The sequence below is a fragment of the Vigna unguiculata genome, chromosome 11, assembly GCF_037176805.1.
Source record: "Vigna unguiculata cultivar grain cowpea cultivar isolate G323 ecotype 2 chromosome 11, ASM3717680v1, whole genome shotgun sequence".
Taxonomy (NCBI): Eukaryota; Viridiplantae; Streptophyta; class Magnoliopsida; order Fabales; family Fabaceae; genus Vigna; species Vigna unguiculata.
Genome location: NC_140802.1, coordinates 33,961,528 through 34,021,885, shown reverse-complemented (window position 1 = coordinate 34,021,885; position 60,358 = coordinate 33,961,528). Strand labels below are relative to the sequence as shown.

Below are 60,358 nucleotides of genomic sequence, written 5' to 3'. Positions count from 1 at the left end.
AAAGAGAAGAGTTACATATTCTTATAAAGTTGGTTGGTAAAAAAGTAAACATAAAAAAAATGTGGGATAGTATTTCAAAAGTTATATAAACTTTATGTTCTAGACATACTCTAAGAAGGTTCTAGCCATTCATTTCTTTTATGTTATGAACTTTTTCTATCTAACCACTATCTTTCTTTACACGGGCTCAATCATGGCACGGTAAATGTTTGTATCTCTACTTTTGGTAACATTTATTGTTATTTTGTGGATTTCAATTTTGGAATTTTTTTTTTATAAACTCTGTCTCTGTTCCTTCACCTAACGACTTTACCTATCGCCCAACTAGCTTGTTGTTTCTAGCTTAAGCGAAGGCGTTTTTGCTTTGAGTTTGTTTTTTGTTTGATTAGTTTTTTTTTTTTCATTACCTTATTTCTCCTTTATAAACTATTTTGTATCTATCCATCATAAAAATAATAATAATAATAACACATGTTTGTTATCTGTTCTGGCTTCTTTTTTTTTTGTAACATCTTCCCTTATTATCTTATTTTCATGGCTAATCATGCGTTAACATTTCAATTTTATCTATATGAATAAAATTTATTTCTTACAAATAAAAAAATATGTTTTTAATTAATTTTCAAATAAAAAGGATGAAAATGAAAGCTTCTGAGAAAATTAAAATTAAAATATTTTAATTTTAACAAAAATAAAAAATTCTTTTTTTTAAAAAAAAAAATGATGATAGAGAAAAAAGCCTTATTTTTATTTTTAGGCTCATGATTTTAACACTACTCATTCCCATTCTCATGCTCCTTTTTTGTTTTCTTATAAATGGTCTTAAGATTGGACTTCCAATGAAAAATGGGAAAATGAAAACGAAGCAAGCGTCGATGATACTACTGGTGACTGGAGAGGCCATGGTTAGCAACTTGATTGGGCAGACGAGGAGTTGCACCTGCAATCATAGAAGTGGGCAATGTTGAGGTGAAGCTTGTGTGTCGAGAGAATGAAGGAAAGGTCTTCAGAATGTAAGGGATGACCTAACTTTTTATCATTTGCATATCTGTTGAACTTGAACTATCTGTTAGGTATTCACACCTTACATTTCATTATATTCACTCTCATATCATTTTATGTGTTTTTGGGCCATTTTTTTTTGTTTTAGTCTTAGTATCAAAACTAGTTGCACTCTGTATTTTTCTATCCATTTTCCCACTTTGTTTTTAAACAAGCTTTAGGCCTAGGGGTGGCAATACAGGCCAGCCTGACCCGTTTTGGCCCGACCCATTTTTGGTTCGTTAAAAACTCTAGGTGTAGGTTTAGGTATTATTAGATTATACTCTTTTCACACATTATACATGTTATGATATTACATTCATTTTGAGATTTGGGTCCTATACCCAGACTTGATAAAGCCATAGGGAAGGAAGGTTCAATGATTGGCATGTTATATATCAAATCTACTTGGCTATTTGTAAGTATTGAAATGGTTTCAATCAATATATCCAACTTGGTTATATTACCAAATAACGTAAAAATACATGCACACTTAACAAAGATTGATTTAGTTGATTTTCTTGTGATTTAAATGATGAACAAGGTAAGGGAAAAAAGATCACACAATAAATTTTATATTGGTTCACTCAATAATTGAGATACATCTAGTTTATTAGGAGATCCTAAGCCTGATCATGCACTATATCAAAAGTTTTACATAATCCCCCCAATATTACACTTTTGATTAAAGCAAAACACCAAGATTCTTGAATCCCACAAGAATCTTATCCCCAACACTGTAAGAATCTCACTTACAGACCTAAAATCACACTAGGAGCAGTACAAAAGCATAAGAACAACCAAACCTGATGGAGGTTCTCCCTAGCCAACCAAACATGTGTTCTTCAAGCTTCAACCAAGCAAAAATGCTTCCAAGATCGACCAAGATCTTTAATCAAGAGTTGCAACTGTGTGATTTAGAGAGAGAAAGTTTTCCAAATTCGTATTACTATTTTTTGCGCTCAAAAATCTCAATTCGTTCCTCATCTCTATGTAAACCAAGTTATATAGTTTGGTCATAAGTGAATTCAATAGGTTGATTTGTCCGTACAATCTGTCGATTACACTTGACTTAAGTGAAATCAGTCGATTGATTAACAATTCAAATGATTGAATACATTCATTCTAAAACTATATGCAGCAAGTTTTTTAACCCGTTAAAAACCTTTTTAACATATTGAAAATGGCACACCCAGACCAAAACAACATCTAACCTATGTCATATAGTCTACGAATACAATACAACATTCAAACTTCTTGATCTTCACGTCATTTCCAGATTCAATACTATTATGACAACCTCATCTAGAGTTTGCTTTCTCTTGACATACCACATTTGCTAGGTTGCCTATCATTGTGGATTATGTTTTGAGTAGACTTTAGCTTTAGAGGCATGTGAGATTTCTTAGAGACACCCATGTAAGTTATCATATAGAAGCTCATACACTAGAAAGTAGGTTTTCTCTACACCTTCTAGCACACAACGGAACGTCTATAATTTCTTTATCTTTTTCTTAATTTTTTTCATAACACCATGTATTTAATTCCAATTGCATCACATTTACATCAACATATGATGCCTCTTAAGGCATAAGCATGTATTACATCCACATTTTGTCTTTATTCATACACCTAGTTTTCATGTAAATAATATATTTGCACTCATCAGACACAACATGGATTCATTTGCATTCATGTCACATTGCATAATGTATAATACACATCTCCTTTCTTTTTTCACACCATCTTGTACATTACATATCATACATTCATATGTTGTTGTCACATGCATATAGGTATTTTCTAAATTCATCATAACATTTGCATTCTCATATCTCCTAGCATAATGCTTAACATGCATTTGTATATTGTTATATACAGTATGACAACTTGCATTCTCATTGCCACTTTGCATAATACATAGCATGCATCTGCATAAAATTTTGAAAATGCAAACAGAAAAAGAGTTCTACCGCAATAAATTCAAAATTAGTTGTTTCCCATTTTCGTTTATGAGAAAAATAAGAAATGAGAGGACAAAATAAAGTATTCTTTGGTCAAATTAGATAGTTGAATAAATGGATAAAATTTCTAAAAAAAAGAAAAAAAAGCATACTTTTAAAGCATTCATTTGATTGGCATAACATCAAAATTGTTCAAATTCATTTCCTTTTTCAACACCTTTCCACTATAAACCTTCCTTTCGTATTCCATGAAGGATTTTCATGAAAAGGGACATGCCTTAGAATGATTGTAAATTTAGTCAAGTCTTTGAACACAAAAAGAAAAAAAAAGAACACAAAGAGAAAAAAAACAAGGGACAACTTGTGAAAACATGAATCAAACCTTTTCTTGAGAATTAAACCTTTTGAAAATAAAATAATCATGATTTGAAATGGTGGATGGTCATGTTTTTTATCTGAAAAGAAAATAAAAATATTTACCCTTAACTACCCATTTTGAGCCTTAAAAAACAAATAAAAATTTCTTTCAAAATTACCCTGGACAAGGATCACCCTTATCTTGAGGTTTAACATAATTTTTGCATTTTGTTTCATTTAATTTGGGTATATCAAGAAAAGAAAAAAAAGAGAAGGAAATATTTGGACAAAAAGAGTAAAATGTCAAAATAGAAAAAGAAAACATAAAAGGTTGAAAACAAAGAAGTAAAACAAATATTAGGTGCAACATTATTCAAAGATATGTGTTGCTAATAATTATATCATTTTTTAGCCTTAACTATCCATTTTTTTCATATCCCTAGTCGTGGCCATGATACAAGTCTAATAAAGTTTACACATATCATATATTGGTTATTTTTATATGTCATAAAGTTTTAATTCAAAGAAAAACATTTTTACATGGCAACAAGTTTGTCCTAAAAGAAAGAGTTTAAGAAAAGAAGGAAAAGAAAAAAAAATTAAAAAAAAAAGTTGAAAAGAAAAATGAAAAAAGAAAAATTGAATTAAAAAAATGTGTTATGAGATTTGCTTTTCAACACCAGAGCAATTTCTTTTTTATTAACATGTTCTTAAAGCTCCTAAAATTGGCAAGAGCATTCAATCAAATTAAGGACACCCTTTTCATTCTTTCAATTCATTCTTCATGGAACTACATCTTTGTGTCCAACCATTTTTTCCTCTTTGAGCCTAAGCCCCAACCAATCCTTTTCTTATCATTATCCATTAGTCTCACTCTGAAACCCAAACTGGGATAGTTGCTTCCTTTAATATCCATACATAGGGCAAATTCACCATAAAGTTTAGGATCACATTAGGATAAACTTTTGAAGTCCTTATCATTTTAAATCTCTTCATGCCATAAAAAGATAGGGCAAAACAAACACATTTTTGTATCCTTAGACCAATCTAAACTCTTAAATTGGGCAACTTTTAGAAGTCCTCATCATTTTCTTTATGCCATCAATAACTGGGGTGAGTCCAAACACATTTTGTACCTTGAGACCAATCCAAACTTTCAAATTGGGACAATTCTCTAGTTCATCTTTGTCATCCCATCAATCATCCAATGTTGATATTCCAACACTTCCAAGACCTTTGGCAATTTCAAGCATGCCCTTCAAATAATGCTTCAAGAGAGATGATAAAATAAAGGTTTTCTAATAAATTGATGAAACCAAAGAATTTATTTCAAAGAAATGAAAAAAGAGAGAGAGAAAATGTCAAAGCATAATGATTCCATGCGTCCAAAATAACAACAAAATCGGAATCAACTATAATTTTCAAATCATAAAAAAAATTTCTAAACAAAAATTGAAAAAACACATAAGGCATTTAATGCACCATGCATAGGTTCATACTGTTAAAGAAGAAAATAGGCTAAACACATAAGGCATTATCTTAAGCCTCATTTGCGCTAATCATGTCTTAGTATGCATTTCAATTGATGTAATGATCAAAATTAAACTGAAGTATACATGATGCCATTGATTGTCTTAAGTTCTGGAATATTTTGTGACATGTTTTGAGTGAAAGATATTTTGGTATGATGACATGATAATTCGTCCTTTTTCAAACATGAGAGTGGACCAAACTTTTGAAAATTATTAAGTGTTGTGAGCATGCGTAGAGAGTTGTGAGGAAGCATTTATTGCCATGAAATTAATTTTTGTTAGATTCTTGTTAATAAAATCACGTAATTAGATAGAAAGGATAAAGGCATTGTTTGGTATATTAAAGCCACCTAGCCAAATGACCAACCCAAAAGTTACTTATCTGTTGTTATCTTTTTTTAGCCTAATTGTTTCATTCTTTATCCTTAGCCTTTAAAGAAAAAAATATCTTGTCCCACACTTTAGCAAAGAGAACAAGTACATGTTTAGAAAAATAAAGGTATGAGATGAGATTAGTTTGGGATAGGGTATAAATGCCAGGGTATGAAATTGAATAAGTTTGGGGTAGACTTTTCTAAACAAATTGTACCCCAGGAAAGTGAATAAGTTTGGGGTAGGATTTTATAAAATCCTTACCCCAAGAAAAAGAAAAAGAGAAAAGACAACAGTTTTATGTAATAGAAAAGGGTTGCATGAAATACATGAAAAATGTGGAGTATATTCATAATAACATTCACATATGATTGTTCTCTTAGGCTTGATGGTGGTTTTGAATTCTTGGAAAACCTAATATTTTTCTAGCCAAGCCTCATTAGAAGCCTATGAAACACCTTTTTTATCTTACCAATGATGTGCATTTTATAGCTTAGATGACGGGCAAAAGTTGATGAAGTGGTTTTATAATATACAAAGTGTGAGTGATCGTTATTATAACTATACACATGTGTGCTGAGTGAAACATTATCATGATTGAAGATTGAAGTGGAAGCATGAAAATCATACTATTATGTCTCAAACTTAGTTACAAGGAAAAATCTTTGATGTGACACAATTAGGATTGAAAAGTTAGTTGATCTTGAAATGTTTTGATCAGTTGATGAGAGTTTTCAAAATCCAAAACTTTTAATCTTTCATGAGGACATGAAAATGTTTATGTTTGGGGTATTTTTATAATTGGCATTATCATGTTTTTATTTTATTTATTTTTACGTTTTATTGTTATTTTATTTTTGGATTTTATTTAATCTTTCAGGTGTTATTCCATAAAAGTGGAAAAGATAAATGTTTGGGTTATATTCTACAAATAAGTGGAATATTGAATGATCAAAGATTATCAACAATATCAGTTATTCACAAAGTTAGTTACTCAATTACAAGTCAGGATAATTAAAGAAAAATTCTAAAATATAGAGTTCCAAAAGACTAAAAAGATAAATCCAACATAAATTCCAGTACAAAATCAAGTACAAAGCTGCATGCCCAATTTAGTTTCGCGTCACCCATTGAAGGACCACTCGCCTAGTGAATCATGGTTAATTCACCCAGCGAGTCAATTCAAGCTGTGCGTTTCGAAAAATCTATAAAATGAGGGCTTGATAGAGGTCAAAACATACTTGGAGAGAAAGAAACTTGATCTAAGTACTCTTGACGGTAGAAGGCATTTTAAAGGCTGAAGGCATTCAATTTTATCATCAGTCTAGTATTCAGTACGTTTAGGAGTAACTAACTCCCTCATTAACAAGGGTTGGGTGTAATGTATTCCTAGTTCTCTGTGGATTCTTCATTCAATATAATTCTTTTCCATCATCTCTTATGTTTTCTTCTTGTTTTAACTGCATAGTCTATGAATTTTGCACATGTAGGAGTTCCTACTAATCCAAAAGACTGAAAAATCTATAAAATGAGGGCTTGATAGAGGTCAAAACATACTTGGAGAGAAAGAAACTTGATCTAAGTACTCTTGACGGTAGAAGGCATTTTAAAGGCTGAAGGCATTCAATTTTATCATCAGTCTAGTATTCAGTACGTTTAGGAGTAACTAACTCCCTCATTCACAGGGGTTGGGTGTAATGTATTCCTAGTTCTATGTGGATTCTTCATTCAAATAATTCTTTTCCATCATCTCTTATGTTTTCTTCTTGTTTTAACTGCATAGTCTATGAATTTTGCACATGTAGGAGTTCCTACTAATCCAAAAGATAGTTTGGAAAACTTAAGTAACATAAAATAGCTATTGATTTCACATGCTAGATATAGATGTGGTCATTGGTCACTCTTAAACATCAACATATAGTTCATTAACGCAAACTTAATATAAAAATTGCTAGGCATAGAGTTTTTACTATTCAAGTTTAGGCTTGTCCACGAAAAAATCGAGATGAGTTACAAAAGATGTGAGTGTGAGAGACGAAAATAGAAATATATTGTTTGTTGTTTATACTTTGAATGGAATCATGAAACCCAATCCTGGTGAAGCTTTTATCTTATACTCTTTGAAATCAAGTTCATTTTTTCTAATTAAGTCTTTATTTTTACTTTTCAACTACTTTCTTATATACACCATGTTTTGTTATTTGTACTTTATTAGTAAATAATATATTCAGTTAAATCACATTAGTCTTCGTGGGAACGATATCTGGAATTGTCCATTGTATTACTTGTACGATTTGGTACACTTGCAAATTTCGTAAAACACATACTAAACCATAACTTTGAGGGGCATAGAGAGAACCCAATTGCTTGGAGGTGTAGGCCAGGGTGGCAATTTCCAATACGATGAGGAAAGAAAGTATGTAGACCTAAATGTCCTCCGAGAAATTGGTGAAGGAAGACAAAACAAATACATATTTCAAGCCTAACATTATCTAAAAGGATGTTGACATTGGATTGTGTGATAGGTTCTGGATAATAGACTAATCAGTGAGTATGCCTTCACTTTTTGTTTCATGTATAAGTTATGGAAATTGAAGATTTAAAGCTTTAGTTAACACCTAATGCAAGATATATATGTTTCTTGTCGAAAACAAATGATTAACACCTTTACTATTGGTTTCATGGATAATAGAAATATATATTTTGCTTTAGAGTCAATAACAATGAGGAGTTAGCATTTGGAACTTTTATATTGATGATTTGAAAAGTCAAGCTTCATTGGTATGTATTGTCATGTTTAGATCTATTTGCTTGATTAGTTTGTCCTTTATTAGATCCAAACTAATAAGTTTGCCCAATGGTATTGTTGTTTGTATTGAATATTCAAGAAATGTGATTTTCACCTCTAATGTTTATCTTACCAATGTCCTTTACGTACCTAAGTTCTCCTTCAACCTCATTTCAGTCTCACAACTTCTTAAATCTCTTAACAATGATCTTACTTTTTCTCCTATTAGTTGTGTCATACATGATTCTCAAACCAAAGACAAGATTGATTTAGTTAGGAATGAAGCTAGTTTGTATATTTTTAATTCTAACAAACAAATTCTCAGTAACAATCATAATGCTTCTTTAAACAATTGTAGTGTCAAGATATTAATTTGTGGCATTATAGATTGGGTCATATTTCTAATGATAAACTTCTTGTTATGTAAATTAAATATCCTTATGTTACTTTTGATGATTCTCATGTTTATGGTGCTTGTCCTCGGGCCAAACAAAGAAACTTCCTTTTTGCCTTAGTAATTTCCACACAACTAAAAAAATTTAGCTTTTACATATTGACATATGGGGCTATGTGTTGTTGTTTCTATGAAAGGTAATAAGTATTTTATTACCATTATAGATGATTTTTGACACTCCACTTGGCTAATTCCTGTGAATGATAAATCTCTTGTCAAAAAGCAAGAAAGCATATCATTAGTTTTATAGCTTTTGTTGAAAACTAGTTTAGTACTAGTGTTAAAACTATTCTCACTAACAATGGTTGTGAGTTTGCTATGCATGATTTATTCTCCAACAAAGGCATCATTCATTAGACTACCTGTTTGGAAACTCCATAGCATAATGGCATTGTAGAGGAAGCATCAACACCTATTCAACATCACTAGTGCACTACTGTTTCAAGCCAATCTTCATGCCATATTTTTTGTGCTTTTTCGTTACTCGTGCTACTTTTTTAATGAACTACATGTCTACTTTGCTTTTGAATAACGATACTCCATACGAGGAATTGTATGGCAAACCTTATGATTTTTCTACTTTATGTGTTTTTGGTTGTCTATGTTACTCCAATACTATAACTACTCACTCAAATAAATTGTCCTAAAGTTGTACCTGGAGTTTTTCTTGGTTTTGAACCTCATGTTAAAGGATGTCGTTTTCTAAATTTAAAGAATCACAAAATGAGATTTCTCGCAATGTGTTATTTCACGAAAATCATTTTTCCTACCCTACCAGTTATGATTGCATGCATGATAACAATAGTCATTTCTCTTAATTCCATATAACTACATGCACAATTATGATGATGTTCAACTTTCCACCTTTTGCTCTAATATTGTTTCTTTTGATACTCAATATGATATATCTGCCTCAAATTCCAATGTTAATGATAATTCTGATATCATTCAACCAAGATGATCCAATCGTCTTAAGAAAGCAACATATTACCTTCGCGACTTTCACACCAACAATGTTGTAAAGTATCATGTTCAAAAATACATCAATTATGATGGTTTATCCTCTTCCTTCAAGCATATTGTTCTTTCTATTTCTTTTGTCAATGAACCACGCAGTTACACAGAAGCTTCCAAGAAACCTCAATGGGTCAAAGCAATGAATGAAGAACATGTTGCCTTGGCTACTCACACTTGGATCATCACTAATCTCCCACCAGGAAAATTAGCCATTGGTTCTTGATGAATCTACAAGACCAAATATAATTCACATGGCTCAATCAAGAGGTTCAAGTCCCATCTCGTTACAAACAAATGCACTCAACTTGAAGGGTTAAACTTTCTTGATACTTTTGGTCCTGTCATAAAACTTACAATTGTACGTCTTCTACTTGTGTTAGTTGCATCAAATGATTAGATCCTAGGGCAGTTGGCCATCAATAATTCCTTTCTTCATGGTGACTACATGAAGAAGTCTATATAAAGTTGCCACCAAGTCTTTCTACTCTCAATGTACAAGCTTCAATGTTCCCTCTATGGTTTCAAGAAGGCAAGTCGTCAATGGTATTCCAAACTTTCTCAACTTCTCATCTCCGATCATTATCAATGTTCCTTCATTGATCATTCATTTTTTTATAAAACATGATGGCCCTCACATTATTGTTATACTCATCTATGTGGATGACATCATTCTCACAAAAATGCATGATGAGGAAATGAATGACATCACTAATTTCCTTCACACTCACGTTTGCATCAGGTCTCTCACATACTTCCTTGGGCTGTAAGTAGCTAGAAATCCTATAGGCATTCATCTTTACCAATGCCAATATACTCTTAATCTTCTGCAACTAGTATGTTATATCTTTCCCCTATGCCTACACTACACTTATAGCTCACACCTCTCGGCTACATCAACAAAGTCAACCTCTCAATGAAGAACATTTTGTAATATCCCAGTCGGATATTATGAATTTAAATAAAATAAAATAGAAATAATTATTAAACATCATTTATTATAATTTTATTTCCCAAAAACGCGAGAAATTGAAAACATTTGTTTCGTCATAAAATATCTCAAAATCCAAAATTCATAAAACTCTAATACAATAAGTAAGTTCAATAATCCAAATGATTACAAAGTCTTTAAAATCCATAAAAGCATCAAAACTTTATGGTAAAATCCATAAAACCAAACCACATGGTCACCACCATGCTATCCATGTTCTACGTCTTTAGATGAATACCTCAAGATGTCTTGCTGTCACACCTACAAGCCACAACTTGTAGAACACATACAGGAAACCTACTACGGACCACACTTCGTAATGTCAGGTGAAGTTCTCAATATGAACATAATTTGTAACGTTTCAAGACTACCAAACTCGTCAGCCAAATACTGAAAGGGCAATCTATCTGGACCCATCCGTATAAGCCACAACTCAAACACTCACACTAGCAACACTCGTCAACCCGAGCCACAACTCAAGAGATCCTCGTGTTCATCTGTCATATTGAGCCATAACTTAAGAGATGTCATTCTGAGTCACAACTCAAGGAACATCATGTGTTTAACCCCTATCCCGAACCACAACTCAAAAGATACGTTCCGAGCCATAACTCAAGGAACATCCAGCAAGCCAAATAATAACAACATTAATAATAATAATAATATTATTATTATTATTAACAATAATATAATAATAATAATAATAATAATAAAAACGGTAACAATTACAACATAATACAATAATATAATAACAATTATTATTGTTATAATAACAATAATTTTTATAACAATAACAACAATTATTATAATAATTATAAAATAATAATAATAGCAATAAAATAATAATAATAATAAAATAATAATAAATAATAATAATAGTGATAATAGTAATAATAAAATATTTTATTTTTATATTGTTTAAATTACGTGAACTAAATTATAAAAATTACAGGAAGTAAATTATATATCTATTCCTTAGACTAAATTATAAATTCCATGAACTAAGAAATGTGTACATGTTGAATTGATGTTTTGTATTTATTTTATTGGAAATCAATTCAACTTATTCAACCTATTATTAATGATCATGATACAACAGAAGGTAAAAATATCTTATAACTCAAATTTCGACCATGAGATATCTTTGTAATTACAGTAAAACAACAAAAAATTTGGAATAAATAATTGTGTTTTTTATTACATTTTATTACTAGATGCATTAGAGATCATATGAAAAACTTTCATGTTAAATAATTTTGTCATACAACTATGACAATAAAGTCATATTTTTATTTAGTTATGTTTCCTAATATTTTAATAATTACATTTAACTAGTAAACTTATTGTTTAAGTACATTAACAAATTGAGTATGAAGTAAAGGAAAACATAGACTTGAATTTGTTGAGTTCAATACATTCAAAATTTTATGAACACCAAGCTAGAGAGATTTAACAATACTTACAAATATGGATGAATAACTAAAAATCATTTATATATATATATATATATATATATATATATATATATATATATATATGGCTCGGTACATGATGGGTTAGTTCTAAATAATTTTTATTTTGTAGTTATGATATGTACATATGTTATTAATTGGTTTCCTTATTGTATGTAGGTTTCGTTGCGAGTCAAATGTCTTTTCATGAACTGACTACGTTTTGGTGTGATTTCATTCATTAAATTTCTTGTGTCACATCACATTTTAAACTATATTATTAGAGTCTGAGTTTTAGCTTAAAGAAAAATCTTCAACTTTTTTTTTTAACTTTCAGAGTTTTGTTAATCAGTATCCAAGAATAGTATTTAAAAAAGAAATAATAAAACTCATAAAAAACAATACAAAATCATAAGCCATTTCCCAATCACAATTACTTTTTTTTTTAATTCTTAATCACTATTTACCTCCTTTTTATTAGTTAAAGAAAGATTTCCAAAATAATTATTCCACTTTTTCCTTATTTATTTCTATTTATCTCAGCAGCATATCTTTTCCCACTTTTCTTTTCCTTCTGTCTTTATTCTTATTTCTTTATTTTCTGTTTCACTCCTCTTCAAAGCAAAATAATGTTTGTTCGCACAATCTGTGTTGGTTAGTTAGCCTGTGTAAACATATGAAAACTCATGTCTGTGTAAACATAAATACAGACCACCTCAACAGTGACATAAACTAACTTTAACTCAAAGCATATCAAGACAAGAATAAACGAATTCAGGTTCAAGAATTTAAAGGTACTTTAATAAGAAATATTATGCATTGCAATTTCTAATTGAATAAAATATAAAGATGTGACTGAGGTACATTTGTCATATTCAAATACCTTAACAGTTATTTACTAAATGGTACAGATGAAACTCAATCCGAATGATCTGGTCTTGGTTTCCCTCAAATACCAAGTTTTTATTTTGTTCTTTAACTTTTTATTGACCCAATAATATGCAACAAAGATACTATTCAAACGCAGAAATTTGCATAAGCTTGCTAAAGTTGAGAAGAAGACCAAGAATTTGAATCAACCCAGTTATATGCAATAGGGCTCAAAAAAGCATCAGGAATACCAAAGGAACTGACCAAGGCAAGTGCATGTGGTCGAAGTTCAGCGCATAGTTTTGGCACTTCTTTCCTCACTGCAGAAGCATTCTCTGTTGACAAGTATCCATATCGAAGAAAGGTAGCATCTTCATCCACACTTATCACAGCATACAACGATCTTAATAGACCCAACACATTCTACAGAGAAGGCAAATAAAAGTAAAGAGATCGATTAATGGATCTGTTACACATTTTTACCCTACAAATAATTGCACAAGAAACACAAGCCACTGTAGCAGGACAAAAATGCTAACAACATAGTCTCGACAACACACCCTTTTGAATATACTCTATTGAATACTACAGTTTGAGTTCTATTTGGACAAGTTTTTTTAACAACACTCGTAAGCAAAAAATTATAAATAAACTTCTCTCATAAACTAAATTTCACTTATGTATTAGTTCAAATCAGCTTCATGAAGAAGTTACCGTCCCTTCATTTCTACAAAAAACTAATTTTAACTTTGCTAAGAAAAAAAAAATATCTATATTTTCAATGAATTTTTATAGAAAAACTTATCCAAACAAGGTCTTCTTAAATATCACAAAATTGTGTGCATCCACTTCGTAACAAGTCCAACTAGTGATTTTGTAATTTCTAGCAAAATTTAACCAATAGTGAAAAGCATGGTGTTTGGAACCGGACCAATTTGACCAGAACTAGTTTCTTATCCAGTTTGATTGCACAACAAGTAATACATAAACCAGTAAGACCAGTTCAAAAATTTGTCAAACTGGTTCAATAAAAAATTTAATAAATTACAATTTTAACTTTTTAATCTTATCATTTTCTTCTTTATTCTACAAATAATTTTGTTATTTATTAAGAAATCTTGATGTATATTATTGAAATTTCAATTTGAGCATGATGCACTTATTTTAATTAAATTTATATATATATATATATATATAAAATATATATAATATATATATATAATATATATTATATATATATATATATGTTAAGAGCCTATAAATTTGTTTTATTTTAGCTTCTACAATCATAAAATTATGATATTATACGTCTTTAATATTATTTTTGTGCATTTTTAATGAATTTTATCAATAACGGTTGAATTCCAGACCTCGGTTAAACGAACCATTCAACCTTGATCAAGTGCCATGACTGGTTCAATAACTTCCAGTACTACTTTATAGCAAGAATATTCAGCAAGCAATAATAAGATTTACCTTCAGTGAACCAGCTGGTAAAGTTGACTCGGCATCCATGAAGGTTTTCAGTATTGCTCGTTCTGAGAAAGCTCTGCCCAAGTCCTCTGCTAGCTGATAACTCTGGATCAGAAAAGTGTTCCAAATTGTAAGACAATGAAATGATGGAAGGAAAAAATAAAAAAACGAGGTAGAATCCTCACTAGAATGAAGGCAGACTCTTTGCTTTCTCCACGAGATTGGTATTCCGAGACCTCTTCGGCAAAGCGCCTCAATAGGTCTCGCTCTCTTAGGTGGAACAGATCAATCTGTGTGAGTGATAGGTAACGTAAGAAACAGATAGAAGCTTCTATTATATGGCTTCTCCAAATTTCAACAGGTATAATCAAATGATCACCTGAAATTCACTGCTCCTAATGGTTGGAGTTGTTAGGTGAGATGGGATAACAGGTAAAGGTTTGTTCATGTGCTCTAATCCCAAACCACTGAAAGGTTTCTTTTGCTTCTGACATGCTACGTATTCTGCAAAGAGTGCCTTGCTAATCTGAAGTGAAGTGAAGAACACGTGAACAACCATTCACATTCAATAAAATGGACAGAACTAATGCCTAAATTTGACATGAATTTTCATCCTACTTTTAAGTCTTCAAGTGAGCAAGCAAAAAATAATAGCTAGAAAGTCTACTTAAAAAAGGTTATCCTATAAGAAAAGGAAAATGGTTGGTTCTAGAAGCCTAAAGTCCAATACAATTAAAAACAAAAATAGTTCTTTAAACATAATAAGTTACTTTCATCAAATATCTCTATTAAGAAATAAAAGCAGATTGTCTCTGACACAAAAAAAGGACACATGAGAATTCCTCTATGCAGGGTCTTGGGAGGATAGACATACAGCCTTACCCCCCACAACCAGGGCTGTTTTTACTTTTAGTGTTTGAACTCATGACCTGAAGGTCAAAACTTAAAAACGTTACCATTGTACCAAGGCGCACCCTCTTTGTCTCTAACAATATTTCATATGAAATTTCTTTAGGCTTGAAGTCTGACAAAGGATACACTAACCAATACCCTTTTGGAGAAATCTCAATTAATAAAAATCAATAGTAACAAGGATCAAAATTCTAACACCTGAACAAAAAGACCTAACTACTAATTTTAGAAATCAAACAACCCAAAGTCAATATCCTAACAATGCCTTTTGATGAAGGCCCATCTAATATCCTAAGTTGGATTTTGTATAACTATTTCATAATAATTATTATTACACTGCTTAAAAGTCAAATGTAAATAAACAAACACAACTTATTAGGATCCAATTAATGTTTTGCACAATGCAACCAGCTCATCGTATTTCCTGGGTTTGAAAATAAAAATGTTGTGCTCAATTATTAATCAAATTTCATATTTAACATACTACTCATTTTACCTGCTGCATCAGAACATTGTTGTCCCCCTCAAATGTCGATTGCACATCGAATTCACCCATGAAATGACCAACACGATTTTCAGATTTAATTCCTTGGCCTCCGCAGGCTTCACGACATTCCTAGTTCAAGCATTAATAGAACCTTAGAGAGGGCAACGGCATATAATACTACCTATCAAACCCAAGGAAAAACTTACCTGGAGAGTACGCATATTATTCCAAGTAAAAGTAGCCTTGTATGCACTAGAAATAATATGAATTGCTTTGTTTGACTTGGGTGTTCTTTTAACATACATCATTTTGAGGTCATTTGCGGAAAAACTCATTGCATATCTGAACAAAAAAGTAAAGAAATGAACATAAAAGGGTATTATCTTGGTCTATTTATATTCACTAATTGGTTAAAGTAGGATATCCATATGGAAAGTGATCACTGAACTTCTGCAAAAGTTAACTAATCCTGTAATGTTAAGCATATTTTTAAAGATTCTTATTCTTTATCTTAACATTTTGGTGAGAAAAACACAAGGCATCTTACATTGAGGAATATATTCAAAATGGCATGCCTAAGCTTCGGTTTCCATAAAGAATTGAATCATTTTTATTTTTGAGGTCTGATCAAATACATATCAAAATGCTTGTAATTAGAGGACTTACACCTTTGCAAGTAAAGGTAACAGACGCCGTTGATGACTAGGGTAATCAAGCAGTAAAACTTCAGGCCCATTTGGTGTAATGGAGAATGCCCGCCTTGTCAGTGCATATCTTATAGCAATGGCCAAGCTAATCTAAGGTCAAATAAATGGCACAATAAGTTAAGATATCAAATTTTGAATGAGTTAGTTAAATACACAGAAAATAAAAAACAGAGACAAACGTGAAATCCCAAATATAGGTCTCACTACCTTGGACATATAAACAGCACTAACAGCAATAGTAACGCGACCACTGGTCAAAGGGGCTAAGAAAGCAGCAAACCTCTGGAGCAAGAATGCATACAACAAAAGATATGTGAACAAGCTTTCCAAAGGGAATAAAGAAGACCCTAAGGGAATATCATCTCTCTGAAAAAGCAAATCACCTGGTCAACATTTTTTATGGCACTCAAATATTCACCAGTTGGGGAAACATCAGCGACAGAATTCAACAAATTCTCCCGAGGTATCCTCACATTATCAAACCTGAGGATCCGAGTCCAGAGTTTCTGAGTTCATTCTTTTATATGAAATTCATTTTTAAGGCACAACTTGTTTGAAAATAATATATTACCAGATACGGCCATTATCAACTCCATTTAAACCAGTTTTGTGACCACAATCAGCTATTCGAATGTTTGGACATATGTTTCCATCTGAATCCCTGATTTGAGCAATGAATGCATGCACCCCTTGATTGCTTCCATTTATATAGAGCTGTGAAAAGATTATAGTATGTGTTGCATGCTGAAAAGGAGAACAAGTTAATAATAGTGTTAATACATACAAAGTTGGAGCAGGAGAAAAATGTGAGCACCCAATCTTATCATGTCTAGGCTTTTAAATATTTATCAATTATACAAAAAGAATCGTTACATTTGCTGCACCACCAATCCAATACTTCTGACCCGATTCACATGGAGTATTGACTACAAATTCTCCAGTGTTTGAATCATAAGTAGTGATTGTTTCAATTCCTCGCACCTATAAAAATTAGTGTGGAAAGAATTATTAAAGGTGACAAGGAAAAATCATAATAAATTACATGTGGACCAAATAAACCAAACTAATTTAGCAACCTTTACATACATTACTTCCATGGCCCAACTCAGACATAGCAAAACAACCCTTCAAGTCATAGTTTTCCGTAGCACTTAACCACTTGTCATGATGGCGCTTGGTTCCCAAAAACTTCACGGCCCCTCCCCTGAAACCCATTATCCATCATTCAACTTTTGTTTCCAAAATGCCGCACCAAAAAAATAATAAAAAAACAATAGGAGAAATTAAACTAGTTAATTTATTTACGTTTCAATTCCTCCAAGAGCCTGCTTGCTTTAAAGGGCACAAAATATCATTAAACTATAGGTCCTGGAAGTTTGTCTGGCAAAGGATGTGTTCATTAGAAAGTCCAGGTATGTGCTAAAAATAAAAAACTTTACCCTCTCCCGACCAAAATACACACAATATACAAAATCAAGGCTTGGTCTCACTAATGCATGACCATCAAGTTTTCTTCGTCAAGAACATAGTTGTATTTAAACTTAGAACTCTGATTGAAAAGCAACCTCTTATGGGAAAAGTATAGAAACATCTGGTGTGAGCTTTGTCAGATATTAAAACATTCATAAGCCTTCATAATTGGTTTGAAACATAAAACCAGTGTAACTAAACCAAGTCATAAAAGTTTAATCATTACTGCTTCCATCATTTTAATTTTAAATAAAAGTTAGCTTGAGAAAGGTACTTTAGGGACCAACTTGATATCGTTTTATAACTTTCACCAACTCACAGAAAAAGGATAAATCACGTTTGTCCTCCTTAAAAGTGTTTGGAAAAAGGATTTGCAATCCGTTAATCACATCAATCCCATCATTACAAGTATTCAATACAGCATTATTCATGACATTAGTATATCCTCCCTATCATTTCAGGTTGGTTACTTGTCAACACAGGTCTAGTTTACAATGTATGAGGAACAACTCAATGAATTTTAACAGCTTCATGCATTTGGAAGCCCCCGTCCAAAACGAGAGTTTTGTACACAGAGCTGAGAAGAGAGGAAATTCCAGTAATAACTTTTTCAATTTTAGAACTCACTAAATTTAGTAGATTTTTAGGATATTGTTGCCTGTTCAGAGACCTAGTGTCAGCAACTACTTTTTCATTTTTATTTTGGACCAATACCAGTGACATTAATTCATCCAACAATAAACCTAAGTTGAATTATATAGCTACCAAACAATCAAATCCAAATGACAAAATGTTGAACAGTGTGTGTATAAAAAGACAAAACGACAACCTCTGCTGAACATAAATACCCAAGAAAAAACGTGGAGACATGGAGAAAGAAAAGAAAACATAACCTAAAAGAGAGTAGTTAGAGACTACGGTTAAGTTTGGATAAAAGCTAGAAGCAATTATATGAATTTCTCTTCCGAAAATATACAACTTTTTCAAGTAGAGAACTTCTCCCGAAGACCCTTTTAACATTGTATTCAAGCAAACGCTATTTAGGAGATAGTAATTATTTTCAAGCATGTTCGAATAAACTTCAGCATAAGAACTTCTTCAAAGAAAAAATTAAAATGAACTCAGTAAAATAATTTTTTTCACAAGTTAAAGTTAATCTTTTATAAAAGCTAATAAAAATTATTTCTGTAAATTAATTTATGAAAAAGCTAAATAAAGGAAATCGTATAAATTTCTTTACTTTCTTCTCCCAAAATACTAACAAAGAAGTCCAAACTGATGGTTGTCCTATCCGTGGTTTTTGATGAGTTGACAATATAAAACTATTCAAACTATACCACTGCATAGAAATTAAGCTCTTTTTTATATTCCCACTAATCTCAAGAAGAAAACGATGGAAAAAGAAAAGAGAAAACATAACCAACCATAGGAAGTAGTGAACCCCAAGCTTAACAGCAAGGGAGTGATCATACATCCCTATAACCTCATGGAGCGCGAGTTTCCTCAGCTCCTCCTCCGGGCCCTCGCCAATGAGCCACCCTCGAAAAACCCCTCTCTCCACAAGATACTCGATGCGCCTCAAGGTGACTTCGCGCTGCTGCTCCATGGACTGGTTGTAATCGGGGCAGACAAATATTCTGCCGGCGCGATCCCGGCGGTTGAAGAGTGCGCTCTGCACGATGACGGAGAAGAGCCAATCACGGTCCTCCAGATTGTGCCCGTCCATTAACCTCCGCATCTCCCGCGTGTCAAACGCAAATTCGTTAGAGAGCTCCGGAGGGGAGTAACTCAGGCAGCAGTGGGGCTGCAGGACGGAGGAAGGCGGCAGTGCACGGCGGAGGAGGTGGTTGGTAAGGATCTCGGTTCGGCGGGCGACACGGTTATCCATGGCGGGAGAACTGGGGTAATGTGAAAGCGTCGTTGCTAAGAGATCTTTGACAAAGAAAATGTCTGTGTATATAGAACTAGTACTTTGACCGTGCTTTTTTTAGAAAAAATTAAATAAATATTGTTTAACATTTAGTAATTGTAAAATTTATTTTTTTCACTTATAGCAATGAATCATGCTTTTATCATAATAAATAATAAAACTTACTATTTAAAGATGTTGTCTACAATGATCGATATTGTATTTTTTTTTTTATATAAATTAAGGAAGATACATAATACTAATTGAATGAATTATGTAATTTAACATGACTTTGTTTAAAGATCTTCAAATATTATTCTTAATATTTTTCCAACTACATCGCTAAATAATTTCGTAAATGTATATTTTAAGGATATTAATGAAAAATTAAATAAATAAAATTAACTTATGATTATAAATTTTTATTTTGTTTTTAATTAGTGGTTTAATGATATTTAATATATTTTTCTATTACTATAATGATCCTATAAAAAAATTATAAACATATTTTAATTAAATAATATAAAATAATTATTTCATAAAACATGTTTCTTTCGTCTTATTTTTTAATTTATTTATTATCTCTACATTTTCTATTACTTCGATCTATTATTAACTTTTTCTTTATTTCTGTAATACAAAATGTTGGTAATCCACATCTAAATACAGGTTCTTCTATTAATTGAAATTTATTAAAAATCATAAATGTTTGTTTTACATCTTTTAAACAAGTTCGAAATTTATATTTTTAACAAAATTATACGTCATAAACTGTATATTGGTAACAACAATATTAGGATTATCCTTATTGCTACTAAATAAATTAATCTTTATTTTTTATATTTTAATGTTAAGTTCACACTTCAACATTGAATTTTATTAACGGCCATTTAATTTCTTTCATTTTGTAGCACGTTTTTAGACTATACTCCAAATTTCTTAATTTATTTATTATTACTTTATTAGAAAAACCAAATATATAATCCAAATCATTTCTACAACAATCAAATTAATTATCTTCCATTTTTATGCAGTATTATTGTTGTGAAATATTTATAAACTTTAATGTTGGTTAATCTTCATAAAAAAAAATAAAAGTCTAATTGAGCACTTTTATTAGGATTTTTCCTTCACTAAAATAGACAAGACGAATGAATTTGATTAAACTATTATGAAACTTAACTAAACCTCAATAAATAGTTCAATAAAGTTTAAATGTTTGAACAAACTGAATCAAAGTGAACACATTTCGCCATGTTCTTAGCTATAAAGAGAATTATTGTTCTGTTAAGATATAATGAAAAATCTTAATTGTTGATTATAAAAGCATATTAGTTTTAAGATTCCATTTCAACAAAAATAATTTTATAATCAACAAATTTTAAGAATAAAATATTTTATTTATTAATATAATTATTATGTTATCATATATAAGAAAATGGGCAGATGAAAATTTATATTAGTTTGGATTTAAACTTTCTCAATTTTTTCCTAAGAAAAAATTAGTTATATTGTCAATAATAAAGTTTGTACAAACCTAATTAGCAATTATAAACAAATTAGAGGATAAAGCTTTAATTAATTCTAGATAACAAAAAATATATGTGCTCTATCCACCCTTCAATTACTTCTTCAAAATGGTCTCAGCCTTATAATTATTTGACTATTTAAGAATATGTTAGCCTTATCAATTCTATTCAACAAGAATCCAAAAACAATGTTGCAACACCCAACAATTAAGCAAATATAGTCAATAAATTTTGAACACGCTTTAGAGAAGCACAATAAAAAGAATTTTCCATAGCAAAAGCAACCGGAACTTTGTGAAATTAGCACAACCTTTTATTACTATGAAATATTTGAATGAACTAAAAATTGCATGTATAGCTAAAAAAATTATATGTCATTCACTCTTTAGAACTGCAAAAGTTATCTAAAAGATTTAGGATGAATTCATAACATCCCGATTAATAGTATAAAACTACTAAATAAGACATTATGCAATCGATAAAATAAAACATATATCCAGAATATATAAAGTATTATTACAATTATCCCAAGATAATAATCGCAGTAATAGAACATATAAAAAGAAACTAAAGAGATCAAGAGTCTTTCAAAAATTAACTCCTATACAAGGAAACCACTATAAGCTATGGAACTACTCTACACTATCACCACCTTCCTCCAAAGACACATCACCACCTACTTCCTCATATACTCACATGGGTAAGTGATCATTACAAAAAAGGCAAATAAACACAAAAACACACAGAAGGGTGAGCTAGTGTACGAAAGAGTTATCTAATACCAAATAAGTCACTAGGCGAAACCAAAGTCATATGTAGTGGTAATAATTATCCCCTTCATTTTCTACATTTTCTCCAGAATTATACAGACTTATTAGGTAGGATTGAGTCACTAGGCGAAACCAAAGTCAGAAAGCCCTTGACTTGGTGGTCGTTGAGTGAGGATATACTCGTTGGACGACTCCAAAGTCAGAGAGCTCACTTACTTTGTGGTACTTGGGCAAGACAGGTCTTATTAGGCGACTTTTGGAGGAACTAAACTTTGGGAGTTCTAATGCTAGTTTCGTTGGGCGAGTGATATGGTCATTGGGCAAGTGGGCATTCAGGCATTATTCGTTGGGTGAGTGGAGGATCTCACTAAGCGAAACTAGCAGAGTCTACAACCATTCCATAAGTTCCCTTTTGGTGTGTTTGATGTAATTTTATTTGTTGTCAAAGTAATTATTAGTATGTGAATTGTATGAGGATGAGTGGTAATAATCCAAGGAGGATTAGGATTTGGTTGTATTAGTGTACGCATTGATGTAGGAGTCCAGATGTTGAAGGTTATCTTGTTGCTTAGGTATGGGGTGAGAGGTGCAAAAGGTCCTAGTCTAGAGTTTTTAACTTGGTCTAAGATGTTAATGGACTAACCTTGTTTGTGTTAGGGTGAAAGTCATTGACAATGGCTCTACAAGGTAGTAGTGGTCACCACAAGTGCAAGACTCCCAAGATTTTACATCAATGCTTATATAATTGAGTGTTCTTTGAGTCATTGTATGTGTTATGCTTGTCTTTACCAATGATTGATTAAGTATATAATGTAAATTTTATTTATATTATATGAATACTCTTTTGCACATTACTTTACACTTCTTGTGCTATTTGTCTTCTTTTGTAATGATCACCTTATTGGTGTGAGTAGATGAAGATGCAGGTATAGATAGGGATGGCAATGCGGGCCGGTCCGACCCATTTAGGCCCGACCCACATAAGGCCCGCACATCGCGGGCTGGCCTGCCCTGCCTGCACAATTTATGTGGGTTGCAATCACTGGCCCGCCCCGCACATCACTTGGCTCGCGGGTCGCGGGCCTGCGGGCTGGCTCGCTTTTCATATATATATTTTTTTAATTTTTTTTAATTCTTATGATAAAACTTTCAATGTTTAAAAATTGGGAAACTTTAAGAATTTAACAAAATTAAGTAAAGACTTTGGGGGGTTGGATGATAAATTGATAATTCAACATTTTCATCATATTCATATTCATAATATGATATACATAATGTATTCTTTAAATTTTAGCATATTAAAAAATACATTATACTTGTCTTTTCCACTTATACAAGAATTTGGAATATTAATGTAGGAGTCCATAAAAATGTAACTAATATACATAAGTGCAAATTTTTTTTTTTATACGGGCTTGTAGGTTGGCCCGCACGGGCTGCGGGACCAGAATACTGCGGGCCTGCGGGTTCACTACCCCGACCCGCCCCACATTTTTTTCGTGGGCCTGCACTCCGGTATGACAGGCCAGACCCATATTGCCATCCCTAGGTATAGGGGTACCTCTTATGATTGAGTCGTCATCAGTTTGGACGATTGAGTGATATTAAATCATGTTAGGTATAGTTTTGTAATAAAATCATAGTATAATAACTTGAGAATATATATATCTCGTATGATTGTACTAATATACGATATACATCGGATGATCTATCTTCGAAATATTCATAATGAAATGTTTTATTTTAGTAGTATTATACTATTAAATAGAATGTTATATTGAAATGTTAAATAACTTATTTCTTTTTCATATAATTATTTGATTTTCTAGTATAACTGTATTCGATAAATAAGAAGATTCAATAACATGTAAAGTTTAGTTTATTATTTTATATCATATATTTTTTGTAAACATAAATGCTTTATAACCCTTATGTTTGGTAAACTATATTTTATATAGACATGTAAATATTTAATTGTTAAATATTTTAAATTATGTTAACTATAATATGTTATATTAATTATTTACATTTATTATATTAATATTAATATTTTTCAAATGTTTTATAAAATGAAAAAAATAAAAGTTAGGTCTAAATTTCAACTATGTTTTTAGCATGGATAAAAAACAGGTTCAAAATTTAGTTTATTAAGACTCAAAATTTGACTTAAAAAACATGTTTAGTTGGGTAATTCTTTCGAGAAAGGTGATTTTTGGGATTTTTTTTTTAAATATGGTTTAACAGGAAAAACTGACTGTTAAATAATTTATCATTTTACAAATATTTATTATTATGTTTTAAAAAAATAGTCTGTTGGAAAAAGTTCCTGTTTTTTAAATCTTTTATTTTATAATTAGTTTCAATATTTTAAAAGGATGTTTTCGTAAAAAAAAAAAATATAAGTCTGAATTCAACACTTAAAAGAACTCTATTCCAATTTGGTTTGGTGATACTTACGTAGGGGTTAGGTTAAGTAATGTTTGGATTGCGATTATAAGTTAATCTGAAAATGATAGAAAGTCAACAAATGCAGAAGACGTGCTTCTGCGTAAAACCGTTAGATAATATTTTCTATGGTTTGCAAGCTATGAAAGAGAAGATATGAACATTATTACAATCAAAATAAAATATTATATTAATTTAAATTTTGTGTCAATTATTTTATCAAGATTATATTTTATATAAGAAAATATTGATTTTCTAACGCTAGTAGTATAATTTGATTTTAATTAATTCAATTAGTAAATATGTTATTTGTTATGCATAATTGTTTTTAATATCTTTCAAAGCTAAGTTTTTATTTGTTGTTATTGTGAAACTCCACACAACAAAATATATTTCTAAACAAGAACCTTCTATAAAGAAATTTAAAAAAAGGTGAATATTTTGGTAAAGCTATGTCGTGAAAAAGTAAATTGAGGATGACATAACACCAAAATGTCACTATGATTTTATTCAATTTTCTTGTTAATTAGGTAAATTTGTTTGAGCGAGTCTTCATCCTTTTAAATATTTCGTAGTCTTTCAAATTCTTCCTCACATTAAATGTATCTCAAGTCATTGAATATTTGAGAAAGAATACAAAGTGTTTTATTAAATAATTTATCATATATATATATATATATATATATATATGATGGTAATTCGGGATGAGCGAGCCTGTAGGTGCACAGGAAAAAAAAGTGGGATGGGTTGGGATGTTGAATTCGTTGATTTGCATAGACCCATAGCCTGCACGAGTTAAAGTCAGGGTAGGGTGGGCTAGCCCACTAGCCTGTCTACAAAATTAAATATTCTCCTTTTTTAATCCTCACACAATTCATCACATTGTTTTTGTAAGTTCCTTTTATTATTATTATTATTATTATTATTATTATTATGTATAATCATTGTATATAAGATAATGATTTTAGTTCTTGAATACGGAATATATCTTTTTATGCATTTTTAGGTTAACAAATTTGTACCTATCTTGTAAGGTGACATGTTGTTATTGTACTTTAGCTATAACCTTTGATGTTATTGTTTCTTGTCTTTAATTATGAAGAGTTTATAAAATGTATTGGTGCAAAACACTCTTTGTTTATTGCTTCGAAATAAGTTATACAATATGTGTGACAGACCATTACATAGACCATTACATAGAGCATAATAGACCATGTGACTTCAATGAAGCCTAAAAAATAGGAGTATCCTGTAGAATAGGATTTATTAACTAGAAATAAAATAACAACCAGAATAACATATCTGCTAACAAAAAACCCATTCATACCCTCCTTAAACTAATTACGGCATATGCAGTTTAGTTTATTTCAATGATATCAGTCATTCCCATCTTTTTTCTAAGCTTCTGGAAAGCCTCTAATTTCAAAGCTTTAGTCATTAAATTTGCAACTTTCTCCTAAGTTGCACAATATTCCAGCTCAATTTCTTTTTCTTTCATGAGATCTTTTAAAAAATGAAATTGAACTCTTACAATTAACATATTATGTTTAGCACCCTTCTTGATGAATAATGTTTATTCACTTGGACATTTTTGAAATTCATTCTTCATAAAGTGTGCTTCTATACGACTAAACCAAGTTGTAAGTGCTTGTTTTAGACCATACAAAGCCTTATGTAGTTTGTAAACCTTGTGCTCATCTCCCTTTATTTCATAGCCCTTTAGTTGATCTAATATACATCTTCATTTAATTCCCCATGAAGGAAAGAAAATTTCACATCCAGTTGAAAAATGTCCCACCCTCTACATGTTGCAAAAGCTACAAGTAAACACATTGTATCCATGCATGCAACAAGAGCAAATACTTCAGAAAAATCAATTCCATATTGTTGTGAATAACTCTTAGCTACTAACCTTGCTTTATACTTATCAACCTCTCCCAATTCATTCAATTTGGTCTTATAAATCCACTTAACCCCAATTGTCTTTATTCTAGTTTCCATGTTTGGTTTTCTCGATTGATTGGATTTTATTGTCCATCGATTTCCTCCATTTGGCATGTTATACGACTTCTTCAAAAAGAATTGGGTCATCGCCAGTGACATTATATACCATGTAGGTTGCTCCCTCTGCTTCTTTTTCTTCACTCAAGCCTACACCACTAACAAAATCTCCCATCCATGTTTGTTGTCGTCATTCTCTACTTGGGACATTGTGTGTTTCATCACCACTTTCATCTCCATGTCTTCCTCTAATTTATCTTCTATATTTTCATCATTGTTTTGCTGCTCATTGGTGTTGCTATAAAGTTTGTCACTATAGAGTTCATCATCACCCCATGTCAGTTCTGTGTGTAAGACCCGCGAATTTAATTAATTAAATAAATAATTAAATAATAAATGCGGGAGGTTAGTGCATTTATTACATTAATTTCTTTTATGTATGACGTGGAAAAGTACTAGCTCAAGTGGTTGAGAGTAATTTGATTGTGTAAGAGGACTTGGGTTCGAGTCTTATGTATACCAATTATGTGTTTTTTTGTTATTAAATTTTTAATAATATGTTGGGCCACACTCAGTATGAGATAATGCTTGAATTGTATGTGTTAGCAAGAAACATGGGTTGGCTTGATGGTTTAGAGTTGATTTAACTTTGGCATGGTGTGGGTTCGAACTTGGGTGGACTCAAATTTAACTTCCTTTTTGCTAAAAGGTTGTGTGGCTGAATATGAATAGATGAGAGAGACCTTAGCAGAAGTGAAGCTATAGAGAGAGGACGAAAATTGGAGTGAAAGGAGAGTTGGGAGTGAAATATTGAGGGTAATTGAAGTGGTGAATTAAGGCAAGCCTTGGTGATCAAAGGAAATTTCCCAATTTCACAAGTTAAGCAATGGAAAGCAATGGATTTTCAGGTTAGGGGAGCTGAACCTGAATTTTGGTTTTTAACTATCGTATCCTGGTGATTCTGATAGGTTTTGTACTCTGAATTTCGTGCTACACATGAGGGAATTTGGGGTTATGGGTTTTGGGGACTGTTTCATTGAAATTGACCTAAATGCATGTATATAATGGGGTTGTGTTCGGGGTATTCTGTGATTATGCAAAGTTGGGTTGTTGGGGCATAACTTCGTGTCCAATTATGTTCATATGCCTATCTGAGTTGTGCTGAGTGAATTGGTATGTTTGTGTTGCGTTTTGAGTCTCTGGTGCAATGTTGTACATGTGAATCAGTGCCAGAACCTACAATTTTCGCTTAGGCGACCTAGGCTCGCCTAGGCGAGACATGCAGGGACTCATAAACCTCTCTCTACTCGAGCAGTTCGCTCAGGCGAGGTCATTTGGGTTTTGGGCGACAGACCAACTCGCTTAGGCGAGGGTGACTCGCCCAAGCGAGAATTCGTGGGTGTCTCGAGTGCATTGGTTGCGTAACTCGCGTAGGCGAGGTTTGTTTCTTAGGCAAAATCGCATCTCGCTCAGGCGAGAGACTCTCGCTTGAGCGAGAGTTCGAAGAGCTTTCTTATGGGAGTTCACTTGCAGCCCAAGCGAGAGAGGTGAGTTTTGGGCGAAACGTGATCTCGCCCAGGCGAGTGTGACTCGCCTAAGCGAGGGTTCGTGGTTGGTTTTGTGTATGGTGCTCGCTCAGGCGAGGTAACCTAGCCTAAGCGAGGTGAACTGGAATGCTTAGGCGAAAGTTAAATGTTTAAGCCCAAAGATGGATGGATGATAGGTTTAGAAGCAATAAATTGTAGTATTGGATTGATCGAAGTTTGAATGGTGATGTGTGATCTATAAGGCTTCTAAGATATCTAGATGGTGAGCTTGCTGGTGTTCCATGGGTTGTGGCCCGGAACGTATCCTTGAGTTGTGGCTCGGGATAGGGGTTAAGCACGTGGCATTCTATGGGTTGTGGCCCGGAATGACTTCCCTTGAGTTGTGGCTCAGGATAGCGGATGAACACGAGGGACCTTGAGTTGTAGCTCGGGTTGACGAGTGTGCCTATGTGAGTGTGCTGGTTGTGGCCAGTACGAATAGGTCTAGATGGATTGCCCTCCTCAGTGGTTGCTAACGAGTTTAGTAGTCCTGGGACCTTACGGACTATGTTCATATTTGGGAACTCCACCTGGCGTTACAGTGTGTGATCCGTAGCATGGTTTCCGCACGTGCTCTATCGGTTGTGGCCGATAGGTGTGGCAGCAAGACACCTAGAGATACTCAATAGAAGATATAGAACATTGCTTACATGGTTGTGGCCATGAGAAGAACTCAAGCGAGGTTTCCTGATGTACTTATTATGCATGGTGGTGGCCATGTGGAGGGAAGGTAACGTGACTTCCATTAAGTGCATCGGTGCACATGGTGGTGGCCATGTGATGGAAATAGAGTAAGATTCTGTGGGAAGAGAAAAGATACTTGATATGGCTGTGGCCATGCAGTATAAAGAAGAAATGTGTTGTTGTTATACTATTTGCACTGGTTAACATGTATATGTATATGTGATATATATTTTGTATGTTTTAACTGTTAGCTCACCCTATCTGCTTGTGTTTGGCGATGATCGTGTACGCGGTACACGTAAACAGGTGATGATACAGGTGGAGCTGGTGAGGCTTAGCTGCGGAGAAGGGCTGATTATGGGGATTTTTATGTTCATGTTTTTGTCACTCTATTTTAACATATGATGTAAAGGCTCATGGCCTACTTGAATAAACTCACATTTTTGTATGTATGGACTTATTGGTGGTTTTAATGAAGTTTTTACTTTTCCCGTGTTTTGGGAAATGAGGCATTATTAATAAATGAGTTTTTACATAAATGATGCTGATGTATTATTTTGTTTTATTTTGTTAAATCCGTAATATCCGGTAGGGATGTTACACTGTGTATATTTGCTCCCTATAATTTGTATTCCAAATCCAACTCTTTTCTTCCTCAAATAAGACATATTTACTAACCACACTTCTTTTAGTTTTAGGTTCAAATAAACGATAAGCTTTGGACTCACTACTAACACCAAGTAAAATGTAAAGGAAACTTGTATCATCAAGTTTTCCTTGTGTGGCATTCGGTACATGTACATGAGCTAAGCATCCCAAACTCGAAGATGTTTGATTGAAGGTTTAATTCCATTCCAAGCTTCTTATGGTGTGACATTCTTCACGGCATGTGTGGAACACCGATTTAGTAGATAAAATGCCCAATTCAATGCTTCTGGCCAAAAGGATTAAGGAATTCCTTTTGTTGGGAGCATACACCTTACCATGTTCATGACAATCATGTTCTTACATTCAACAACTTCATTTTGATGCGGTGTGTAAACAGTGGTGAGTTGTCATTTTATACCATTTTCATCACAAAATGATTTGAATGCAGAAGAATTAAACTCAACTCCTCTATTTGTGCGGAGACACTTGATGAACACTCCACTTTCTTTTTCCACCATGCTTTTGTATTACTTGAAACACTCCAAAGCTTCAGATTTTTCAAAGAGCAAATACACCCACGTTTTACGACTATAATCATCAATGAGACAAGAAATATTATTTTTCACTGTTGGAAATAGGTTGTATGGGTCCGCATATGTTTGCATGTATAAGTTCCAATATAGTGTTTGCACACCACTTGCATGTTTTAGGAATTGGATTGCGGTGTTGTTTTCCAATGAAACAATAAGAGCACACAATATGTGAAAATTCAAGTGATGGTAGATCATGTACCATCTTCCAAGTTTGGAGTGTCTTCAAACCTTTGTAGTGTAGGTGATCGAGCCTTTGATGCCACAAATAAGTGAGGTCAGAGGATGAAGTATGTAGACACTCGTTTATGTAGGAGGAAATGGTGTTACCTTCATCAAAGAGAATAAACATGTGATTTCTGCTCGTATGAGCAATCAAGCCTTTGGATGGGTGATAGATATTACATTGTCCCTTCTGTATAGGAAATGAGAGACCCCTTTCTTGTAGCTGCCAAATGCTTAAAAAGTTTTTGTGGAGCTTGGGGACATAAGATACATCCCGTATCACAAAACTAGTCCCATTAAAAACTAATCTGATACTTCTTGTGTCATCCACAACCATACGTGAATCATTTCTACATTTAACAAAATGCTTAGCTTTAGATATTAGATCAACGAAAGCATTTTTATCACCACACATGTGATTAGAGCACTCAGAATCTAGAAACCATGCTATCTTCTCGTTTGCCTCTTCTTCATTGGCAATAGCCATCAATAGCAACTCTTCAGTGTCTTTAAGTTCTACATAGTTTGCATCTTTGTTCCATTAAGGGCATTCATACTAATAATGGCCCAATTGGTGGCACTTGAAACATTCCACCGTTGCCTTGGAGAAAGATTGTCTTCCTCTACCACATCCATGGCCTCTAATGGACCCTCTATTCGTGCTCAAAATCTCAGTTGGGTCGTTTGAATTTTTGCTCATGAACAACCAAGGAGCTTTGTAATTCATCAATGGACATGGTCTTAGTGTCTCGCGATTCCTCAATTGAGACTACCACATAAGTGAAACATGTTAACGTGCGAAGAATTTTTTTAACCACTTTGGAGTTAGACATGGTTTCTCCATTGTAAGTTTTGAAATGGTTGAAATACCAAGGAGGGAGGGTTGAATTGGCTGGTTAAAAAATAGGATGTGCTTTAAAGGTTTAAAACTATTTTACTTTGAATCAATTTGATCACCAAGTTTGGATGCAAACACCTCTGGAGAATGTATACTTTCAACCGATCAAAAATAAAATTAGTCGATTGACTTTACTAGACAGATGTTGTACTAATATAATCAATCGATTGAATCAGAAAAACAGTTGACTGAAATACTGGGAAAAATACATAAATGTAGATTTATAATTTAAAGTAAGAACATTGTAAAAGATTAACCAAGACAGGTTCCCATGAATTATACAAACATGCTCAATGCTGCAGATGCCACCAAAACACCCAAGAATATCAAAAAGATTATTTGAATCAAAATTCTTTAAACTTTGAATGATAATGCAAGAGAGAAGGGTTAGAGAAAAGATTGATGCACAAGATTTTTATATTGGTTCACTCAAACTTGAGCTACATCTAGTTTGTCAAGGCAACCCGAGCCTGACTTGCACTATTTCAAAAGATTTACAAATATCACACTCTTACACTTTCAAAATAATCAAAACACACACAAAAGACTCTTGAATCACACAAGAATCACAACAACACAACAATACTCCCCTTGCATACTTGAAAAACCACTAGGCACACACACAAAGCTTGAGAAAGATCAAACCTTAGTGGTAGCACAATCTTGCCTACCATAAACATCTTCTTCAAGCTTCAAACACAAGCAAATAACTCCAAGACTTCTTCACCAGTTGCAATCTATATGATCACGAAAGAGAGAGAATTCCAAGGTTTCTAGAACAGTTTTCGTGTTCAAAAATGGTCTTGCTACCTCTCTTTCGAACTTTTACGAAATTCAATAGGTTGATTTTCAAATAAATCGGTTAATTTCACTTAACTTAAATGAAATCAGTCGATTAAAAAATAAATCATCTGATTGAATAAGTCACAGTTTAAGACTATTGCAGCTAACATTTTAACCTGTTGAAAATTCATTCAATAGATTAAAAGACAAATTTAACCCGTTGAAAAATATTTTAACAGATTAAAAGGCACAATAAAAACCAAATACATCAAAATAATGTTACAAGGTCTACAATGTGAATTACAAACATCAAGCATTCTTTCCTAATGATTGATCCATGTGGAGGGCACGCGTTCAAGGTTTGTTCAACATGGATACCATCAAATCTCCATAACTTCATCAATGTAGCATGATTCCAAAGCAATGGCTTCAAGTTAGTTCAACAAAGCTTCATCAAATCTTCATGAAACACACCATCCAGGCTTCACATGTCAACATCCATTGTTGCACATATTGTTTGCCATTGGCATCACCCTTGCAAAGTATTATAAGATGCTCTCTGCATTAGTCATCTCAAGCACCTCAAACTTTCGTCTTAATGCATTGAGCATTTATTTCTTCCCACGATCATTGCCTCTATATTTACGTTTCAGTGAATTCCACACAATTTTAGATGTACTTCTATTCAGAATTTGCTCAAAGATAATTTTATCAATGGCTCGGAAGAGGTAATGTTTTACCTTGTGATCCTCGAGTATAGATTTCTCCAACTAATCTAATTATGCATTGGTTAAAATCGTGCCTTCCTTCGACTCTTCCACGTGATTTTTCACCAAGTTCCAAAGTCCCTTGGCACAAAGTAAATTCTCCATTAGTTCACTCCAATGGTCATAGTGTTGACCATCGAAGTAAGGAATTTTAGCAGATAGCTTCTCACTTTGCATTCTCAGACTTTGCTTCTCACAAGTAAGTTGTTGCTTTTTTTTTGTATCAGGCCCTGTAGAGCTCTGATACCATTTTGAAGAATTTATAGAATGTATTGGTGTAAAACACTCTCTGTTTATTGCTTCGAAATAAGCTATTATATAGCCAAAATACAAAATGCATGACAGATCACTACACAATGCATAACAGACTACGTCACTTCAACTAAGCCTAAAAATTAGGAGTATCCTGTAGAATAGGATTTATTAAGCAGAAATAAAATAACCAACAGAATAACAAATCTACTAACAAAAAATCGCTTCAGATTAATTAGATTAATTTGAATTATTTCGATAGGAAATGAATATCAATTATTATGAAAAATAAAAAAGTTTTTATTTTGCTCATGACACATGCAAACCATGCCACAAGCCCGCAGGGCAAGGCGGGCCAGGAAAATAAATTCATTTTTGAACTACGGAATGGGCTAGCTCGACTTGCACTTTGCGGACCAAAATGCGAGATGGACCAAAATAGACCGAGTAGGTCCCCTTTGTCATCTCTAATATATATATATATATATATATATATATATATATATATATTATTTCCTATTGTAAAATATAAAATTTATTTTATTTAATATTTTAGAATGTATATTTCAAATTTTCTTTGAATTAAACAATTTGAAGTTGAAAATAAAATTTGGCTTAATTACTGTTATAGTCCTCTAATTTGTTAGCAAATTTCAAAATGGTCCTTCTATTATTCAGAGTCTCAATTTAGTCCTCAAGTTTTCAAGAGTGACTCAATTTAGTCCTCAAAGTTAATAGCGTCAAAATGAATAACGGAACAGTGACATGACTGTTTTACTTTGTCTCACTTCGAATTACATGGCACGTTACACTGTGCTTATGTGGAAGGTGAATTGGGTTGAATGTAATTAGGGTTACTAATATTGGAATTGGGATCAGGGGTGAAAAAGATTTGTCGAGGCATTGCGTTGGTGTGAGGAATTGGGATCAACATCAATTTCGTTCTTGAGGTTATCATCTGTAATCGAAATCGTGGAGCATATTCCAGGTGAGTTGTGCTTCGAATTTTATGACTTGCGTTTTAGGGTTTTGTGGATTTTGGGTATAGGGTATAGGGTTTTGATTTAGGGGGTTTTGGGTACAGCAACCTCTCCATATTGACAAATGGGAGACACACCTAACCCTTCCACCCACCACCAAGAGAAGACACACCACGAATTTCATTGTGTGAACAAGTGCAAGACTTATAGGAGTTGGCTTCGGACATGTCTCTCAACAACAAAATCTGGGGCCAAAATAATTAGAAGAATGTTGTGCAGCAACGTAGCGGAGGAGAAGAATGAATTTAGGATGCTGGGAAAAATTTAGGGTTTCATGATTCCCATTTCTAAACAAAGTTAAACCTTTTCAACATATGCCACGTCAATTGCTCTAGTCTCTTAAAAATGTTGACACGTTTCAGTACAATTATGCCACCTCACTACTGTTTGAACGACGTTTGTTTAAATTAAACGGAGAGGACTAAATTGAGTCACTTTTCAAAATTTGAGGACTAAATTGAGACTCCGAATAATAGAGTGACCATTTTGAAATTTGCTAACAAATTAGAGGACTAAAACAATAATTAAGCCTAAAAATTTTAAACAAGAGAATAAATTTTAGATTTCAAAGTTTATAGAAGTACAATCGAAATTGAAATTATGGGAGTGCAAGAAGAAACTGCCAAGACTTATATTTATTGATCTCATTGTGGTATTGGATTAAACTTTGCCATTTGGCCTCATCTCTATATTTTAGTGGTAACTTTTTTCACCTACATATATATATTTCTTCTTGCACCTCCATGAATTTATGTATTTCAGATGCAATCTAAAATACATTTTTTTTTATTATGAAATACATAGAATATAAAATTATATTTTAAATTATACAAGATGTATTTTTTTATTTTGTATTTTAACATGTATTATCTGAAATATAATACATTTACTCTTCTATTCCAAATTATTAATAGAAAAAATTATGGAGACGGAGGTCAAAATTACGGAGGTGTCGAAGAAATCGCCTAAATTTATTCATACCACTCTTCTATTCTCTTACAACCCATTCATTTTATTTGTTGACAAAATTTATTTGAAAATAAATGTGAGAATGTGTTCTTGAAATATTATGATATATACCATTATTTCTATAATGCATAAGTTAATTGCAAAGCCCTACTTTTCCAAACCTTATTATAGGACACCATTAACCTAACTATGTGGTTAAAAAAATATAAGATGTTAATATTTATAGATTTTTTTTTTTAGAAAAAAGATATTAACTTACCTATTTTATCCTTAATAATAAAAAATTAATCTTTGTTTGAATTAAAAATATTAATTCTCATAATAATTATACGTGATGTAAGAATAGCAAAAATAAGTAATTTACAATTTCGATTATGTATCTCCTCATTAAATACAAACTCTGAAATAGATACCTAAAATATAAACACAAAATAAATAAATGTATAATTGAAAGCATGAAGTGTCTTATAAAAAGAATAATATAAAATTTCTACAAAGTTACTTTTAATAAAGACCAAGGGGAATATTTTGGTGAGATCTGCAAGTGAAAAAGAAAATGCACACCAGATGTTGCATGAGAGAGACATCACAGACGTCAGAGAAGAATGAAACAAATATTTTGTAAGTACTTTTCATATATATTGGTTATTCCATCTTCTGATGTATTTTGATGTAAATTTTTTGTTAACCTTGACCTTATGCTAGTTTAGATAATAATAATAAATAAATAAATTAACAGAAAGAAAAAGGGCAACAAGAGTTAAAGACTAGTATTGTTATTATAGCTAAAACTTAACCAGAGCTACAAGTGTGAAATTGTTATGAGATGCTGCCATATGAACAAGCCATAACTCTTTCAGGATTGAATAACACTAACTATCTATCAAAGTTTTTTTCTTGTTCCAGTGGAATGGGAACTTTGAGAAAGAATGATGAGAATGAGAATGTAACAACTTCTGAATCAATCTAAGAACCAGATGTAGCTTTCACTCAATACAAAACAGCAAATTCTGTGTATATCTAAGGGCAACATGACATGACATCATTCCTATGACCAAACCATGCTTACATCAAAGGAAAAGAGAGAAAAAAGAAAACAATAAACTTGGCAAGATACGAGGGAGAAGAAATTACATAAAAAAAGAAGAAGATAAGTGTAGTGCAGGTATTAAAAGCTTTCACTTGGTTGGTTGAATCATGCAGAAATAGATATAGCATTGTGGTGCAAAAGGGTTGAGAAAAATTATGCAGAGCAGCATCCAGCTTTTTTGACAGCTGAGACATCATCTTTGGAGCCAACATTGATGGTCTGGCCCTTAGGCAATGCTGCAGGGTCATCTCCAATCTCAAGAGTCTTCCTACTAACAACACGGTATATCTGAGTCAGAACTTCTGTGAAGGCATTGTCAACATTCAAGGATTCAAGAGCAGATGTTTCCATGAAGAATGTGTTTTCTCGCTCAGCGAACGCCTTTGCGTCGTCCGTCGCCACCGCTCGTAGGTGGCGCAGATCCGCCTTGTTCCCTACCAGCATGATTACAATGTTGGCATCTGTGTGATCACGAAGCTCCTTTAACCATCTCTCCACGTTTTCAAAAGTCACGTGTCTGGTAACATCATACACAAGCAATGCTCCAACGGCCCCTCGATAATAAGCGCTTGTGATTGCACGATATCTGTGGAAATACCAAGAATGAGACCTTGTATATGCAGCATTATGATGATGGAATACACTTGATGTATTGAGTTATAATTTGTATGTAATGAGTAATGAGTAATGAGTAATGACCACGTCACAGACAAAAATCATTGCAAGTGTAGACTTCAAAGCAAAGCTAAGTTACAAAAAAGATCATTAGAAAAACATTGAAGCTTTCAGCTTCTTTTAAGTTTTAGTCCTTCAAAAAGATATAGTAGTCATGAATTTTGACATCATGTTAGTCCCTTTTCAATCATGAAAACTGGTATCAAATACAGACTGAGATTGCAGAGGTAGATTGATGTCATTTTCTGCTGTTAATTGACTAAATTGATATTAACTTCTACAATTAAGAGACTAAATTAATGTCAAATGTTGTTGTAGGGACCATAGTAATAACTATTCGTTACTGAAGAACTACACATTAATTTTCTTTGAAGGACCAATGTGATTGATGTTCTTGCATTCATCTGGGAAGTTTTGTTGTGTTGTCGTCTACTGTTAAAATACACTACTTTTTGATATATTAAAAAGATTTCTAATATACTTTAAAATATCAAAATTAGTGTATTTTAAAGACACAATAGACAGTAGAGGACAACACACACAAAATTAGCATAGAATCCAAATTCAAAGTTACTTCTACCTTTTGGGGACTAAAATGGATTGGCATACTTTACATCTTGTGAGACAAAGTTTGGTGGTGGTTGCTATATTTAATACAGCCAAAACTGGCTCCTTTCCACTATTACTGTTTTGCACCATTCTGTGCATGTGTATAGTATACCATTCTCATTGGCAAATAAAACCTACCCAAAGAATCACATTAAATCACACTCCCAGATACAAATAATTATCCTCGTCCTACAGTACACTTCACAAAGCTACCATATTCCCCCTCATTAAATATTTCTCAGAAAATTTGAAACTGTCATATTTTGGTTTTAATCAGTCACATATCTAAAATCTTAGCCTCATTTCATTTCAAAAAAGTGCCTGACATATGAACCAAATAAAGCAAGCCAAACTTCAGAAGTGAAGTTGTTCTGTCATCTTCCCAGCATATTTTCTCACATGACACACCACTAAAAGAAGACTTTTTTTATTATGTTAGCAATGGTAAAGTAAGTCATTTCAATGTTGATAACATGCACATAATTTGTTATGCATGCATAGGTAATAATATCAACATTTAATTATCCTGATAAACAATTAATATTACTTTATCTTCTGAAATGAGTTACTCACTTCAAAGGAGTCAGATCAAGGAAAGAAATGAAGATTTTGTAAGAATCAATGGATCTGGAAGCAATACACATTTTCAAACTCATCCATTATTTCACACATAAATTTATACTCTAGACTTTGGACCATTCTTCAATAATTCATCCACAGAACAATTATATCCCTCTTCCAGCAACCTTGAAACCAACACAAAGGGGAAACAAAACAATCTTCAACCCATTTCATTACTTTTCAGATTCATCAATTTCATGACTTTCATCAATTTCAGAACATGCATCCACAGTACCATAAAAAGCATGAAATAGCAACATTCTCCATCCTATAAGAAAAAGCTCAATGCGTAATCCCATGCTTGCATTCTTAAAAAGACAAAAAAAAAAAAAAGTTAGATCAAAAGCAAGAACCCCACAACCACCAAAAAACCAAAATCTCATGTTACCTGCATAAATCATCATTGCCAAATCAAATCACACACCATTATTCAAAAAAGAATAATAACAAAACACATTAAACTTTAATCAAACCCCCACAAAACTATGGTCCACCCAATGCAGCCCCAATCATCAAACAATACCCCTATGTTTGCTAGGGTGGGAGGACTATTATAAAAGGAAAAGTTAGAAATCTAAATTGAAAACAAAATACTAAAAATTCAATATTTATCCATTTCTCCGTCACCTTTTATGGCAAAAGAAAAACAATCTTTTCCTGTCTTTCTTTATTTTCATTCCCCACGTTCAAATCCGTAAAAAAAATCAAAACAGAAATCTGAGATGAGATTAAATGAAATAGTTCCGTCCCAAAATCATCTGAACAATCACATTCGAGACATAATTACCCACTAAACAAAAACGCATTTTTTTTTTCACGAAAGTTTAAAATCTTGGTTACGTTTATCATAAGAAACCAACCCTTTCGAAACGTCTAAAAAGACAAAAATAGAAAAAGCAGTGACCTTTCTTGGCCCGCGGTGTCCCAAATTTGCGCCTTTACGATCTTGTCATCGACGTGGATGCTACGGGTGGCGAATTCAACGCCAATGGTGGATTTAGATTCCAAGCTGAATTCGTTCTTCGTGAATCGAGACAAGAGGTTCGATTTGCCAACGCCGGAGTCTCCGATCAACACCACCTTGAACAAGTAGTCGTAATCATCGTCCGCTCTATACGCACCCATTTTCCCTCTTCCTTCTCACGCGATCCGTGCCTTCAAAAGATCCTAACTTGATGGTTTTTTCTTCAATTCTCTTGCGGGAATTCAATTGGGTCAGTGTCTACGAACCCTGCAAGTTTCAGCATTGGAAATGAAGAAGAGAGAGAAAGAGGATGGTGTTGATGTTGTTGATGTTGTAATGGCAGAAGGGTATGGAGGGAGAAGCATTCAAAGAAAGAATGGAATGAATGATATCAAACAAACATAACAATCAAAATGGCTTTGCTTCATGTACCTTTTTCACCCTCATCCATACATCTTATTATTTATTTATTTTTCTTTTGGGGTGAGAAAATGAAGGAAAAACCTTCAAAATTAACTTTATTTTAACTAATTGGAATTTAATATAATATTCAAGGATTTAAATATCCATTTATGATTAAATAATATGTAATATAACTTTAAAGGCTTTTTAACTCATACAAAGTTAACTAAAACAATTCAATATCAATTTTTTTATTAATGATATGACTTTTTGATAATTACTTTTAAAATTTAGTAAACTTATTATTTATAATTTTTAATAGGGTAATTATGAAAAAAAAAACTAAAAAATTTAAGTACGTGTATTCTTTATTTTATTTATAAATAACCTAGGTTAAATTATCATTTTGTTCTTCTAAAATTCTTCATATTTTGGTTCTTTTATACTCTTTTATACTACAACTTCTATGCCTAGATTTTAGGGAAAAAAAATCATGAATTTGGTCTAACAGTCTTTTTTGTAAACTTTTTATTTTATGAATTTGAATTAATTAAACTATTTTTATAGTATCTTAAATGAATAATTTAGCTTTAGAATTCACTTGTACGGAAGTAAAAGAAACAAATATATGTGAAGATGAAAACTAGACAATTTTTTAAAAAATATAAAAACTAAACTCAAGAAGAAAAATTATAAAATTAAAAGATCGAAAATTGTTATTTATCTATATTATTAGTATGAAGTTTGTTATTGGTTTAATACATCTTGGATTATAATTTTAACCTAAATTCTATTTCTAGTTTAGTACATCTTCATTTATGATTTATTGTGTAAATAAAAATCTAAGCAATGTAATTCAGGAACAATAATTGTATTTGGAAAAAATCAACTGCAATAATGAAGAAGATTACTAATCAAATAAGCTTTTTATGGTGGTGAAAACAGAAAAACAAGTAAAAAATGTGACTACTCACCGAAGTTTTAGCGAATGAAACTGAATACTTGCATACAATCACTTATACATTATTTAATATGTTACATAAATAATTTATTGACTTTATCTCTTAAATTCGAAAAATGTGATTATTATCATTGTTATCCTTCTTATACTAATCCAAAAACAATCCCAAAATAGGTCATGAAATTTATAAGGTTAGAAGTGTAATTGTGAAACATTGAATGTAACATTTAAATTTTGCTTACCAAATATAATTATTAGAAGCAAAAATAGAGTAATATTTGGTGGAGCTAGAAATCATGGTAGCCTTGTGACATAAATAAAAAGCCTCACTGTACTTCACTCATGTAGTTGGAGTGTTAGCTTAGAATTTAAATTCGATTCTTCAATGCTCATTCATCATAAATAATTAACTGTTCATTGATGTGAATCCTGGTTTCTCAACCTCACTTTTGTTTCCAAAATTTGTTGTATTTTTAAATTAAATTTTAAAATTTTGTTTCAAACATACGTTTAGAGTAATTTCTAAAGTAAATTTCTTAGTCCAACTTGCATTTAAGAGTGAACTTGATTTTAGGTTAATACAATAGAGATGTTAAAACAACTCCAGTCCCTATCAAGGTGAGTTTATCTATAAAAATTGTTTAAAGAATAAAAAATTAATTAATTTATTAACTAAAATTAATTTAGTCGTTAGATATAGCATAAATTTTTTTTTCTTTCATAAATATTTATAGAAAAAATCATGAAAACTAGTTCTATAATATCTCTATCAGATTACTCTCATATGATATTTCAAAATCATTTAAGAAAATTATTTCTTTAAGCAACTTAACTTAAAAATAAATAAAATTAATATGGCATATAATAATCAAATATAAATTAAAAATATATAAAATTGTAAGTTGTCTGGAAATTTTTAAAATGTTTTTCTAGGAGCATAATTATACTCAAACCGATCAAATGCTTAATAACAATGTAACTTAATAGAAACCATAAATTACTATTGTTAATATACGAAACCTACCTTTCTGTATTACATAAACCTTTTTTTTTCTCTATGACCGAGTCCAATATCATAAAAAAAGTACTATATATTTGCAATTTAATTTTCATGTTGTAGTATATTTTTTGTTACCACCACCAAAATATATTAAGGAAACTTAGAGTCATTCGTCTAAAATTTGATAACATTTTGAACACGTTTCTTTTATTAATTAAATATTACAAATTTTTATAACTCAAGTATTTTAAATGAATAGTATAATATTTTAGATTAAATTAAGTTTCAAACTCTGATAAATTTAAAAAAATTCAAAATTTTTAATTGAGTCTTTATTAAATTTCTATAACATTAGAATAAATTACATTTTTTGATTAAATTATTATTTTTAATTTTTTTTATTAATTAGATGATATGACTAATAAATGATAATATGAATGATATCTTACTCGTTCCTTTATTTTGTTACATGTAATTTCATAATTTTAAAAGCAATAACTTAATTAAAAATTAAAATTTTTTAAGTACTTAATAAAGTATAGAAATCTAATAAAAGCTCAATTGAAAATTGTAAATTTATGAAGAAACTTAATTCAGTCAATGTGGCTTTGAGATTTCTATCTAGGCTGCTGCTATATTTAATATCCGTTTATGTGGTCAATGAATCTATAATAACACAATGCATTGAAGCATTTGACCCTCCCGCAAAACCTAAGAGAAAAGCACAAGTCAAGAAAGATGTTCACTTTAGTCTCATAGTAAAAGTAGATACAGTAGATTATGACCATTTCTAGACATTAAATATTTTTCAAAAGAGAAACCATACGCAAAAACTTCTTGACAGTAACTTGTACATAAACGATTTTTAACTTGAGAAAAATCTCATTCTATCTTTTTTAGAAGTTCTTAGTCCAACCATGTCCTTAAAAAGATAGTAAACATTGGCATTAAGCCAACCACATGAAAAATAAACCATTATTAACTGGGGAGCAAATAAAATGCCCTTTCAGAGCAGATACAGTTTAATCTTTTGAACAAAAGTTTTTGATATTGCATCATCACCATGAGCAACTTGTTCCATGGCCAATTATTAACCTCTACTGTGAAAATACAAAATTGACTTAACTTACTTATCACTATCAAAGAATATTTCTTTCATGGGAACCTGTAATACAATCAATACTTTAATTATGGCAGAACCTGGTAAGAAAAAAAAAAATTGCTTGTAAGGACTATATCGTACACTGAATTTTACAAAATTTAATCGAGGATAAACTCCTCATTCCTCTGGCCTTTTACTTTATGTCCTCTCTTTCACTCCTTTGGCCTTTTACTCATAGCTTTCCGCTTGTTAACATCAAGGTATTTCTTGCGTAAACGAATGGCTTTTGGTGTAACCTTCAGGAACAAAAATTAAACGTACGAGAAATGTAACAGTGAGAACAATCAATAGAAGTTACTGATGTCAAATGAATATCACCATATACGTTAAAACTTTAAAAAAACAAAAAAGTAACATAATTTTGACGACAATAAACTGCATGCAGATATTTACCTCAATAAGCTCATCGGAAGCTACATAACCTATGGCTTCTTCAAGTGTCATCTGCAACCACACCACATCAGATGTAAGTACACAAGCTACAACCATTGCAATATAGCTTGACTTTCCGCTAACTACTTTTCAATTACATACTAAATAAGGCTAAAAGTGACGATGCCAAGTCTAAAGCATAAATGCATGGTGGAATCCAAGAAGCCAAAAGGACGTAGTTAATTGAATACTGATAGTCACCATTCGATTCAAAATTATTCCATGCTTATTCATAAGCTTTCGTATTTGAAAACTGTGACAAAAGTTAAGAAAATATTTTGCGCTTATGAAGGGATTATCTAAAGCAATTATTGTGTATGATCTCTGACAATCAACAAACAACAAAAAGTTTCATAGTTCAGTCAGGCAAGGTAAAGATTAATTTGAATTTTGTACTTCCAGCAGGAATTGTAGGATACTTAAAAATATCAGAGCATGTGAACTCCTAACTAGATCTAATCAAATGATGAATCCTAAAACTAATTGCTGGATAATATGCATGAATGAATAGAAACCATGAACCCTACTTGGTTTTGTAGTTATTAGAATTAGAATTCTCATTGTCTAAAAATAAGAAAGTCGTAACAGCATAATTTTGCCAGGCAAAATACATACCAAGCGAGGGGGAGTTAGCCTAACATTCTCATCTTTGGTAGCAGCACGTATATTTGTAAGTTCTTTGGCCCTCACTGGATTCACCTGAAATATCAGAATTTGTCAGCGAGTCACCAACTTTGATATAGAACTAGCATTCGGGCTAAGAATACTTCTTACATCAAGATCTGAATCCCGTGAATGCTCTCCAACAATCATTCCATCATACGTCTGAAAACCAAAACCAAAGTCAGAAGTACTGTAGCCAGCATAGCATATGCATGAAATAAAAGAAAAAAAAAAAAAAAAGCTAGATGCACATTGTTATGTTGTTAAAAGCTTCAATGCAAGGTCAAAAGTATTGAACCACAATTTAACATAAAATACTCACAATTTTTGGGAAGAAAAATCATAGCTAGATTGATAGAAAAAAATATATTTTACTTGAAAATCATCTTCTAAATTTATCTTTAGCAGTCTCAAAATCCCTAGATGAAAAAAAGAATAAGAATAAAAAGATTTCTAAGTACATGGTCTCGTGCAGTTAATGCAATGCATTGACTATTCTGATAAATGGTAACTAAGTATAGACAAGAAAAACACATGGACAAAATGATTGCTATCAGAAAGTTATCTTGGATCATAATGAAATAAAAAAAAAATCATCTTGTACAGCAAACACATCATTAACCCATAGTAGGAAAAACATTATGCGAAGAGGTAACAAAGACTAATTTATGTTTCTGAGAGGAACTAGGAAGATTAAAAAAATAAAAACTGTAACGGAGACACTAGCTGCAGAGTTACAAATATAAGAACTAGCATTAAATAGAAATTATAAATTATATTTCATGAAAAAGATGCCAAATTCTGACCTCCATTCCAGGATTTACAAAAAGAATCCCTCGAGCTTCTAAGCTCATCAATGCATGAGCTGTGATAGTTCCAAAACCCATGGACACCTGTTCAATTAAATAAACAAAATTGGATAACTACAGGAAATAAAAACCACACAACCCAAACAAGCTTAATGATTCGAAACACGATGCATATTGTGTGAGTAGGAACTAAGTGTAGAGGATGAGCAGCCAAACATACCAGTACTCCTTTCCTGACATTACCAAGAGGGCCTCGAAATTGTTCATATGCTGCAACATTACAATAACATGCATATTATGAAAAAATAAAATAATTAAAAAAAACTACTGATACCAAACTAAGCCGTTGCAAGAAGGGGGGTCAAACAAAGTGTGGAGAGTTAGTAAAATAAGAGAGTAAGCATAAGCTCTGTTGACACTTAATAAGTAAAACCTCGTGGAAGCAATTAAATAACATGATTTGCAAAAACATAAAGCAAACAAATTGAAAACTCAGCATTACATGCCAGTTCAAAGAAAAAGATATTAATTTATGCAGAGAATTGATACCATGGAAAGCACGATGCATGAATCCAGTTCCACGTGTGTCACTGCTGAACACACTCCTGTACCCAACCAGACCCCTGAACAAACAAATTCAAGAGTTATGAAAGTTTTTGCATGCTTCATAATATCTGACATCACTGGAACCATCATACCAAAGCAGTTATATCTCCATTGATGACAAACGTTCATGAACAGAATTTCAGAAACTACTCAAGTGACTCTCTGGGATACAACCACAATAGGGAAGCAACCAGAAATCAGGACTATTAATTAGTGAGATATGCCTTCTGGATTCAACCATGATACCAGAAGCTATTTATGACAGATAAATATTATAGAAAAATAAAGCGTGTGTTTAACTGATGTCCAATATTTGAAAAGATTCATCCCACTTTATCTCTTTCATGGTCATCCAGGAGCAAGATTATTTTGGAAAGCCAACAGGAACACAAGTGGTTATCATCTCCCCCGAAATGGCAAAGGGAAGGATAATAAGAAAGAAACATGAGACTTGAGAATGCAATTTCTTCAAAACCATGCATCTATAGTATTTCCACTAAATACAAATATATTTTACCTATGACAATAGAATACCAAAATTAGTACCATTTAAGGGCTGGGTGAAAAACAGATCAAAAAGATAACTTCAAGAGAGAAAGATAACTCAGCTAACCTTGATGGACAAGTCAAAGTCAATCTAGTTCGACCAACGGTTCCAGGTACAGGACCCATGTCAGTAACCTCAGCTCGTCTATGAGATAAGGCCTCCATTACCAAGCCAACATGCTCATCATTAACCTGGAATAGATCCATTAAGTTTTTACAACATAGAAGCTCAAACTCTTGGAAAACCATACGATGAATGGCAAGTTGAATTATTACCTCAATTGTAACTTCTTCTACGGGCTCAAGCTTTTTACCACTTTCAGTTTTATACCTAATAAATCCATAGAAAAGTTCACTAAACCAGTATACATAAACATAAAAAGATACACGAGCTCAGACATCGTACAGTGTATCACTTCACATTCAGAAACATTAAACCACTAAAAAGTACCAAAAAAATGGCTAGGTCAAATATTTTAAATGGGTAAACCTTTTACAAGATCCATTGGATGAGAAGAAAAATCCATACAATGTGATTGCATGGAAAACAAAAATAAAAGATCAGCCTTCACAACTATGCTAAAAGACACAAGTTCCATGCTTCTTGGATGTTATTCATGAACTTCATTATTTGCTAATACAAATTAGAATGTTGATGTTTCAGGAATCATATTAGCATTGTTATGTGGCAGGGACTTGTACAATACCTAGAATAGCAAACAGGGACTATTAGCGTTCTGTATCACATCATATTATCACATTACTAATATAATATCCTTTTCTATCTTTTGCAAAATTTCTGTTAGATTCGAAACCATTCCTGAGGCCTCAATTATTTCAAAGACGGTATTATTAGACTTCTATAACTAAGCACTTAAGTATTTGATTCTTTCAAATATACAGTAAATACAAAGCTTCCAGCATTTACTCAATATTTAAATAGCATGCAACACCCATATTGAGTGCTAGACAAGCAAGACCGAATCATGTCAAAGCTGATAACAAGACGAATAATTTGGAGCTTATTCAGTCCTTAGAAACTCACATGACTTTAGGTGGAGAGACAGATAACTCAAATCCTTCACGTCTCATATTCTCAATCAAAATACCTGTTAAAAAAGATGCCATAAGCAGCTGTGTAAGCACAGAAAATCATGGAGTTTTTGTATAAACACAACAGAGGATCATACAATTTAAAAGAAACAGGAACAAACCTAGCTGTAGCTCTCCTCTTCCCTGAACTTCAAACGATTCTGATAAGCCAGGAAGCACATTAATGGCAAGGTTGGTTTCAGCTTCAGCCATTAGTCGATCACCAATTCTCCCCCCAGTCAACTACAGAAAAGTTCATCATTAACCTATACTCAATAAAGTAACCAACAAGTACAAGCATATCATATTTTTTTATGCAAAAGCTAGAAAATACTGCTTTAATTTAAAGAAAACAAAGGGTAGGTGTGAGTTGGGAAGTTGGGACTTGTGAAGCATACCCAAAGCTTTTTACACAAGCAACAGATGGAAGAAAACGAAAGTAAAAGTAAGACAAACACCAAACACCACTTACATGAGTGCCGTCACGACCAGCCAATGGGGAGTCATTCACACCGAAAGTCATAGAAATTGTTGGAGGGTCCAATTCAACTGTTGGTAAAGCAGACATAATCTGGGATAATAAAAAACATTTCCTCAAATTATGAATTACATGCTCGAAAAGTTCATGAAATACAAGACATTTAGTTGATATTGAATTGAATATAAATTTAATAAAATATCACCCAGTAAACAAATGGCCATTTTGTTAGGAAATTTATTGGAAAAAAAAAGTACTACTTGAACAAACAGTAAATGCCCAGTTACATATCCAAGTACATTCGTAATTAAACTTTAAATTGTCAGAGACTGAGATTAAGTTAGCTGAGAATATATTTTATAAAAATTAATCAAATACAAATAATTTTTATAAACATACAAATAAATTTATCTATTCATTAGCTTATAACTATTTAAAATAAAAAATGTATTGGAGACATCAATGTCCATAAAAAAGAAGGAACCAAACCATATGTATATACTGAAAAATTAAATACCTCCACAGTTGCCACTGTATGGCCTATTGATGGACTGGACAGGCCAGCAATTGATATTATATCACCAGCTCCAGCACAATCAGTTAGAACCATGTTTGTACCCTTCTTTTTCATCAGTTTCACCACCTAAAAAATGAAAAATCGTATAAAACTGGAGCTTCCAGTAGAAGGTCAAGATATCATAATCTAATATAAGCTATTACTTTTTAGCAAAAAAAAACAAAAAAAACTACACTTCCGTTCAAGCCATTTGTAAATAATTAGTACTTTAAGGAATTTCTTAGTTCTTATGATTTCTCTACATTTTGAACATAACTATGACTTTTAATTGCCAAGAGCATACAATAAATCTAAAGAACAAAAAAACATATATCTACCTACATGTTTAAAAATCATAGATTATGTTCCATAAAGTGTTGATTAAGAACATGAATGATATCTAAGCATGACAATTATTGACCTTTTCACAGACACTAACTGTAAAATGTTGATTTCAATGATGGATTTACTGTTGATTTCCCTGCTAGTCGTAAAATTCAATGTTAATATATGTTTGGATGGAAATATTAGACATATGTAATGTAAAGGTTACTTGCTTATTACGCACTTTATTCTAAACCAGTAAAAAGTATGTGTTAGATATTTGGCAATAAAAGACACCCCACTAAGAATAAATGAAAACATTCTTCCTAAACAATAAATAGTTGGAATTCAAAAGTGCATTATGTCAGATTTTCTCATGACAGATAACACAAACGTTTAAAATGTATGCAATAATACCACCACCAAGTTCTACAAATACAGCAATAGAATGCGAAAAGAAAAAAAAGAGTAATTACTGGTTAACTTCACAAATTACATATTAGCTGAAGATTACCAACAATAATATTATTAGTACCAATCTATAATAGCAATTCCACGCTTCTACACCCACAAACCTTTCCATCTTCAATCTTTTCAGCGCCAGAATCTTTATTCCGTAGCCCATGAACCCGGTCACCAACACGAACAACCCCAGATGATATGCGTCCAGTCAAAATTCGCCCAAGATAGAAATCACGTTCCATCATTGAAACCTGAAAAGCACTATTAAGCATGGTATTTCACTGATCCCAAGTATGCATATAAAAAGTAAATGAACAAATAATTCAAAGAGGATACAAGAGAAACAGATTTCTAAAGCCATTATGCTTTTAACCTGTGGGCTCCTACAAGGCTAAAATTAGCTGTAACACGTATTATTTGTATAAGGTAGATTATCTTAGTGATGAACAAGGACCCTGTGTAATGTCCACAATAGTCTGTAATCCCCTAACACGCTCATGAATCCAGCGTATCCATGTTGAAGACATATCTAGCACAGATACGTCTAAAATACTTATTTGAAGTGTGAATAACAAAAAAAGATATGCAAATATCAGGCACAGATATGCATAACAGCTTTTAAAATCAGAATAAATAGTCACGGTTTTGAAGGATTCATTTTCTAATTTCTTTTAGATTGAGAGAATATAATAGAGTGGGCAGATACACATAATAGAAATTGATAAACTAAGTTTGTTATCAGAACAACTTTGAAGGATAAAATTGTACACATGAAACGTCACTTTCAATTTTCCATCAAAAATTGTAGTAAATGAAAATTATTTGATGTGGTGCAGCCATGAAAACAATATGAAGTGGACAGAAAACTATTTGAAGCGGTGCTCATGTTCAATATTTTTATTCTTGTCAGTGTTTGCAGGGAGTGCTTGACATAGTATATTTTTTGTTTCTTTTTTGTCTTCTTCCTAAAGTTTTTTTTTTTTTCCTTTATAGACTACTTTTTTCATTCTTTCCTATTATTTATTTTATTTATTTTAAACAGAGGCAATATTATGATAGACACCAACTGGTATGAGAATAAAAACTGAATTTTATTCAATTGAACTGATATGGAATTACATATACTAACGAACAATGTAAAATTGATTGAGTGCAAAGGTTCCCTTCCAAGATGTTGAGAGCTTGGTTTCTCCCTTTCCGAAACCCACTTCAGAAAAAAACTGAAAAACTGTCCCCCAATCCCCCACTCCTATTTTTTTATTCTGCTTCGAGGCAGTTACACTTGTCCCTACCAATAACTGCTAAAATAATTAATAACTTTTAAAACAATTCAGTCCTGTTAAAAAATCCAGATTCTGACTCTCCTCTAATATTTACTTATAAGAGGCCTAACACAACTACTCCAATTTGTTCTGTAATCTGATAAGGACCATAAAAAATGTTAACCCGCTTCTCATTTCTCTTCAGAGCCAATGATCACAGCCTATATGGTTGTAATTTGAGATACACCTAATCACAAATAGCTAAGGATAGTGGTAGTCTAGATTGGCCAACATACTTCTTCATTTGATTATGTGCTGTGCCAAATTTCCTTTGAGATCATGTAACATTTGGTCCTTGTCATCAGTGGCCACACAATGCTTTGAAAGGAGTTGATTTCAGAGAGTTGTTGTAGTTAGTGTTAAACCAGAACTCAGCCCAACTCAACCACTTAGGCCATTGCTAAGGTTTAGTTCCAGTGAGATACCACAGATAAGTCTCTAAGCTTCGGTTGACTACCTTGGTTTGGCCATATGTTTGGGGACGGTAAACAAAGCTAAACTTGAAGTGTTGACAAATTTGAACAATGATGACCAAAAGTGGCTAAGGAATATTTTGTCAAAGCCTGATACAATAGAAGAGGGAAACTCGTGCAACTTAACTACCTCGATGAAGAAAATTTTGGCAACCACCTTTGTAGTAAAAAAGGGTGGCTAAATGCAAGGAAATACGCGTATTTAATCAATTTGTCAACCACTACTAAGATGACATCTTTTCCTTGAACCTTGGGAAGCCCTTCGACTAAATCCATCGATATATCAACCCACACTTAATTCTCCCTCATATACTCACTTAGTTTGCGCCCTATGAAATAGAGTTTGGCAGAGGAAAGCCACAAGCCTAGTACTCCCTTTTCTGGAATGATATGACCTAATTACTCCAACTGATTTTGGCTCAGAGTACATTCTTTCTTATTGGCAAACAATTGATTTCTCCTTTTAACAAAGCCAAAACAGCCCGTAAATGCCTCCAATGTTCTTCCTCACCCTTACTATAAACCAGAATATTGTCATAGAAAACTAGCACAAATTTCATCAAATACGACTTTAGCACCTCATTCATAAGAGATTGAAAGGTGGAAGGGGCATTGGTGAATCCAAAAGGCAAGACAACAAACTCATAATATCCTTCATGGGTCTAGAAGGCTCTACGGCAGCATTTAAGAAGGAAAGGTAATATATATTATTTTTTTAATAGAATTTTACAATTAGGAATTAGGTATTTTAATTTCCCTTTTTTTAATAATTGTATAATATGCTTTTTAATATTGTAGTTGAAAACTAAAATTAGGGATCAATTTAAAGAATGTATAGGAATGGATCAAATTCAATTGAGACCAACCCAAGTGTATCCTAATCTAATAAAAGTAGAAGTAAAAATGCTCCAAGAAATAGGGTAGATATTGGATGGAAACACGGGACAGATATTAATAGCAATGGTAGAAAAGTGAAATGTAATTATTGCTCAAAGATAGTGAGTGTAGGAATGTTTAGATTCAAACGCCATCTTGCTAGAAGTAGGGAGGATTCAAAACCTTATGCTTTTGTTTTTGAAGAAATAAAAGTTTTGATGATGAAAATAGTTGCAGAAGCTAAGGAGGCTTCATTGAAGAAAAGAAAGTTAAATATAATTAATAAAGACCGAAGAAAGTGAAGGGCTTGAAGGACAAAGGGTTTTTGGTTTTAAAGGAAAATAAAGAGTTGGTAGTAGTAAGCGGGACTCCAAGTAACTATAAATCAAATTGATTAAAAAAGGCATTCTATTTGTAACTTCTAGGTGAATAGTCCTTAGGGGACTATTTTTCTTTATGCACTTGACATCTCAGACATTTCAATAACAACTGATAAAGTATTTAAGATGTTGGATGATGTTGTGGAATTTGATGGAGAAGAAAATGTAGTGCAAGTGATTATGATAATGCTACAAATTTCAACGCAGACTTGTTAATGCAAAAAAGGGAGCAATTGTATTGGACTTCATGTGTTGCACATTGTATTGATTTGATAGTTGAAGATTTTGAAAAGAATTTGAAGGTCCATCAATTGACTATCAAGAAGGGAAGAAAGATTATCACCAACATTTATGGTAGAACAATGTTAATTACTATGTTGAAGAAGTTCACAAAAGTAAGAGACTTGATAAGACCGAGTATGACGATATTTGCCACGGTTTGTTTAACTGTAGCTTGTCTTCATAAATTGAAAGCATCATTATTAACCATGTTTAGCTTTGAAAAGTGGAAAAAGCAAGTTTGGAACTTCACAAAAGGGGAGAAAAGTTGAAAAGTGATATTAGATAGTCGATTCTGGAAGAATGTCTCCACATGCTTCAAGTATAAATAAGTATAAACAAGCCCCCTTCCTCCTATTTTACTAATAACTGCTTAGATACGATTACCCTACTAGTAACTGCTAAAATAATTAATAACTGTTAAAACAATTCAGTCCTACTAAACAATCTAAATCCTAGTTTTCCTCTTATATTATTTAATTATAAGAGGCCAAACATCTTATACTTAGATGACTCCGTAAAATATGTCGGCAACAATATCAAATTCTTCTAGTTCTAACTTAAAAATTCCAAGTTTTTTTCAAAGATGGTCAACAAGTTGATTATATCATTTTATGAACTTATGTTAGTTTATTGGATAAAGGAACATTCAACTTATGTATGGAGAGGGCATTCAACTTAGAAGAGAAAGACAATCTCAAAGCTCTCATAGATAGAATGTTCTATTCTAATGAGTTAGTTTCTGTTGGAAGTTCCACATCGACTAGAGATAAGGCCAATTCACAATATATAAGTGAGGTGCAAACCTCACCTTACAAGCCGGTTTTGTGGGGTTGAGTTAGGCTTAAAGCCCACTTCTAACATGGTATCAGAACCAGGTTAAAGCCTATCCTAGCGAACTTTCTTGGACATTCTGTTTCACCCAATATCGGACCGTTAACGGACCACCCACTAATTTCTTGTCCCATGCACGAGATACCTCGGCGTGAGGGGGTGTGTCGGAAGTTCCACATCGACTAGAGATAAGGCCAATTCACAATATATAAGTGAGGTGCAAACCTCACCTTACAAGCCGATTTTGTGGGGTTGAGTTAGGCTTAAAGCCCACTTCTAACAGTTTCCAACCTTGCATGAAACCCTTATTATGTGACATCATATTTGTTTATTGTTGCTTGTTGTTGCGGATAAATGTTTTGCATCTTATAACGATGATGAGAAGATTTAAATCTTAGAAACATTCCTTGCAATCCATGGTTATTAGCAAAGAATGGAGTTCTTATAAAGAGAATGATGTGAGCAAGGCTCAACATGTCAAACACCTCATTTTGAATATTGTATGGTGGGACAAATTTGCATATATCTAAGCTTTGACAAAGCCTATCTATAACATGCTTAGAGCTTATGATATAGATAGCCCCACGCCTCATTTGGTCTATGAAGTTGTTATAATGTACTAATTGCTAGGTGGACTGAAAGTTGTATTCCTCTCTATTACATGGCTAACTCTCTAAATCCTACTAGGTAAATTAATCCTATCAATAATATTTTATGTAAATAATTAGACAATTACTAACTTTAATGATATAATTTCTTTCTCAATTTGTATTTATAGGTATTATAGTGAATAATGGCTTCAAAAGACTTCAAATAGGATCCCCAACATGAGGATGAAGAGATTTCCAGGGAGAGGAATAAGTGTTGGAAAAGGTTTTTCACAACTAGTGAGGATAAAAGAAAGGTTGCACTTGAATAGGTTGACTTCTCATCAAAATCAAATTACTTTGCTTCTTTTGACTCAACTAAAGATAGGTAGACATTGGATCCTAAATCTTCATGAGTGATGCATGGTTCTTTTGTCCCTCTCCTTCAAAAGCTAGCATTAAAGTTTCTTGTGCAACCTTTCTCATCATCTTGTTGTGAAAGAAATTGGAGCACCTATTTATTCATTCATTCATTAAAATAAATAAGTTGAATCCCAAAAGAGTTGAAGAATTGATTTATGTGCATACTAATTAGCGGCTTTTGGCTAGGAAAAGTGAATATGACCAAGAGAGCACTAAGTTGTGGGACATTAGTGGAGATGCATGGGATGGGATGACTTAGATGTTGATGACAACCTTTGAGTGGCAACATTCTCTCTTGATGAACCAAATATGGAAGTTGTCTCATTTAAAGAAAGGAAATAAATTGATACTATTCCTATTACTAGGTAGTAGGCAATAGTAGCAATTTACTATTTCTATTTTATGTTTACCAATGCCCAATTTGGATAATATTTAGTAACGATTTTCAAGTTTAGTATGGCTTTTAAAAAGAATACAATAGCATTTATTTTATTTGGTGAATAATATATATGCACAAATACATAATCCAAACATGGTTGAATATATTTCTCATGATGAGACAAATCAACATATCAAAGATGTGTTGTGTCCGATACTAGTATAGCATCCATGCATCATAGGCAATGGTAATTAGAATTGAGTCATCTGAATCCTCAGTAAAAATTGCACTTGATATAAGAAATAAGTGTGTTGGAAACAAAAGGAAAGAAACACTGAATCAACAAGACAACTGCCCAAAAGGGCAACTCCTTAGAAAATAAAAATAAAAAAATTTATCAAAATTCTAAATACTAACCAGCATTTGGAAAGGCGCATCAGTGTTTGCATTTGGTGGTGGGACATGTGTTACAACTGCATCAAGCAACTGTGACATATTTTTGGTCTCTGCAGGAGGATCCTTGGTAAATGTGGTGGACGCCCATCCTTCTTTAGCAGAAGCATAAAGAACAGGAAAGTCTAGTTGTTCCTCTATACACACAAGTACAATAATAATCAAATCCCAGAGAACGGAGTTTAGACTACATAACATTCAAGTATAAATAACTATAATTATGAGATATTTCCATTTTTTTACCTGTAGCACCCAGGTTGGCAAATAGATCAAACACCAGGCTCTCAACTTCATCACATGTCTCTTCAGTAACTGTATAAAAAAATTAAAATTACAAGAGTTATGTCACAATTTACAGCTACCGAAGTACCCAATAGATACAAATAAGAAATATATAACCATCAACATAAATTTTATCAGCTTAACTGCATTTTAGGTCTACATATCATATCCATTTCTTGAATTTGCGCACCCCCATTTTTTCCTGAATTTTTGATCCCCTTATAAAAATCACATCCAATACTTTTACATAAATGCTAATGTATATCGGCACTCTAATGCCATGCCAAAAACTCCATAAGATATCAGATGTCAAGTTAATAAAGGACCAAACTAAACAATTCAAATAGTGGGAGATCAAAATTGCACAGTAAAAAAAATAAAGGGGGGACGAAATTCAAGAAATTGATAGCAAGGTGTCCAATTGGGCAATTAAACCAATTCTATTTTGTGAAAATAAAAGGATAATACACAATTGGAGGGTCTTATTAGATCCCTCTCATAACCTTCTATTTATAATGATAAAAACTAATACAATGGAAGATGAAAGATCAAAAGACTACCCTAAATACCTAGGTACAACTCATAGAGTGCACTAGACTTATAAATACAGCTGGAAGTAGTTCCCAACACACCACTCCCTATTTTAGACTTAATAATTACTCTAACATAAATTTAATAATTATTTCAACACTCCCCCTCAAGCTGGAGCATACATATTGTATGTCCCAAGCTTGGAATAGATAAACTCAATCCAAGTTCTTCTGTCAGCACATTTGCAAGCTGATTTGATCTGACAAACATAGTACAAACTTCTTTGACAATTTTTTTCTTAGATGAGACAATAGATATGGGAACCTTGACACAGCCAAAAAACTACAGGAATTGGATGACTATAATGGACTTCAAGAGTGTGCTATCAAAACCAAAAGAACAATTAAGTCCACATAACTCCACTGGTAGAGACGATTTGAGCACAAATTGCAAAGTAGACATCTTGCTTCACAAAATATTTGGAGATGTTTCTGTGACAAAGAAGGTTACTCACTGCCATATGACAAGGCCAGCGGACATCAATCTTGGCTGGCAGCAAACATCGATCTTGGGCTGGCAGCAATCAGTGGTAAGCAGCGATAGACTGCGGCAGACAAGATTACCATCAACAAATGGCAGCCAACAGTGGCAGACAGCAACAAACTGCGGCCAGACAATATTACCATCAACAATGGATGGTGGCTAGCAGTGGCTGACAGCGACAAACTGCGGCAGACTAGATTGCCATCAGAACAGATGGTGGCCAACAGTGGCTGATTGTGACAAACTGCAGCAGACCCAACAGTGGCTGATTGCTACACATTGTAGCAGACTATAAGATTACCATCGAGCGTGGACAATGGCAAATAGACAATACATGTATTGAACGGCGTGGCTGGCAAGGCAGACAGTATATGCATAGCAGCAGAAGCAAGTTCGTGAAGACATAATGACCATAAACAGACTCCCCCTCACGCCGTGAGCAACCTCCAACCATTAACTTTGGTAAACAGTGAGGAAATGCTAAACAGTACAGGAAAACCAAAAAACCTAGCGGGACTTTCACAAGGGTGGCTTCTGGACTTCACCGAAATGAATTTTTGAAGGTGAGAACCGACAAAGGAGGCTCCGACGAACACTATGGAGGTGGCGCCGTGACGTTCCAAGCAGCAGAAGGCGGCGCGTGGAATGCACGCGCCTGTTCGCAGCAGAGAAAACGTGGCGTGTGGCGGCGCGTGGATGAGTGTTTGGTTTCGGCACCGGTGAGGGTGGCTGTCGCTCGGAGAGGCACTCCAGATCAAGTGGTCGCCGGCGAAAACTGAGGTGGCCAGAGACGACGGCCGGCGGCGAACAGTGGCGGACGGCAGCGGAACAGTGGCAGACAGCGACGATTTAGAGAACAGTGGCAGCGGGTAGCTTTGGATAGTGTTTTATGGCAGTGGACAGCTGCAGACAGTGATGAATAGTGGCGGATGGCGGCGGACAACCCTAGCGGCAACAAGTGCCGGTGGACAGACCAGACAGAAACCAGAGCGGGATCACATTGAGATACTTCAGACATGAGTCTTTGAAAGACTTGACTCCGGCAGCCGCCGGCGAGAAACACAAACAAGACCGAAAGAAACTTAAATCACCTGCTCTGATACCATGTGAAAATAAAAGGATAATACACAATTGGAGGGTCTTATTAGATCCCTCTCATAACCTTCTATTTCTAATGATAAAAACTGATACAATGGAAGATGAAAGATCAAAAGACTACCCTAAATACCGAAGTACAACTCATAGAGTGCACTAGACTTATAAATACAGCTGGAAGTAGTTCCCAACACACCACTCCCTATTTTAGACTTAATAATTACTCTAACATAAATTTAATAATTATTTCAACATATTTCAAGTAACAGCTGAGAATCCTTGATGACTACCTGAAGGACGGTCTACTTTGTTTAAAAGAAGAATAGGTCGCAACCCATACTTCAAGGCCTTTGCCAGAACAAACTTCGTTTGTGCAAGAGGACCTTCACCAGCATCAACAACTAAAATTGCTCCCTCCACCATCCCAACAACACGCTCAACCTACACATCAACCAATCATAAAAATGAGATGAGCAACCGGATTGCACAACAACAGCATATAGGCCACCAATTAACAACAGCTCAATACTTTCAAATTCATATTTGCAGAAAACTTAAAACAAAAGGGCATCTTCAGTGACAATGACAAGCTTTGTTCAAATCATCACCTCGTTATAATAGTTTTGAATTAAAAGAAGCACTTTCCATTTTTGCAATCAAACATGCTGAACTAAAGACATGTTTGGATGAATTTCCCTATAAATATTCAATAAGATAAAACTAACTCTTACATTTTTTATTTTGAAGAAGCAGATACCATAAAACCTTCACAAGTTAGTATATGCATAAGTTAATTTTAATTTATAGAACACACTTTATTTTGGACATGTGTGGACAAGCTTATTGATATATACTTTTTAAGAGAAAGAGAAATATGAACTAAGTTTTTCTATAAACTAAATTTAGCTTATACACAAGTTGATAAAAATTTAAAACTTAAAAAAGCTATATGAAACAGTTCCTATAAATTAGCTTCTAGCTTATGGAAATGGTGGTTCATGTTTTCCTTCTTATTTTTCTCCACTAGAAGTGCTTAAAGAACTGTACCAAACAGCCTATTTCTTTTCATTTTCTTCTGCTAGAAGGTTTATGAAAAAAAAAATCCATAAAAAAACATGAACTTGACAACTACACGTAGTTCCAGATTAATTGGGACAATATTCCGTTGAAAACCTCACCTCGCCACCAAAATCAGCGTGCCCGGGAGTATCAACCATGTTCAGCTCGTTCTCCTTCCACGTAACAGACGTAACCTGAAAAATCAACCAGACGTCGTTAGCATTCTCGAATTCATATCGATCTATCCGATTCGATTGAAAACGTGGTCGAGGCGTTGGATAATTGAAATTAGGGCGCGGACCTTAGAGGCAATGGTGATGCCGCGCTCGCGCTCTAGCGAGATGGAGTCCATGGCGCGCTCGTGGGGAATGTCGGCGCCGCACTGGCGGAGGAGGCGGTCCATGAGCGTTGTCTTGCCGTGGTCTACATGGGCGATCACGGCCACGTTGCGGAGGCGGCTGGGGTCGATGGAGGAGGCGCTGGTTGCGGCGGCGGGGTCGACGGCGGGAGCGGCGGCGAAGGCGCGAGAGAAGAAGCGCGAGTGTGATAAAGGAGGGGAAGAAGGGGTGAAGGATTTTCTGGTAGAAGACCAGAGAGAACGAAGAATCGGACCCACCATGGTTTTGGTTTGAGTTACGAAGATGCAGAAAACACCATGGAAGGGTTTTAGCTTCTTCTAACTTCCAGCACAGGAACCACCACTCCAAGGTTTAGTTTAGCAAGTACCACAAGTTGCATTATTTTTTTATTATTTAATAATAATTTACTAACGAAAACACTTATTCTCCCTTTATTATATTTTTACAATTTAAAATAAACACGAATTATTATTAAATACTATTATTAAAAAATATCAAAAAAAATTTTAAGAAAAAAAATATTTTAATAATTTTATTCATTTTAATGGTTAAATTATATTAATTTAATATTTGATTCATGTAATTTAAAGAATAAAATTAATATATAGATTCTAACATGATGATTATTAGAATATAAATATATTAAAATTATGAGGATTTTTTTAGAATTATTAAATTAATTCTCTCATTTCTCATTCCATAGAGTTATTATAATATTTTATTAAAGTTTTTAAAATATTAGAAGTAAAATATGACTGTTGCTCCTGAAAAGTTAAAGAGTCTTATGTTTCAAAAGAGAACGAAAAAGAAAATAAGAGAAGTGATTTTGACAGGAGAAGATTTTGTATTTGGTAATTCTATATCATCAAAAAGTCATGAAAGAGAAGTAAGAGAAGGAAAAACATTGATTAAGAGAATTTTGCAATAGATCCAAGTAAGTTCTTAAACTCTTCTAATAATATAATTTGAGAATCATAGTTTCTAAAAGTTCATGTATAATAGAGTAGTTTCTTAAATTGTTAGTGTGACATCCATTTATAATAGAGTAATCTACTAAAATTAAGCATCACATAATTATAATATAAAATAGCACATGACATGAAACATATATGTACTAACTATTACAGTTATCCATAATATACTTGGAATGAAAGTTTAGGCACACCATGATGTCATAAAACATAACACAAGAGTACTATTGTTTTGCAAAAGAATTGCTTAGGGAGCAAGGAATTTAAAACAAACTAAGAGTTCTTCAAAAGGGCTCAATTGTGAGCCATAACCCAGATCATGGGGACCACTTTACACAGCAACATCTCTACCCCTAAGTACCTCCAGAGGTTTCCACATCTGCTCACACCAATAAATTGGTGATCATTGCAAAAAAGAGAAACCAAGCAAAGAAACATACACCAAAAGAAAGGGTAAGCTAGAGCAAAAATTGTTTTAGTTATAGAGCAAATCAATAGTCAGATCATATTATGCACAGACAAAGCAGTAGGCACCCAAATCATGTGAAAGCAACCAATTTCAAGACTCTATGATTCAATATCCGGATCATACTCTTGATATAGAATTCTAAAGGAAGTATGCGCCTGTGCTGACTTCTAAACTCTGCAGAGTCTAGACACACATAGGGTTAATCCTCTAATATATGTCCCAAGACTAGGACCTCCTGCCACTCTCACCATATAAATTATTCTACTCTATGTGAGTGTGAATAATTTTTAGAGTTCAGGATACCTTCCTTTATCTATACATTTCATATATCAAGGTATACACTAACCACCATCACCAAGAGTTTCCCTTGAAACTCTTTTACCAACAAAATCTACATGTCATATCAAGCATTCAATTCTCATGCCAAACCACCACCAACCATACAGTCATGTTTTCCATTTCATACATAATATAACAAGATCACATTCAATCTCATGCTTTATAAATCACATTTCAAACGATTTGGGATTTTAGAAATAAAACTGCAGCTTGTGTAAAGCTTCAAAAATTTTGTATTTATATTCAAATTAAAGATGATTGAATCAAGAACCA

At 32.8% G+C, this 60,358-nt stretch overlaps 3 protein-coding genes across 3 annotated transcripts; all 3 read right to left on the bottom strand.

Moving 5' to 3' along the window:
• Positions 1 to 12,776: 12,776 nt before the first annotated feature.
• Positions 12,777 to 19,825, bottom strand: LOC114169770 (acyl-coenzyme A oxidase 3, peroxisomal-like). Its single transcript, XM_028055069.2, has 13 exons — positions 19,308 to 19,825; positions 17,500 to 17,617; positions 17,287 to 17,394; positions 16,985 to 17,157; positions 16,797 to 16,896; positions 16,621 to 16,695; positions 16,373 to 16,503; positions 15,913 to 16,048; positions 15,716 to 15,835; positions 14,687 to 14,833; positions 14,493 to 14,597; positions 14,311 to 14,412; positions 12,777 to 13,257 (listed from the first exon to the last, which is right to left on the bottom strand). Exons 1-13 carry the CDS (start codon positions 19,769 to 19,771, stop codon positions 13,009 to 13,011), a joined length of 2,028 nt encoding a protein of 675 aa, XP_027910870.2. The 5' UTR covers positions 19,772 to 19,825; the 3' UTR covers positions 12,777 to 13,008.
• A 15,914-nt stretch (positions 19,826 to 35,739) lies between these two features.
• LOC114168151 (ras-related protein RABA1f) lies at positions 35,740 to 39,339 on the bottom strand. Its single transcript, XM_028052886.2, has 2 exons — positions 38,879 to 39,339; positions 35,740 to 36,655 (listed from the first exon to the last, which is right to left on the bottom strand). Exons 1-2 carry the CDS (start codon positions 39,097 to 39,099, stop codon positions 36,223 to 36,225), a joined length of 654 nt encoding a protein of 217 aa, XP_027908687.1. The 5' UTR covers positions 39,100 to 39,339; the 3' UTR covers positions 35,740 to 36,222.
• A 2,923-nt stretch (positions 39,340 to 42,262) lies between these two features.
• Positions 42,263 to 58,665, bottom strand: EMB2785 (elongation factor family protein). Its single transcript, XM_028055333.2, has 19 exons — positions 58,249 to 58,665; positions 58,067 to 58,141; positions 57,179 to 57,329; positions 54,681 to 54,749; positions 54,402 to 54,574; positions 48,545 to 48,682; positions 47,607 to 47,732; positions 47,084 to 47,182; positions 46,734 to 46,854; positions 46,565 to 46,628; positions 45,796 to 45,850; positions 45,587 to 45,711; positions 44,917 to 44,990; positions 44,588 to 44,637; positions 44,365 to 44,451; positions 43,670 to 43,720; positions 43,511 to 43,594; positions 42,857 to 42,907; positions 42,263 to 42,699 (listed from the first exon to the last, which is right to left on the bottom strand). The coding sequence occupies exons 1-19, from the start codon at positions 58,564 to 58,566 to the stop codon at positions 42,616 to 42,618; spliced, it is 1,995 nt and encodes a 664-aa protein (XP_027911134.1). The 5' UTR covers positions 58,567 to 58,665; the 3' UTR covers positions 42,263 to 42,615.
• Between the last annotated feature and the right edge of the window lie 1,693 nt (positions 58,666 to 60,358).

Excerpts from the sequence above, each read along its gene's own strand:
- LOC114169770 (XM_028055069.2), bottom strand. The coding sequence starts at position 19,771 with ATGGATAACCGTGTCGCCCGCCGAACCGAGATCCTTACCAACCACCTC. Across the intron at positions 14,834-15,715 it reads ACAATGTTCTGATGCAGCAG|ATTAGCAAGGCACTCTTTGC; the intron begins GTAAAATGAGTA and ends ACTTCACTTCAG. Across the intron at positions 14,598-14,686 it reads TTAGGAGCAGTGAATTTCAG|ATTGATCTGTTCCACCTAAG; the intron begins GTGATCATTTGA and ends TCACTCACACAG.
- LOC114168151 (XM_028052886.2), bottom strand. The coding sequence starts at position 39,099 with ATGGGTGCGTATAGAGCGGACGATGATTACGACTACTTGTTCAAGGTG. Across the intron at positions 36,656-38,878 it reads GACACCGCGGGCCAAGAAAG|ATATCGTGCAATCACAAGCG; the intron begins GTCACTGCTTTT and ends GTATTTCCACAG.
- EMB2785 (XM_028055333.2), bottom strand. The coding sequence starts at position 58,566 with ATGGTGGGTCCGATTCTTCGTTCTCTCTGGTCTTCTACCAGAAAATCC. Across the intron at positions 47,183-47,606 it reads ATACAGTGGCAACTGTGGAG|ATTATGTCTGCTTTACCAAC; the intron begins GTATTTAATTTT and ends TTATTATCCCAG. Across the intron at positions 44,991-45,586 it reads ACTTTGACTTGTCCATCAAG|GGGTCTGGTTGGGTACAGGA; the intron begins GTTAGCTGAGTT and ends TTGTTTGTTCAG.